This window comes from Columba livia, chromosome Z, assembly GCF_036013475.1.
Source record: "Columba livia isolate bColLiv1 breed racing homer chromosome Z, bColLiv1.pat.W.v2, whole genome shotgun sequence".
NCBI classification, from domain to species: Eukaryota; Metazoa; Chordata; class Aves; order Columbiformes; family Columbidae; genus Columba; species Columba livia.
Window position 1 is genome coordinate 30,962,535 of NC_088642.1, and position 58,771 is coordinate 31,021,305.

At 38.6% G+C, this 58,771-nt stretch overlaps 1 long non-coding RNA gene across 2 annotated transcripts; it reads left to right on the forward strand.

Moving 5' to 3' along the window:
• The first annotated feature begins 8,695 nt into the window (after positions 1-8,695).
• On the forward strand, positions 8,696-38,550 carry LOC110361877 (uncharacterized). Of its 2 annotated transcripts, XR_010468814.1 has the most exons (6): positions 8,696-9,177; positions 9,290-9,351; positions 35,257-35,318; positions 36,560-36,710; positions 37,744-37,795; positions 38,125-38,550. It is a non-coding gene; the product is annotated as an uncharacterized LOC110361877 (long non-coding RNA). The 2 variants fall into 2 exon arrangements; XR_010468815.1 differs by lacking the exons at positions 8,696-9,177; positions 9,290-9,351 and adding an exon at positions 13,198-13,519 and having other exon boundaries at positions 38,125-38,541.
• The last annotated feature ends 20,221 nt before the right edge of the window (positions 38,551-58,771 follow it).

The following is a 58,771-nucleotide window of genomic DNA, read 5'->3' on the forward strand; positions in this document are numbered from 1 at the left end:
GAGAATCCGGTGCACAAGTTATTTTCTCCTCTCTTCTTTCAGTCATGGGCAGTGACATTCAAAGAAACAGATGGGTGCACTCCATTAACACATGGCTCCATGCTTCGTGTCACAGCCACAATTTTGGCTTTTTTGATAATGGGATGACCTACATGGCACAGGGTTTCCTGGCGTTGGATGGAGTTCATGTTACACATAAGGGGAAGAGGGTGTTTGCACACAAGCTAGTAGGGCTCATTGATAGGGCTTTAAACTAGATATGATGGGGGAGAGGGATGTAATCAGGCTCACCTGTGACATGCTGTGGGATGAGACAGCAAGCATAGAGGGCTGAGGTGAAATGGGCTCTAAACTGATGAGCTTGGGGGTGAGCCCAAAGTGGTGATGCTCATGCAATCACATCCAGCTGGGGAACATGCCAGGACAACCAGAGCAGTGACAGATATTCCTTAGCTGCCTCCCAAGATGAGAACTGAAAGGCCAACCACCTCAAGGATACACGCGGCTGTGGTAAATCTTTCTGCACCTCTCATGATAAACCTGCATGCTTGAGTAATTCCCTGGAATGTCTGAACACCAACGCACATAGCATGGGGAATAAACAGGAAGAATAAGAGATCTGTGTGCTTACAGAAGGCCAAGATTTCATTGCTGTTACGGCAACATGGTGGGACAGCTCACATGACTGGAATGTTGTGATGGAGGACTACGTACTTTTTAGGAGAGATGAGCCAGCAAGGCGTGGTGGAGGAGTTGCATTTTATGTGAGAGAGCGACTTGAATGTCTTGACCTCTGCTTACGGGGGGAAAGACAAGAGAGTTGAGTCCTTACGAGTAAAAATTATGGGACAAGCTAACAAGGGGGACACTGTTGTGGGTGTTTACTATGGGCCACCTGACCATGATGAGGAAATTGTTGAGGCTTTCTACAGACATAACCTGGAAATAACCTCACGATCACATGCCTGGTTCTCGTGGGAGACATTATTCACCCTGATATCTCCTGTGTGGGCAACACAGCTAAGCACACACAGTCCAGGAGGTTCCTACAGATCATTGATGACAACTTTTTGACACAGATGGTGGAGACACCAACAAGGAGAGGCATGCTGCTGGACCTTATCCTAACAAACCAAGAAGAACTGTTTGGAAATATCATGGTTGGGGGCAGCCTCAGCTGCCTGCAACCATGACATGGTAGAGTTCAGGATCCTGTCTGGAGGAAGCAGGACAACAAGTAGGACTAAATCCATGGAGTTCAACAGGGCAAACTTTGGCCTCTTCAAGGTCCTGCTTGGAAGAATCAAGGAAGGATAGGGGCCTAGAAGCTAGGGGTCTCCAAAGCCAATGGGGTGCATCAAGAAGAGTGTGACCAGCAGGTTGAGGGAGGTTATCCTTCCCCTTTACTCTGCTCTGATGAGGCTGCATCTGGAGTACTGTGTCCAGTTCTGGGCTCCCTAATTTAAGAAGTACAAGGGATTACTGGAGGGAGCCCAGTGGAGGGCTACAAAGATGATGAGAGGCCTGGAGCATTTTACTTATGAGCAGAGACTGAGAGAGCTGGATTTGTTCAGCCTGGAGAAGAGAAGGCTGAGAGGGGATCTTATCAACGTTTATGAATATCTCAAAAGCGGATGTCAAGAGGATGGGGATAGACATCCTTTCAGTAGTGCCCAGCTATAGAATGAGAGGCAACAGGCACAGACTGAAGCATAAGAGGTTTCATCTGAATATGCAGAGAAACTTCTTTACTTCGAGGGTGCCAGAGCACTGGAAGAGGCTGCACAGGGAGGTTGTGGAGTCTCCTTCTCTGTAGACATTCAAAATCCATCTGGACACATTCCGGTGTGATCTCCTCTGGGTGACCCTGCTTTAGCAGGTGGGTTGGACTAGATGATCTTCAGAGGTCCCTTCCAACCCCAACCATCCTGTGATTCTGTGAAATTGTATGTAGATGAGAACGCCATTCACGCATGGCCCTCGGGCTCTTGGCAGGAGGCCAGTGTGACCACTGATGGTGAAAAATCTGAGTATTCCTCCTGTGGGGGCTATGAAAAAAATTTGGCTTGGGAGGCTTCAGGTTGCTCAGGGGTTGCAGCACTAATCCTGATTCAGCAAAGGGATGATGAAAAGAGAAGGCATTAAATGATAATGAAAAGACCTTTTAGGTTACATATCTAGCTTCTGCTTTTGGTCTTTATGACGTGTCTGTGATCACATCATTTGACCTTCTTTGTACTGGTGGTCTTACACGTCCTTCAGGTATTTCCTAGTGAGGCTTATTTTACAGTAGGTTTTTTTTTTACAAGAAAAGTATAGTTTGTGCATACTTTAGGAAGTATTTGCTAACAATTATTTGATAAACAGTACAGTTTTATTTCAGCCTGCATTTACACGTTTCCTACAAATGTTCAGACGAGCAAATTTTTGTTTACATAATATGATTGGAAAGAGTGTGTCACAAATACTGGTGTGGATATAGCAGCCTAACTCATATGAATCATTCATACTGGAACTTCTTCGTAAAGGTGTCCTCAAAAACTTTCTGTGAAGTCAACCAGCTTGGAATAGGAAAGAATATAATCTTGTTAGGGTAACATCTGCTAAAACAAATGTTTGAGGACATGTGATCACAGAAGATCATATTTGAGCAGGAAACTTGAAAACATTTGCACAATGTCATCTATAGACATCGTTCAGAAAAGAAGTTGTCAAAACTGGTAATTGACTTTATTTAGTATTAAAGTGGTTTTCAATTAGACTGATATTTAATCAAAACCAATAGTTTCCTTCAATTCTAGTTAGTTTCTTTTCCTGATTACCTGTAAAAATGAAATGAAAGCTGTTGAAGAATTCAATAGTTCTTAAATTTGATTTTGTTATTTGGATTAGTGCTTCTTGATACTTAACCAGTACTATGCAGGTACTTGTCAAAATATGAGAAATAACTATCCAAATGTACAAGACCTTTACCACCAAATATTTGCAAACTGATCTAAATGCACAAATAATAAGAATTGAAAGATGGGAAAAGAAAACCAATTACTGTGTTTTATAGAAAAATTTCCCTAACGATCTGAAAAATAAGACCAGTTATTATAGAAAAGAACTTAAAAAAAAGTACAGCTTTATGTGAGATGTACCTTTAAAACCTATTATGTGGCAAGAAAAACAAAAAGTCATGTCAGAAAAGCTTTTAAAGGTTGTAGCACATATTTACTTTTCAGGAAAATTTCCAAAGAATACAGAAAATAGAAACCTTGCTCAGAGTATTTTAATGTATTGAGTTCTCTCTGCCTTGAAAATCATAGTAGGAATCTCCAGGGACTCCTATAAAGAGGTATTACATCATAAAGCAAACTAAGGATAGTAACCCATGTTATTAAACTGTCAACGTACATTATACTACAATTTATCCACAATCCAACTCAACTTAAAGCCTCACTGTTGGCAGAAAGTTTAAAACATAAGACTACTCTCTAAACATCTAAACCCTAAGGTACTTTGGAAAAAATGTTGTAATAATCGCTCCACTACTCCATTGCAGTATGTGTGAATTTCATTGGTTTAGTACTGCAAATGCTCAACCATTACAAGGAAGGATTATGAAGGATTACCACTTAAAAGGTTTTATTAGTGATGTTGTAGATTTCTCATTTCACAGCATATTAATAAAGATTTCTTGTAACAGACGTAATGAAAAATAAATCTTAAAACCCAATGCTTAAACCTTATTTAATTTCCACATTAATATTTAACAACAAACCCAGTAAAATACATTATAAAGTCTACCTTCTCAACTAGAGAAAATAGGCCTATTGCTTTGAATGTTGAAATACCGGAAACTGGTACTATCGGACAGGAATTATGATAAATAAGAATTTCAGATCTGCTGATAATGTGCTGAGAGAAGAAATTCCAGCCATATATATTTATCTAAAGCATCATTGTTAGTTTCAATTACAGCAGTAAAAACAAATCTTGAGGTTTATTATAGATATTATTCACCCAACATTTATAGTTAGGGTCATGGCATATAAGAGGCAACTGATACAGAACAGAAAGAGAATCTAATCAAGAAACCACCAAGGAGACATCAGCATAGAAGTTTTGGTATCAAATCTTGTATTCTTTTACCAGACAGGAGTGATTGGTAATATCAGTGGCAGCAATAGGTTTCATAGAGGCATTTTTTTTTCTTCCCTGGTGGCCTAGGAGAGAAGACACAGAAAAAGAAACAGGACGGGAACAGATACTAGATTGACTGACTGGGAGTCTTAGGGGAAACCACTTGACAAACTGATAGGTCTCAGAGGTCTTGAGTTGATGGTGATAGATATTCATGGTGAAGATTCGTAGTAAGGCTATGCTGATACATTAATTATGGTTATTTTTATCACTACATAATCAATACACTGGGAAAACTTGCAGAAAAGAGGTCATACAAAACTCTACTATGATCAAGAAAAAGTTAGAAAGTCAACCCTATTGAAATAATTCCTCAGAGCTATTTTATTTAGCTTAAATGCATCTTTCCAATAAAAGTTGAAATATCAGAGTCTACAGCAATTAAAAGTCACTAGTGTGAGGTTAGAAGTGGCCAAAAGCATGACTTATGACAGGAATGTGGGAAATTGTAGGAATTAAAACTCTGTTTCTCCAATGCATTCACAATGGCCAAGTGTCTAAATTCTTCTGGTAAAAAATCAGCAATGAAATAAATAACAAAATGGATGTTAGCAGTTACCAACATTATTTGTCACTAAAGTTTCAGCCTCATTGAGGTGTCAAAGAGTACATTTTTCTCATTCATAATGACCAACTATTATTCAAATTATATTACCTAATATTCATTCTAAACCATTATGGTTGCCATTAGATACATGGTGGGGTTTTTTTGTGGGTGTTGGTTTTGTTTGTTTTTGTTTGTTTTGTTTTATTTTGTGGAAAATAAGCTCCGAGTACATTCTATTTTCTTGGACATATTCCTTTCCAGCAGTCCTCACAGTAGGAAACTTCGTTTGGAACATGTGAAGATAATTGAGAAACAAAATGTCTACTTTAAAATTTATTTACAGTTTTCTTGAGCTAAACTGTAGTTGAGGAGTTTTTTACTAATGAGAAATTACAGCATGCAAAACGCCACTGCCAAAGAAAGCATCTGTACAGACCCTGTAGTGTGCATCTGAAGGCTAGTTTTTCCTGAATTTATAAATATTTGGAGAAGAATGCAGTTCAGCACAGTCTTTTCTAGGATCCTTCAGATTTCTGCCCAGGAAGTGATGACTATTTTTTCCTCTATAACCTGTGCTGTAATGAAAGAAACAACTAGCCAGTTCACAAGAGAAGCGGTAAAAGTCAGTAACACACCTCCCTCCTTTCCTGCGTCCAAGGGCCCTTAATAATTTGAAGATCTGATGAGCATCCTCACAGAACAACTCTTCAGTGCTTTAACACCTCATTAGAGTTTTAATGATTAATACCTATAATTGAATCAAAATAGGATAGCAATATATTGTGAAACTTGTTGCTTCTCTGTGCTTGTTTATTTTAATTTTTAGCGGAGAGACTACTTCATCTCCTCATGTTGTGTCTATGGGGGAATCTTATTACATGCAGAAATGCAGATGTACGTAGTTCGTGTTTTGAAACAGGAGTCTAAAAGTTAACTGAGCAACAGGGACTCTATAGTCCATGCACCAGGCCCCTGCAATGCTGACTGACTCATCTGGAGGTCAGATGATGGTGTATGCCTTAATACCTTGTTGGAGTGTATTGCAGTCTTTCAGGGAAAGTTCCTCAGATCTGGTATTTGGAGCAGTGTTATGTATTTCACGCAATAACTCTACAATGGACTGAGGAATGTATGATGGCCAGGAGTCCTGCGTTAGAAACCAGCATTCCTCCTTTCTGCTGTTCAGGACTTGCAGTTAGATGTGAAGGAATGATTCCCCCAAGAACAGAATGTCATTCTAGCAAATGTAAAACAAAAAACAAAGCAAAATCCTGTAATGCAAAACACACTGCTTTACAACTCTGCACCAATTTACATGTCTCAGAACATTGCTTAAATGTTAATCAATTATGTTTTATACACCTCAGAGAGGTGAGTGTCTGTCTCTGCTCCTGGCTGCAGTGACAACCCCAACATGCACATCGTGGGCTTGCTTGCTTTTCTATATTCTGGATGGAAAGCAGGTTTGCAGAGAAACTCTTTCTCCATGGGGAAAAAGACTTTATTGCATGCAGATGCCCTTATTGTACTGTGTGTCTTCCTCTGGAGCTGAGGAAAATTCATCTAATTATCTTCATGCAGGTGTGCAGAAGTTCACCAAAGAGATGTTCTAATTCATGAAGACCCTCCTTTTCTACAGGCATTTGGCTAAAAATTTGAGATTGCTGTTCACCTGAGAAAAAAAAAATATGCTTGAAAGAGCTGAAACTGCTGAATTTGAAATAAGGAAATTAAAGAAGTCTTAAATCATTTGCTCACAGTCAGGACTTAGACTTTCGTTTGCCGCTGCTGTGTTTAGAGCCGATGTTCTGTGGCTACTGGAGACAGAAAGACTCACCATGGTGTTCTTGGTTCCCTGTCTCTAGGTTATTGTTGCATCTCAGACAAAGAAATACTCAACAATGCTTGGCATGCTTTGACAATGCTTAATTAAAAAATATCATAGTAAATAGCCAAGTGTTTTTGAGAAGCTAAAGAAAAGGAGCATTTCAGGTTTCAGGTTAGTTTTTTACAGTAGTCAGACTACTTTCAGGTAGATTCCTATGTTCCTTTGTAATAGAGGAGGTGTGTGCAATTGTCATCATAACTTTATTTTCTATATTCAAATGCAAAAGCAAAGTTTCACTTTGCAAAAATGTGAAAGGGTATTCTTAATGCCCTGATTTTGATTCCTCTGTACTGTGGAGAACATTTATATCAGACATACTTCTGGAGATGCTGCTGTAACTAGCTGTACAGCAACAATGCTGAAAACTGCATGAATGTGCTGGAATTATTTCTGATGGCTGGGCTGCAAATACACATTTCTGCCGAAATAAACAGTGGTTCAAAGGACCCTGAGATGCTCTTTCTTCACTTTATTCCAAGATGTTTGTGAGTTACTGCTTTATAAGTTATCAACCGTGGTGAGCCTCTAAAAGCTGTGTATTAATTCATCAAGAGAAACTATTTCCCAGCTCCCCTATTTCTATGCTTCATTCACAAGGGGAAGACAGGTCATTTCAATATGTTCGTAAAACACTTAGCAGTAGGAATCTAATCCTAGAAGTGATACTCTAATGTGAATATTAAATAATGATGTCAGAAGCATTACTGTAAACAATAATACATACAGTAGCAGATTTGTAAGCATGAGCATTTACAGACTCTGTAGGAGTCAGGACTATATAGGCAACACCTGGCTAATTTTTTTTTTTTTTTTTTTTTTTTAACTAAATGCAATACTTTGCAGAATGAACTTTTGAGCTTTTAACATTTAATCAGTTGTCAAAAAATCAATTCAGGCAAAATGTCATGCCTATCATGAACAAATAATCCCACAGAATTTGTACTGTTCTTTGCCAGCTAATTAAACCAAAAGCCATCTGGGGTACGTAACTTGGTATTGTTCAGTTCTGTGGGAGACTAGCACTCAGACGTAAAATTAGTGTGAGAGGCATTTCCCACACCCACCTGCTCAGCTCATCAAGGACAAAAAAACCCTTGCAGCTGTGGACATGCGATTTTATATTTCTAAGCTAATATTTCCAAGACTGCATTAACAGTGGCATGTTTCTTTACCCACAGGAAATCAGATGTAGTAGTTGTCTGGACATTTCTATTTGGAGCTCCGTTCCTCAATTTCCTTCATACACAGCTTCTCAGTGGGTCGACTGTATCCATTTGTTGGTAAAGCATCATGGCTGTTCACAAGTTGGTCATAACTTTTAATTAGGTCATGGGTGCCAAATAAGCAGTGATTTAAATGCCCAGCCTCAGGCATGACAAAAGCACTGACTTTCTTCCAGGAAGACCTTGCTATGGTCATAATTCTGCCCTGATTTCTCTTCCCTGCTGTAACCACTTACCACTGTCTCCTGTGTTCCCCTTCCCTCCTGTCCTATGAATTTCAGAGAACCTATGCAGGCGTCTGCATCTGCCATTGGAATTGGCTGCTTGGCAGTTGTGGGAGTACTCTAAGTCTGCATTTTATTTTTCAATGAGCTCTCCAGGCATTTTGGAAAAGATGGAGCTCAGTGATGTCTTATTTACTGGAAAATAGCTCCCTGTGCTTCACAGCAAAGCGTGGGAGAGCTTCGGCAGTGTAAGGTGGCTTGCAGAAATGCCAAGCAGTGAGGAAGAAGCAATGCTGACAGCATCTACGTTGGAGATATCCCTCACTGTCCCCATATGGCCTAAACCTCCTTTTTTTTGGCAAGCGCTTTTCTCTCTTCACTGCTGCTTCTCATTTACTCTGTGGACTCATTACTCTTATAAGCACAAAACAAAAGCTTACTTAATAGAATAAACTGAAAGCTATTTGTGTTGTAAGAATTTTTAAAAATTAACAAAATCAGCAGCTGTTCACATACGGACTGTGACTGGAACAAAGAACAAGAGCAAGCAGTTAAACAATTCACTGGCATTCGGTATGGATATCCTCAGACCAAATATGCTTTGCTTAAGCTGAATATTTTCAAATATGTTTCCATCATTGTGTAGTAGCAGGACCAACTATGCTGTTAGCCCTTACAGAGACAAAAAAAATCTTCTTTTGCTCCATCAGCTCTGGTGCAAATTAATTCTTTCCAGTGGCATGAGCAGGTCAGTTTCTGCCACTGCTTGTTGTAGGTGTTGCTGCTGAGCTGTCTAACAGTCTGGAGAACTTCTGCACTTCTGGCACTACATTTAAGTTAGTGAGTTCCTGAGTTAAAGCCTTTGAGTCAAAGATAAGGGCTATACAAGTTAATAATGAAAGTATTTGAATATGGGGTAATATGATCCTTAACGGGCTTGTCAAGATCTGGCTCAGTGGAGCAGCATTGGATGAAAAAACTTTTGCTACTGAAGGCACACCATTTTTTTTCCAGGTTTGAACTCCCTGGGTAGTAACTCAGTATGATATCAGTCAAATGGAAACTTTGATTACTTGACGATGATGATGAAGCCAACTGTGGATTTGGGTGAGTTTGAAGTTTATCGATGGAGCCTGTAAAGCAGAAAAAAAAAGAAAATAGTATGACATGGCAGCAAACAACCAGCAGCAAAAGTGAGAAGAGGCTGCTTGTTTTACAGGAGAAACTGTGCTTGTGGAAGAGAAAGGCTGCTGAATCCCTTCAAGATCTTGGACCTAGAAGGTACATGAGATTAAACAGGAAAATGAAGCAGAGAAACAAAAAACTTCTGTTTTATGCATCTTTCTTGTTTCATCAAGAGTATTTGTTTTTGAAGTATTGCATAATTTGTGTTTTATTTGCTTTTGCTACGACACATCCTGTACATCAGAGTGCCCTGTAATGCAGGGCTTTGGGAAAGCACTATTTGTTCATGCCACTTGTCATTCTCAGTTTGCCCCATCTTTACCCTGCATTTTGCATCTATGTTTTCTGTCCTTCTGTTTTGTTTTTCATTCTGAACATTCTAAACCTTATTTCTTCCACTTTAAGTTTTTCTGTGTGCCACTATGTTCAAATTGTGGTTTTAGACTTTCTACCTGGACACAGTCTCAATAGTATTACTGTGTTTCTGCTTCTTTAGGTACAATATTAAAGTTCCAATAAGTTTCAGTGGTGCTGGATCAAACCTTGTGGTACTAACATTTAAGATGATGAATGCATTATAATGTGCAGTTGTATTTGTAAAGTGTAACACATGATACTTACACTTCAGACATTTTCATAGCAATGAAATTACATTTAAGAAGGAATCTTTAGATCTGTGGTTAGATGATTGTTACAAAAATAATACTATTTTATGAGTAATTAATTCAGCTGAAAAGCTATAAAGAATCTTAGAAACATTTGCTTTCATGTTTTATTCATCTCTCTCTCTTTTTTTTTTTTTTTAAGCTCATGTCTTCAGTGTAAATGCCAAATAGTTTAGAGGTAGAAAAAGTCAAAATTTAGGACCCAAAATTAACATTTGTTAAATTAGTTACAACTTGCCAGAGACTATTCTAGGAATGCTCTGTATCTCTTCCATTAATTAATTGCCATTTTCCTGTTGAGGGTGAAAACAAAAACAAAATCAAAAATCAGCAAAAAAACCCCCAAACAAAACCAAACCAAACCAAAACCAAAAAGCAACAAACAAAAACAAAGAAACCCCTAAAAACCAAAAATGGGTTCTCTATAATGACAAGACTCATTTTAGAGCAACTATTCTTCTTTTTAGTTTCCAAGTTCTTCAGCAGTAGCTAACTATCAAGCACTATTCCCCAAGCTGTTCATACCACAGTTGAAATAATCAAGAATTCTGGCACGTGAACAAGAACACAGTGTTAGTTTTTGCAGCATTTAAAACAAAAGACAAAATCATTGCCAAATAGACAGGGACAAGAGTGTTAGGGAGAGATATGTTATTTCAGACTGAAATATTTTATGACAAGCAATGAAGTAACAACTATACTACATAAGTATATAACCTCCCCCAAAATTTGAAACAATTTCCTAAAAATGTGAACATAGACTAAAACATAAGAACAGATGGTTATAAGACCACTGGGATATTTTTCACAGAACACACCATTAATCAGAGTAGTGCAACGTTAATATATACAATATTAATATTTTCCCCTTTATCATCTTTGTTTACTGACGATCTGGGTGTTAGGTATTATGTTATTCAAAGGTAACACAAGTTAAAATTTCATCTCAAAGTTGTATATTTCAAGATTGGCATCTGACAGTTGTTTAAGAGAAGATTGATTTCTCATATCTGATGTTTTGAGGGATGGATATTAGGTGGTGAGCCCTAGCACAGTTCAAAACAGATGTGTGAGTCTCTGTGTATTTGCGGTGGTTCTTTTTAAAATTATTTCTGACTAGCTGAGAAAAAAGTTTAGAATGAAGACTATTTGATATTTTCAAACCTGAAATAACTTTTAAAATGTGTCTATTATTATATGCATGCCAATCAATGACAAAGGTAGCTACAGCATGTATGTAAGTTTTACACTGTGAAACAGCACAGGAGAGCACATAGGGAGAATATGGAGCATTTATATCATCTTAGATAATTGTCACTTATATGCATAACGCTCTGGAAGAGCCGGTATGTAGCAGTTGTGACACTACTGAAAGTGAGGATACTTGTCAAGTCTGAGGCTGCCCCAGTGTAACATACTATGGAGATGGGTGATATAAAAGTTATGTCATGTTAATTTAATCTCTGGGTATAGCTATAAGATGTCCAGAGCGTTCAAAAAATGTTACACAAAGTTGTTAGCAAAATAAATTTTGTGATTGTCCATAATATTGCATTGAGAAAAATAAGAAAAAAAATGCTTCTCTGTGACAACAATCATCAAAAATACCAAATGGTTCTGCCTGTGTGGGGAGAAGGAGTAGGAAGGCTCCATGTGGGAAGAAGGAACAGTACAGCTCTTTTCCATAAATCACTGCCTAAATAATTGCACATGAAACATAATTAGAAAGTAGTTTACAAGTCTATGAGATTACAGTAATGACAAAATATATGCTAATGAAAAACCTTTGAGGAAAATTATGTATCCTATGGCTGTGGGTAGTGCTGTTACAATTTCTTGTCTGACATGACTGGTTTTGTTTCCTCCTCTTCTCTCTGCCCTCCACCATCCCAGACCACGATTTTCCCAGAGCTGCCACATTGATGATCTTATTCAAAGTGGGTTTGATCTAGGTGTAGTGTGAGACTATTTTATTAAAAGCTGAAGTTGCACCTTTTCTTAGCAGCCAGTATTTTCCTGAACTACACAATACATCTTCTCACGTGTACGTGGACCTGAACAGCACAGACTGTCCTCCTGTCAGGAGGGGTTTCACACCTTTGTAGGGCTGACTTTCTGTTCAGGTGAGTGGCTGCTTCTGCCATCAGCCAGAAAGCCAGCAAAAACAAGAGAAGAGCAGGTAGGGCAAGTGATGATTTCTCATTGTGAGGGGGAAGGGTAAGGGAATTGTTGCTAGGCAATAGATTTATGGATGACAGAACATCTCCTTTGCTAAGTGACCAGAGTAATTATTTTTGCGGAGAGCTGGAGACTGTCACTGGCCTGCAAAGAAAGAAACAGATATATAAATATACAAAATATATCTAATCCTTTTCTACAACTGAAGGGGATGCTGGAATGAGTTACTTGCCACATGTATGCTTTCCTTTGTCTCTCTGGGGAGTTTTCTGGTTTTCTGAACTGGTTACCCTGATGTCAATCAGGTTTGTCAGATCTTTCTCTGAGGTCATCTCCAGCTGCTGCTGAAGCACGTCATCCATGCCATGTTTGTAAGTGATTCCAGTCAGAGAGGTGGAAAGCCAACAAGCCAGCACTGCTCTTGGACAAGCCTCAGCAGCAGCAGGTGCTCATTGCAGATCAGTAACAGCCACTTAAAACCCCAGCACCCTTGCCAGATTTCTTCTGAGCAGGATTGTGCTGTTCTGTGCTGTGCTGCTGGCTCTAAGGAGCTCTTCCGACCAATACTGAAACAAGAGAGATAAATAGCTCTGGCCTTTACTGATTGTGCCTGTGCTGCATGAGGAGGCATACAACTACACTCTTAAATTTATTTTGTGGTGTTTCCTTTGGCCATTAGGTCCTGATTTGGATCCTACAGATGAGCATTTTTCTTGCTTAGTAGTCTTACTCAAGAATCTCCAGGACATGTCCTTTAAATCTTATGGCAAAACCATGTATTTTTTTTTCATACTCCATAATGTAGGAAATATTATTTGGGTTGGGAAAATTCCAGAAATAAAAATTCCATAATCTTTCTGATAACGATGGGTTTTGTCACCAGAAGCGATACAGGAACATAATGTAAACCAGCATACTTACACACCATCTTAGGGTTGAGTCTAACCCTCTAGCTACAACTTATTACAAAACTTTAAGCAACCTAAATATTGCCAGTTTTGTGTTTTATTATGGATCTGAAACTGAACCCAGGTTCATGGAAAGGGTGGTGTGATTTTTTTTTTTTTTTTTTTCTATAAAGCTCTCTGAGAAACCTGGGAGTGCTTTTGAGGCTCAGCATTCAAAACCCAATGAAAATCAGCAATTCTGCTTTCCTCTCTGGGGATATTTTTTAATGCTTCATTTGAAGTTGAAAATCAAAGCAAACCTCAGGCAACAATTTTGGAAAGATCAAATGTGAAGAGAGGGTTTGTATAAATGTCTGTCAAGCAAAACTGCTAATTCTGTTCAGCCTGTGCTCTTGTGTTGCTGTGCGAGGTGCTATTCTCACAGACAGTGCTGAGCTCCATCCCCTGTCTTGCTGGGTCCTGTTAAAGCAGAACATCGGCACTGACAGTCCCACGTCGTGTTGGAAAGAGCAGGTGAGCGAGGAGAGACAGGCCAGGAAGGGCTGAGTGATCACTGGAGTGTCTGGGAGATGTGCTACTGCAGGACATCAGCCTTGCGGCATCTGTCACAAGGGGTGATCCTTGCAGAGAGGATGGAACAGAGTGGGAGAGAGGCTTCTTTCTCTGGATTGTGGATAATGCTCAGTGTTTTACGTTGGGGCTGTTTGCAGTTCCCCTTGCCAATGGAAGGAAATCGATCCTAAAATGTGTACCTTAAATATAGGTAGATGCAGCCCACTGTAATTATCTTCAAAGCATGTAGTTTTTCCTGCTGCATGTTGCTGCTGGTACAGTTCTAGCTAAAAGAGCTTGCCTGAAGCAGCAGCACTTCTTTTTCATCTGCTGCTTTGTTCTCAGGGGGCCATCTGTAGTTTTCAGCCTTGGTGCAAGAAGATCAAATAGCTCTGGCAGCTTTTGTAGGCAAGGTAGGATGTCATTTAAATAAAATGATGCACGTGTATGGTGTAAGTCAACCTCCCTGCTGCGAGGGCATAACAAACAATTAAAGAGCAGTTTCCTCTGGGGATGAATGGCTTTCGGGGAGCTATTCCAGTTCATATGTGAATTATATATGTATTACTAGGGACAAGTGATCTTGTAAAGTGAAACAGCTGAGAAAAGCCTCTGACAACACTGTGGGTAACCACAAGGGAGCTTGGCTGTGTTTGCTGATGAGGAGGAGAATTTTTAGTGGACTTCAGTCAATAAAATTTGTTAAAGAAACTAGAATAGCCACAGCACCTGGTTGAACAGCAGAACATGAACTGATAAAATATAAACTCAATGAGATGAAAATCACTTGTTCAATTTTAGCTTGAAGAACAGAGCTAGATTACATCCAGTTTACTGCTTGGCATGTTGCTGTCCAAATGGAATATGTGCATGCATATGCACCGAAGACATCAAAGCCAAAATCCAAAATTAGATGAAATTACATGGAAATATCACAAAATGGGAAGGCATCTCCAGTTTACTGAGAAAGGGATAAAAGTGGGGGATAAGGGGACAAACAGAACAGATAAGCAAACTACTGTGTAATCAGGACTCATCTTGTGATAGCAAAGAACTAAATTTTTCACAGGTGACTGCAGGAGCCATAATGTGTTGTGGGGTCATGGGCTCATACATATTGTAGAGGATGGGCAAATGAGGTTTTATGCTTATAACAGCTGATGACTGCTAGTGAGGTGACTGAGAGAACTCAGTGATACACCTACTGAATTAACAAGCAGCATGAATCCTCTACAGAAGTTTCTAATGTCTTCTGTTGAAGATTTGTGATATATGTTGCTAGAAGAGATGTACAGAAAAATTAAAAGATCACAAAAATATACTTAGAAAATGCAAATTCTTCCAAAGCTTTTCCAAAATGTTCTTTGAAGTTGCATCTTTGGGAACAACAGAGGATAGGGGACATTTAGTCCAGACTCAAAACTGTAGATGAAAGGAAGTTGAAAAGTGGTTTGACATTTCTGAGAGATGAATAATATTAAGAAACTTGACCCTGTGTAAAAGGAAAGTTGCTGTTTCAATGATTGTGGACAAGACTTGAATTTTAAACTGATAAATGGAAACACTTTTTATACACAAATTCAGTGCAATATAATATATTAACATGTGTAATTTTTTAGCATATGGAATCAAAAAGACTAAGGCCCTTACAGGAGAGATGTGTTAAATTCACTGACCTAAGCTGAATGGTCTTCTCTTAGAAATACAACTTGCTTGACTAATAATCTTATCCCATTGTGCTTTATCATTATGTAATAGCTAAAAGAGGTTATTGAAAAGATTTCACATTAATTTAATGCTTTGCAGTCCTGGTATTCAAACATTGTATGTTAAACCATTGCCTCAAATTTTATATATAGTGAATCACTAAGGATCGCCATAGCTACACCATTTATTTCTGATATATCATAATTAATCATGATGTTGTTTTGAGGTTATTATTTAATCCCGTCTGCCTACCTGAACTCTTGCTGTTCATGGGACCAATCAACACAACTTCTCATTCTTACAGTTTTAATACAGAGTGGAACACAGGTAGCAAAAGATAAACACAAATATGTGCAGTCTTAGAGCTGACTTTAAACCCTAATGCTTTCATCTACCAGAGAGAACAGTAGTCTTGCTACTGTTGCCCTTTTGCTTATCTCTTAGAGAAGTTTTATTTTATGGAAAACCACTTGGCATTACTTGCTTCAATGTGTCTTTATTTGCTTTCTTCTGATAAGTGCACTCTATGGCTTGCAGCACTTTGAAGTGACAACAATTCAACTCTTTCACAAGTAATGTTAACTCTTCATTGTTTCCAGTTGTGTTAGCAAGCCCAGGTTTCTGTTGTTTTCTCTGCAGTACTTACACTTACTGTTTAAAGTTTTCTATTGGTAAAAAAATAAGCTGAACTGCTGCCCCCAGAAAATCTAAAACATATTCCATATGTTTATTTTTTATTTTTATGTTAATATTTATATTTTTACATATGCAACAATGCCTACAGAATGATTGTCCCTTATGCCTAGTCTGAATTCTTGTGGGGCTTTCATTTTGACACATTTCTCCAGACAGGATGCTTCTGTTATTGGTAGAGAAGACTGTGAAATGCTGTCCTAAACAAATAAAAAAAACTATTTGTTTGGACTGAAAGACTAGAAGTTGTAAAAAGCTCTAGTAGGATAACATTTGATCACGGGTGCGAACAACGTGAAAATATGCAACTTTATTCCTATATGATCCTCACTTTGTAGATGTTGTTTGATGTTACAAATCCTTATTAATGAAACTAAGCTGTGTAGAACAATGTATATGTACATGGGGAAGGCTGATTTTGGACACTGTGGAAGATTCATGATATAGACTCAGAGAAAATATTTTAATATAACATCTCCAAGTATTTTTATACAGACTTTTTGGTTTGTTGTTATCTTGGGAAAACTTCAAACAACCTTCTTCAAAAGGGTAAATTGCTGTTGTGTCACTTAAGAGCCTTTTTACAGATTTGGAGTGAAAAATATTTTTAATTTAAGACGTGAAGTTAGGTTTCTGAGCATGATCTGTGTATAGCAATTTACAATTATTGAAATAGTTTGATTTAACAGGCTGTATCTCTCGAAGAATGAGCACTCACATTACAATGCACAAGCTCACAAGTCAGAACCCGATCACTTCCAAACTGAAGAGCTAATAAAAAATGTGAAGTACTGTAATAATTTCAAATTACTCTATATTGCACATTTCCAGGTCTCTGATCACCTCCAAATTCAAGTGCTTATAAAACTGCTCCAATAATTTTAAATTGCTATGTGCAGAGTGATTTAAAATTGTTAAAGTGCTTCGAAGTTTTTTAATAAGTACTTTAATTTAGAAGTGAGTTGAGCAATGCTCCAGTATACCTTCAAGAGATTATTAAACTGATGTAAAAATTTACCATCTGGAAAGAAAATTAAACTGTTTCTTTAAAAAAAGGAAAAAGGTGGGGGTGGGGGGAGAGAGAGGATAGGAGAAGGTATAAGAAGTAGCAGTATGGTAGTAGCGGATAATACAAGGATAAGGCAAAGAAGAATTAAACCTGCACACCTCAGAGAGTAATAGGACACCAGTTTTCTTGCTGTGTGAGAGGTCAGTTAATAGGACTTCAAAACTTATAGCGGCACCCTAAATGAAGACAGGAGACTGTCCTTAAAGTTATAGCAGCACCACACCAAACATTATGTCAAGATGACAGTGACAGAGGATAGGGATCCTCATGGTTTAGGAAGAGCAGAGCTGACAGACACAGAATCTCTCAGGCTATTCAACATCTATGTTGATACTGAGCTGGTACACAGATGCAAATTTTTTCCTTAGTGTTCCTATTGCTGTAAAGTTGTGTGGTACTCTTAAGCTGCAACTGTTTGTGTAAAATAAATGGTTTATTTACTTATTTCTAAAACAACAGTCCTAAGAAGGACATTTCTGCCTGGTAAAATACGCTTTCCATAACTGTTTCTTGCTTGTATTCCACCCCAACCCAACATTTTATTACATTTTACTACTAGAAATTAGGAGCAAATACACACATTCATTAAACACACATTTTTAATTACATTAAAAATTAAATTTAAATTTAATTACATTAGAAATGTAATTGCCATTATAGTAGTGAAATTTGGACTTCAGGTGTTTCCTCAGTTGATGTAACACCCTCTTGTTTTAATAATTTGTCTTGAATTTTGACATATTATTTATTAAAAATAACAAAACAAGCAAAAAAAACAAAACAAACAAACAAACAAAACCAAAACAAGAGAGGCCAAATATCAGACCAGCTACTTGTAAACCACCAAACCAGTCATATAGCTATCAGTTTTGTATGAAATATTTATCCAAGTAGAAGCACTTATGTAATAGCCTTAGCTGAATTACCTTGTATGAATATGTACTTTTCCTGTGTATATCCTTGTTACCAGTTCTCAGAGCTTGGTCCAGACATACTTTTGACAAGTGCAGCCTGTGTTGAGATATTTTAAATACTCACAGAATAAAATATGCAGAGCTTTCTTTTTGAGGGATATCCAAAAAGAGGGTGGGCTCAGTTGGGCACAATGAGCTAGGAGGAGCTGGCAGGGGCACAGGGAGGACAAGGAGGGTGTTGGCAACCAAGGATCAGAAGGCAGAAAGGGATGAGACAAGCTGCTACTTCTCCTTCTGTTCTCTTTTTCATTTTGCTACTGAAAGAATGGTGCTTTGATGGTGGGAGTGCCTGCTGTGTTTTCAGTACTCGCCTTGACCTTAAATCAATATTGATTGATTTTGTGAAGACCTGAAGTCTCTGACCTCTGTCTGGCTTTGCAAAAGTACAATTAAAAGGTGCTAATGTTTTTCAGTTGCTGAAAACACTGGAAATATATGATGGACAAGCCCAAACAGCTTGCAACCTCATGTGACATCTTTGGCATTATTTGAAATGCACACTGAAGTGAGTGCCATAAGGCAAGCTTTCTGTATTACAAACTCAGGATACAGAGGTAGGACTAGGGTGTACATTGGAGAGAGAGCAGGCACCACCCTAGAAAACTCAGAGTACTTTCAGAAATAACAAACAAGTGCACAGCTCATGAGTGTCAGAGACTAATATATAAACACGCCTTCACAGGCTGAATTTAAATTAGGATAGAGACAAAATTTTAAATGAGATTCTATCTCCTTTATTGTTATGTGGGTCTGGCTTTAGTCCTCAGACATACAGAAAGATGTTGATTGTCCTTTTTTTCTACAGGAAACAATTCTTTGGGAACAAAAAAAGCCTTTTCGCATGGCTGTGAAATAAAAAGCACTACCCCACTGATTAGTCATATTCGTGGCCTTTAAAGAACTGAACAGAAAGATCAATACCCTGAATTCCTTTTCATCTGCTTGGACCATGAAGCATAGACCTCTTGCTTTGTTTTCTGTGTAAGGAAGGAGGTAAGGGAGTGTTAGCAGGAGGAAAATATTATCTCCCAGTGGTAAATATATTGATGTTACAGAGGCACAGTGCAGCATGGAGAGTAATGAGAAATTTGAACCTTTCCTTTCCCTTCCTTTCCTTTCCCTTCCCTTCCCCAGCATCCCACAGTGAATTACCGGCTACAAAGAGAAAGAACTGTTTAGGGGCTGGCAGCTGAGAGCATTTACAATTAGCTGAATCGATTAACCTTTACAATGCTGTTACTCTGTGAGGTTTTTTTTCTTCCACACTAGTCCCTTATTGATTAAACACATTCCTTTACAGTAGCACTGATTTGTCTATGGCTTCCCCAGTCATAAAGGCTGCCTCCATAATAGCTGCTGCATGTTCTTGTGAGGACTTGACACTGGAGACTGACTGACATTATGTAAATAGTCTCCTCATTTGGAATGTCAGGAGTCACACTACAAAAACAGAACAAGTAAATCTGCGTTTCAGCTGCTCCTCTAAAGTCTGGGCTGTGCCAAAACAAAGGGGGTTTTTCCTCATCATTATATCTCACCTATCATGCACAAGACATTTTCTTGTCTAACTGGGAAGACTGACAGCTAAATGGAAAAAAATAAGTAAGGGACATTAATTGTAACAACATTCATGGCTTAGGTGATGGTATTTTATTTTGTGTACACCATGTGAGGATATGACAATAGCAAGATTCTGCTTTGCAAGAGACGTGTGTTTCTAAATCCCTTTGAAAGCTGATTTTGGTGGTTCTGTGATTGACAGTGGACTGGCCTTCCTAAGAGAATGGGCTCTGAGAGACCAAGAACTCTTGGAAGATACATGTGTGGTGCCTTGCAGCCCACGAAGTCGCACAAAACATGCACAAAACTGTTCAGTATTTCTCTCTTATTTTTGGAGAATGGGTATGTGTGGGATGTTTGTGATCGTGAAGTTTAATGACAGCACAGGCTGCTCCACTAAAAATTCATCACATTCTCCCCAGTGTTAGAGTTCAGTGTACCTGGGAAAACTCTCCACTTTAAGAAGGGAAGATTAGAAATTTGATTTCTGTGCCAGCTCAAGCTGAGGTTTCTTTTGTAAACACGATTTTGATCTATTCTGGCTCATGCCGAATTACACATTTTGTTCTAATGTTTGCTTTTCAGCTCAGGTGTGACCAAACAGAGAACGTCAAACTCATTTCACTGAGGACTGTAAGTAGGTTCACAAATGCCCTTCAAGAAGTAAGAAAACCAGCAGCCTTCATTTGTATGTAAGAATTATTAAGAATTAGGGTTTTGGCAGAACTTCTATTGCAGCTTTTTGACAGAAAAGAAAAATAAAAAATATTGCTGGTGAAAAACGAAGGCACACAAAACGTGAAGTGTCTTAAAGTAAGCATTCTTTTAAACACAGAGGAATTGGTTTGAAGAGATCTAGGATCTAGTAAACATTAACATGGAAGATGTAAATAGTATGCATATACAAATAGTCCCTATATTGAGACATACAGTAGCATGGGCATGCAATATATTAAACATACATCATCAAGTATTTAATGTTTAGTATAAGAGAACCGATGTCATTCCATGGATTAGAGGAACAATGGTGGCACTCAGCCATTTCTTTTCTGAGTAGCTGCTGTGTTTTTAAAAATAAAAAATCGGAGAGCTGCTGTAGCAAATTCTGTAGCATTCACAGCATGAGAAACAAATTAGGAAACAGCAGATGCAGCACAAATTAAGATGTATTTAGCACAACAGCCCTTCAGATGTGTGAAAGTCTTTTGTATATCAGCTTTGCAAGGTTGATGTATTGCACTTTAGACAGCTGATAATGAACCTTTCTAGCAATTAGAGGTGGAAATACTGAGGATTTGAAATTGTGCTGTTCCCAGTGGGGGAAGGGGAAAAAAAATCCAAAACCCTTAGTGAGAAATTGACTGCTTTGTGTGTGTACACTGGATAAAGCAAAGCAAATATTTCAGTTTATGGCCATGCACATTTTGAATTTCTTGCTTATTTTTTTCCATTTAATGCATGGGTATTATTTTATTTTATGTGTAATTGAATAAATGTGTATTTCTTTGTTGATGTTATGTGAGTTTCATGGTCACTAGAATGTCTCTTGCTTTATGTGGTGCATTATTTAGACATCTGATGGGAGGACAGTAATTTCAGTAATGTAGTCCTCAAATAGCAACAACCCTTTCAATGGTTTAAGTAATTTACAGTTTCATTGTATTTTGCTTTTTTCCCTAATGCTTCTGCTACACTTCCTCTTTCTGTCACCCTTTCCACAGCCTAAAACACAGATTAAAAACCCTGGTGGAGGTTTGGCATATGTGAATGTTGTGGGTTTGAAGCTTGTGTGCTTGATCCTCCTAGATGGCGAGTGCTCTCAACTCCAAGGAGGTGTAATAGAAATGGAGAGTACTTAGCTGCTCACATGCCTGAGCCCCCTGGCGAGAACAGCATATTACAGTGGGCTGGGATCTGCCTGTTATATAGATAATAATAGTTTCCATTTATACAGGTCCTTTCATCTGCCTCATCTAAGTGTTCCCACTCTGGCAGGGGGATTGGGCTAGATGATTTTTTGAGGTCTCTTCCAATCCCTAACATTCTGTGATTTTGTGATCTGAGAATCTCAAAATATGCTACAAATTATGAATGTGACACAGCAGTGACATTGTTATGGTTGCACAGAGATTTGAAACTGAGGCAGGAGTTAAAGCTCTTTGTTACTTGTGAATATAAGAATATATCTTTGTGCATCCTCACCAGACTTACTATGATTAGTCTTGCAAAATGTACTGAACACCTTTTCTGTGAACTAACATATCTAGTTAGCATGAATTATGGCTGTTTAAAAACATCCTTGTGTTGTTGTGCGGGCCTGTTTTATTTTTATTATTAGATGTGTTGTTTGCACTCCCGGCTCTCAGGTGCCATACTGCTTGGAGATGAGTGTCTTCTGAAAACACATCACCAGCATGGGGCATGGGCAGCAGGCAAAGCCCAAGCTCCAGACAGCTGCCTGCATAGTGGTGTCAATGGCAATCACCATTTCCCACAGAAAGATCACCAGTTGGTCCCACCATTGATATGAGAAGAGCAACAATATTGTGAAAACACTTCAAGGGTCTCAGTCCCTAGGTTGCTATGAATCCATCAGAAGTCTGAGCTCTATTTAAAAGAAATATTCTGACCTCTGCAAAGGGAGCATTGGAGGGACTTCATGAAAAGTGTGTTCTTGCACAATGTAGGGAATGGAGCTGCCAGCATCCCACACTTCATGGTTGTGGGGAAGATGTGAGGGGTCTTGTGCATGAATGACAGGGCTCCTTTCCTGTCTTTTGGCATTACTTTTGCTTTCATGATTAAGATTTAATTTTAACATTTGTTGTAAGGACTATTTGGATTAAAGCAAAAGGTTCTTCCCTCGAACAACAGTAGAACTATTATCCTGTCTTGGCTTTCAAACCACAGCTTTTGACCTTCATTTCATAGCTGTATTATATTGGTAGTTATTAACAGTGATCACTTGGTATGATAGGTTTAAAATTGGACCAGAATGCCAGCCAAAGCACTCTGATTACATTTAATCAGGAAATGAAGATGATTCTCTCCGGGTAAATGAGTTACCTTTACATTACTCTAAAGACAAAAAATGAATCAGGTGGGATTCTGTCATTTTCAGCCTCTTCCTTATCTAGGTCCAGAACAATAGTGATATCCAATACATAAAAATCCGTGGTGCAGAATTATTCCCCGATGCAGACTAAGTATCACTGTGACAGAGGCCAATAAGAGGCTATTTGCTGGATTACAGATAGTACATTTTTTATACTTACTTTTTTTTTTTTTTTAAACTGTAGTCTGCATGATCATCTTAAATTTAATTTTTTTATTGTGGGGATGTAAGTAAGACATGAGAGCTGATTCTATAATAACCAATTCAATGTTGGAAGTTTTACCAATAGTAACGTTCCTAACATAGTAATGACTATTATTGAATCTTAACAACTATGTACATGTGTAAAATGGATCATGCTTGTGATGGGCAAATTTTCTATACACAAAATAGGAAAATTTATGTTGTGGTTTTTTTTTTTTCCATAATTCTGCTTTACTGTATCTTGTGAATACTTTCAAAAGTGCAAAGATCATTGTTGATAAACAAAAGGACAGGATTGTCAATAAATAGCTGTAGGAAATACAGAGTTATATGCATGATGGCTGCAGTGATACAGTTTCTACCAGAGCACTAGGTTAAGTACTAAATATTCTGCTTTTGCTATTTTATCCTTCTTGTTATGAGACGGGGCTATAGGATAGATTATGGACTTGTGAAATTGCTAAAACTCTTGAGAAAGTATCAAGTAAATGTAAATTTATAAGCCAAGGTTTTTTCAGCAGTTTATCTTCCACTCTACCTCAGAGAGAGGCATAATGAAAACTTGTTTGCATTTTTCCCTCTTTCACATCTATTCTATCAGTGTAGGAACATTTTTCTTTATGTTATTACCAGTATCAACTGTCAAAACACATGAATAATTTTAATTAAAATATGGCAAGCTTTAATTTGAGGAGTTTGCATATTTATGTTATGTCTGCAATAGAGAAAGTAGAGAAAGTATGTCTGTGTGCAGTGTGATCAACAACATACTTACTGATATAAATTGCCAAAAGAAGGCCCACCCTGTAATATTTCTAATGTCTTTCCTATTTAGTCTTTCCTACTTAGAAAATGATAAGCCTTTCAAAGGGCCAGTGCTTCCTGTGAAGAAAACTCAACAGCCCATCCTCTCATCCTGATGAAAATGCAGACACTTAACACACTTTTTCCTCCACAATTGCAAATAGCTAATCATAATTAGGAACCCTGCTGTTGGGAAAACTGCTCACTCTGGCAGTAAAAAAAAAAACAACCCACTGAAGTTGTAATTTTCCTTTCTTCTATTCTCCAAATCTTTCTGAAGCACTTATTCAATTCCTACTAAGTGTGTGCACAGTTTGCCTGAAAGTAACACATGGACTCCTGCAGAAACAACTCTTCCATTGACCCTTCAGTGTTCCCACCCCAACAGTTTTTCTGCTTTTTTACTGTAAATGAGGTGTTAATTGTGTATTATTCATCATGTATTCATTCTTTCCTTCTTCTAGGCTTTGGCGCAAGACTAGTGCTTGCATTTATTTCACTGATATCTTTCTGGTTTCCTCATATAATGCTCTAATTTGTTGTGCTTTCCTGAAAATTATGTCACTGCGAGCAGAATGTTCTAGTTAAAAATATTTCAGCATTGAAGAAATAATGATTAAGATGTTTAAGAAGGATTAATGGTCATTGGAAAGACAATAATGGTTTGAAGCGTAGCCAAGGACTATTCTTCCCAGCTGGGCTGTAAGGCTTATTAAATGCCCCATACAGTTCCAGTATCGTTATAAATACAACCGTTTTAAAAATATTTCCATTCAAAATTTTCCTCATTTCACGTATTTTCAGCTATAAGCCATGGAAACCTGTTTTGGTCTGTTTCGTTTTAGAGAGCTGTGCCCCACATAGTGGTCTATTAAATTGTGTATCTCCAATCAGCCTTGAAGTGTGTGAGCTCTGAGCTGGATGTGCACCTGAACTCTTTTATTTGAGGACATATTTGCCTCTGCTTGAATCAGTGCAGTAAGATTTATGTCAAAGTCCTCGTTTGCATTTAGACAAATGTGGAGATGTAAGCAAGATGCAAGTGCCAGCTTGACTTATTTTTGTGTTCACCATAAACAATGTTCATTCTTTAGCAGGGTGAGGACTCTGAAGGGTACCTTTTGCTTTTTTTATTACCATCTGCATTTCTGTGACATTCTTTTATATTTGATTGGCATGCCATTAGCTTTACACAATTTAAAAGAAATTCCTGCAGTATTTCCAGTGCATCCAAATAATTGAAAGACATGTCATGCAACAGCTTCTTTTAATGACATGCATCACCATTCAGTACTATTGTAATGACATCTCTGTCATTATAAGATGTCTAAACCAATATCTGTGCTTTTCCAGTATTGCCCTGAACTGCAGTGTACGGAACCAAGGGTTTTTAAATCATCTGAACCTTAGTGCTCCCTGACAGAAGACTTATTTTTTATTTGTAAATAAATTTAATAGAATCCTTCAAAAACAAGCCAGGTTGTATATTGTTAAATTGTGTTATATATTTAAATTGCATCATTAAAGTATATTTTTTTATGCCAGCCCCAAAGAGTTAAGGTGAAACCAGGAAAAGCTTTTGGTTTTGTTATTTTACTTCATGAGATTCCAGTATTAATATTTTATGTGGGCTTCAGGAAAGCATGCCCAAAAATTTCCAGCTGTTTGGCAGAGAGAGCTGTGGTTTTCTGTTGTATTGTCTGGCTGCTAACATACATTTATGATTTCTGCTTTCCAAATTTTTACTACTGAACTCAAGTGTCTATTTTTGGCTGCAGATAATTGACAGAGGGGAGCAACGTAAGTGTACACACTGTAAAATGTGTATACATACACACAATCTTACACATACAAAAGACAGACAGACAGAGACGGATGGATACTCACTATACTTTCCACAAAAAAGGAAGATTAAAAGTGACACTGCATACAAATTCCCAGGAGAAGAATTCTATGATGAATGTTCTTGATACTTTAGTGGATGAAAGTTATCTTAAAACCGGTAAAGGAAAAAGAGTTCTTGCTTCAATAACAGATTTCATGGACTGATATTTGTCTTATAGATTTACTAATGTTCTAGGTTAGAATTTCTATTTTAAGAGAGAAAAAAATAGGAGTCATTTACAAATGTACCACAATTTGACTTTATTTTTAATTTTTAAGGAACTTATTGGTTGATTTTAGATTCTATGCATGCCCAACATTTTACGAAAGCAATTTTGAAAAACACTTCAGGTTCTTAAGAAAAAACCCTTGGAATTTAGGGACTTGAAAAGATTCTCCTTAAAAGTGTGGTATTCACAAAACTGAAAAGATTCAGATTTTGGTCTTTTAGGTTTGAGCTCATTGGGTTTTTTCTATGTGCTGTTTGCCAAACAGAGCATTCCTTTAGAAATTCTTTGTTTGTTAAGAGCCTTTGTCCTGGGGAAAGAATGATCAGAAGTAAATTGGAAACAATACCACTAAAATGATTATCTATTGGTTATAATGCATGTCTTTTTCTGTGTTGTACTTCTCAAGGCAAAGTGAAGGAATTAACAAAATACTCTGCTAAAACTCTCTGATGTGACAGGAAGCTGCTTGCATGTATCATGCCATTTTCTAACCTCTCCTCCATTTAATATTTGCAATTGGTATCCAAGTATGTTTTCTATTAAAGCTTAGGAAGTTGAGCAAAATACTATTTCTGATTAACTCTCTGCAACACCATGACAAGCAGTTTTGTGTCTTCCCATCTCATATGCACTGAGCAGTGCTGCTTATTGCTTTGCTACGGGACTCCAAAATCTCTGGTGAATGTCACAGGTACAGATCCTTTAGTATTAGCTTTTGCATTAACATCATGGATTTAGTTAAAACAAGTGTAAAAATTAGTGTAGACAGACAGCTCCCTGTTGGTTACAAATATGAGGGCACACGAGACTGTAATTTATTCCTTCTGTTGCTCATTGTAGTTTATGCACATCAGTTGCCTTATGTTCTGTTTATTTACCTAAGCATTTTGTAACAAAATGCTCATTTTGGAGAGTTTTTTTTATGTTTTAAGATAAGACACTTTCAATTTCATGGAATTAGATTTTTAGAAGACTGAATATTAGTATACTCAAAGCAAAGAACAAAAGCCAACATGTACCCTGTGAGTTCCTGCTTAATTTATTTATTCATTTTAAGTGAGTTCTGTGGTCTGAAGGCCAGAATTGTGTCTTCCACTTGTAAATGTATATACATGTATTTGCCACTTTTCCCCCATTTTCTAAGGAAGCTGGCTAAAATCTGAGGTCTAAGGACAATTTTTAGCTATCTGGCATAAACAGATGTAACTGATATTTTCAACAAGGCCAACCTCATTGATGTTATTCTGAAAATACACCAATGTTATCAAGTGGTTTAAGTCTCGATTTTAAGAAAATTCTGTTGTGATCTTCTTGTTTCAACTTTCACTCTGCCCATAAACATTTTCAAAAAGGGCCCCAAATGAAATAAAACAGTTCAAGTTTGACTCAGTCTGGAATGTGAACATTCAGGGAAAATTGGTTATAGAATTCACAGTCTGCTTGCGGACAAATTGTATTACAGCAGCATTGGGATGAACTTCTTTCAGCTTTGAAGAAAGAGGGTCAAGGGTTTTTCAGGTAGAGGAAGCTGCCTACCGGCAGGACATTCAGTGTGCTTTGTGTACTGTTTCTTTAATGCAAAATTGCGATCTATTTCTGGAAGAGAGAAAAAATTCAGAATTCTCATCCTAGCAAACTGCCTTCTTCCCTGCACTGTCAAGAGAAGCATCTTCCCTGTGTTTACTCTTTCTGCTTGCAAGACTCTTGCACCCTTTACGGCATAAACCAGCACATTCAGTTTTTTAGGGCAGTCAGCTGGACATGTGGCTGCAATTAAATTTGGTCTCCCATTTCTTGGGTGAGAGTTTGGTAGTTACAGCAATTACAGAAAAAGCTGAGTGTGGGAGGAAACATTAGTTTTATTTTCACAAAATGCTGGCAGTAAGAGTTGTGCTTTGGGCTGAATGTTGCTGTAAGTGAGGGGGGGGGTGTATTCTGCAAGGCTCATAAACAGAGGGACATCCAATTTGTGAGTCTAAAAGGGTATTAAAGAAGAAAAAACGTGCTGAAAATCTCTGCTTAATTTTAAGTGGACTGTGGGGCACTCTGCTTAATTGCAGAGCAGGAGGGAAGGGTGCCCACAAAAGAAAACACTTGACAGGGACACCAGCATGTCAAGCACTGTCAAGTGACTAAAGGAGGCCACAAAATTGTGAGAATGTGTTTGCTCAGAACATTCAATAAGAGTGGGCTTGGAGCCTGGAACTATAGTTTAGTAAAAACTCTGCTCCTGGCTACTGCATCTTCCCTGCTCTGGTGGGTGGTGGCAAGGAGTAGGAGCAGAGGGGATATTAGTGTCCCCAGCTCTCACCTTACTAGGTTTCTAAGTTTGACTTCCAGTGAAACATATATTAAGAACTTACTCTTATATACCTAAACAGTTGTGAATCTGACAGCTAGCTTTTCGATCAGCTTTTTTACAGAATTTATGTCCTGAATAAGATGTTAGAAGGGAGAGAAGAAATGAGCATTAAAGGCTATTGGTAGTTCATATTCCCCTTCTAATTTGCTTTTGTGGTATACCCTATGTGCACAATATAAAGAAAGTATTTAAAAGAGATGTTGATAAACTGGAAGAAATTTGAAGGCAGCAAGTATGATGTGAAAGTGCTTGGAGAAATGACATTTCTAGAAAGAGAGAAAGAACAAAAAATGTGCTGCTCAGGGAGGAAAAACAAATTAAGGACTGTCACAAGGCTGCTGGTGAGGAGGGGCAGAATCCCTCAATACCGTGCCAGAATGTGAAAATCTGCACTGGAAACGTACTTTCCGTAAGACAAAGTGTGAGAAAGCCAGCTAAAATCTGTAGTAATATTCTGAGGATAACATGGAAGCACAATAGTTGCTGATACTGAAAAAACAGACTAGACAGATAAAATATTTGAGGAAATTCAGTAGGGACAATCCAAAACCAAATAAATTACAACTCTATTTCAAATCTTTTATCTATGATTAAATAATATTTTTAGCATGGTGAATAGAAAGCTGTAAAAAACATGTGTGAGGCTCCTTAATTTACTTTTTTAGTGCCTCAGAACTGTGTCTAAACAATGGAACCCTAAAAGAAGTTATGGTAATAAATACTGAAATATCAATTCACAAAAACAAAAAAAAATGAAAACAAAATCTCCCAACAAACAAACAGAAAATCTGAAGGGCCCATTCAGTGTAATTGGGATTCTGGTGTTTCATTTCAGAATAACAAGAGAAAGAAGTATCTTGAAATTCAGCTCTAGTAGGGTATGTTATTTCCACAGAAAATAGGTTATTACAAATATAGCACATCAGCACCATTTCCCCTTCAAGTAATTTTCAATACTGAGGGAGACTTTGGCAATTTAAAAAGTTGCAACATTAATCCATTAGCATATTTTTTTCCCAAGAGTTTTGCACAAGCAAAAGCAACAATTTCCTGGACAGCCAAATTCATTATAATAAATGCATGATTTTTTAAAATTATTTTTTAATTATTTTGATGTGTTTTAATACTTCATTTATATTTTGTTTTACTATGTCATGACAGTGATATGACAGGAAAAGTTTTCATTTGGAATGACTATTCAGAACTTTATGCAGATGAAGAAAGACAAGTGAAGAAAAGGTCACTGTAAACTTTTCCTTGCAATGATGAAATATTCCAGGTAGTATGTTTGTAACATCAGGTGCAAATATATGTGTTTTCTCCATCTTGCTTGTGTTTGTGTTCATCTTGATGTTCACTGATAAGCTCATTTCCTATATTGATGATAATAGGCTGACCAATAGAACATATTGTTCTGTGAAGAGCATGGACTTAAAATCATAGAATCATTTCAGTTGGAAGAGACCATCACGATCATCGAGTCCAACCATAACCTAACTCTAGCACTAAACCATGTCCCTAAGAATCTTGTCTAAACACCTTTTACACACCTCCAGGGACGATGACTCCACCACTTCTCTGGGCAGCCTGTTCCAATGCCTGACAACCCTTTCTGTGAACAATTTTTTCCTGCTATCCGATTGAAACCTCCCCTGGTGCAACTTGAGGCCATTTCCTCTTGTCCTATCACTTGTTGTTTGCAAGAAAAGACCAGCACCCTCCCTGACACAACCCCATTGCAGGTATTTGTAGACAGCAATAAGGTCTCTCCTCAAACTCCATCTGCAGAGGACTCATGCTCAAGTTTTTCTGATTGTTGCTTATAGTTCTTCATCAGGACCAGGTGAAACCAAAACACTGCAGACCTGTGCATAGAGATACTCTGTTGCAGATGTGCCATCACCCTCTAGTCACAATGCATAAACTATTAAGGCAAACAATGTCTCAGAAAGTAGTAACTAAATTCTTGTATGTCATAATTCTCAAGCATGTTTTCTAGTAGAGGTTGTATGCCTTGGACTGCTATATTCTTGAATAGTTTGCAGTCATTCCATATAGTAGAGACCTCAAGGGTTGGCACTCAGCGACTGAAGATTCATTTATTCTTCTGATACCTGTCATAAGAATTAGTTCTTCATATCATCACTGACTTGTCATTTTATGAATACACTTGAGCACATTGATGTCTGTCAGCTCTTAGATTAGGTACATGTTGGTTCAAAGGTAGATCAAAATGAAAGTTTGCCTGAATGCAAAAGAATTGTATTGCTGAGAAAAGAGTAGCAAGATGGGAGAAACTAACTAGTTAAATTAGTTGGGCCACCACATATGTTTGTCTTTTTGATGGTGAAATGGGGAATAATCAGCTATTTCTAATGTACTTCATTAGCATGTGTTTCTGCATGCATGCAAGTGTTCAGTAAGGGAAACAGAAGTGCATCAGCAGATGAACAAGCTCCAATTTAATTTTCTCACATTTATTACCTTAAAAAAAAAAAAAAGAAAAATGCCTCTTGTCCTTTTTGATACTGTGTTTGACAAACTACGGTTTCTATGGAGCTAGCTGGAAAAGTTGAACTAATGCATTCCAAATTTTAACTGTTTTAATCTTGCAAGGGGAAATCACATACGTGCATCAAAGCTAGCCCAGTCTGCAGAAAGTAAAATCTCTGTACCTTACAATTCTAAATGATGTACACAGTGCAAGATACACCCTACATATATTCAAGAACTTGAAGACAAATTGTATTATTTTTGCCTGAAAAAATGTGGAATGATCCTTTAAATAAAAGAATGCTTACATTGCATTAACTCTGCGACACAACATCAATTCTGGGAAAAAACATCACAAAAGAGGCTTTTTATCTAATATGTAGAACCTGACACCTGAGAGGAGAGGCAGCATTCTTTAAGATGTGTTCAGACTTTTCTGACATTCCTATTAGTAGAATCGTAAAACATGTTTTCAACTGTGATTTAAAGCAAAAAACAGCTAGAGTATGTTCTTAAGTCAGTAATCTACCTATATGCAAACAGTGGTCTCATATTTCTAGTTCATCTCAGAGCAGCAGAATTACAAACGAAAAATGTTTACATAAATGTGAAGTGGTTCATAGAATCACAGAATGGTTTGCACTGGGACCTTCAATGACCATCCAGTCCAATCCCTCTGCCATGGGCAGGGACGTCTTTCAGCAGGTCAGGTTCAAAGCATCATCCAACCTGATCTTGAACATTTCCAGTGATCAGGCATCCACAGCTTCTCTTTGCAATCTCTTCCATTGTTTCACCATCCTCTTTGTAAAAAAATTCTCCCTTATATCCAATCTGAACCTACCCTCTTTAGTTTAAAACCATTGCAGCTTGTACTGTCACTACAAACCTTGGTAAAAAGTCTCTCTCTAACTTTCTTATAAGTCCCCTTTACATATTGAAAGGTTGCAACGAGGTCTCCTCACAGAACCCTCTCTTCTTCAGGCTTAACAAGCCCAATTCTCTCAGCCTTTCTTTACAGGAGAGATGTTCCAGCCTTCTCAACATTCTTGTGGCCTTCTTTCGGACTCATTCTAGCAGGTCCGTATCTTTCTTGTGCTGGAGGCCCCAGATCTGGACGTAGTACTGGAGGTGGAGTCTCACCAGAGTGGAGCAGAGAGGCAGAATTACCTCCCTTGACCTGGTGGTCACGCTTCTCTCTGTGCAGGCCAGGGTATGACTTGTTTTCTGGGCTGCAAGCACTCATTGCCATCTCATGTCCAATTTTTCATCCAGCAGTACTCTGAAGTACTTCTTTGCTGGGCTGCTCTCATTCCCTTCATCCTCCAGCCTGCATTGATACCAGGGTTTGCCTTGACCCAGGTGCAGGACCTTGCATTGGCCTTATTGAATGAGGTCCACACAGGCACACTCTTCAAGCATGTCAAGGTCCCTCTCAATGGCATCTCTTCCCTCTAGTGAATGAACTGCACTGCTGAGCTTCATGTCATCTGCAAACTTGCTGAGAGAGCACTTAATCTCACTGTCTGAGTTGCTGATGTAGATATTAAATTGTACTGGTGCCAGTAGGAAGCCTTGAGGGACACCACTCTTTACTGATCTACCAGCCAATTCCTTATGTACCCAAAAGTCTGTCTGTTAAAATCATATCTCTTCATTTAAGCAGCAAGAATTTTGTGGCGGTGTGTACCAAAGGCCTTACAGAAGCATAAGTATATGACATTTGTAGTTCTTCCCTGGTCCACTGATTCAGTCAGTTCATGATAGAAGGTTACTAGAGTAGTCAGTTTAGTATTTAAGTCCAATGTGGCCTACACTAATTACAAACTTAAGGTGAACAATATTGCTTTTTAGACATCTGTCATAAACCTCTGTACCAGAGTGTACTGGATTTCAATGCCAAGGTTTGGTAGAAGGGAGGATAAAAGAGTGGATTCAGTAAGAATCTGCTAGAACCTTCCCTGATGTCTGATAGAGCCAATTCCAGATGGCTTCAAGACAGACCCAGCGCTGGCCAAGGCTGAGCCCATCAGCAATGGTGGAAATGCCTCTGAGATAACTTTTTTAAGAAGGAAAAAAAAACTTTAGTGGAACAATGGCAGCCAGAGGACAGGAGTGAGAGTATGTGAGAGAAACAGCCCTGCAGACATGAAGGTCAGTGAAGGAGGAGGGGGAGAAGGTGCTGCACGTGCCAGAGTAGAGATCCCCCTGAAGACCCTGGTACAGACAATGGTGAGGCCAGCTGTTCCCTCACAGGCCATGAAAGTCCACGGTGGAGCAGAGGTCCGTGTGCAGCCCATGAAAGACCCCATTCTAGCGCAGGTAGATGCCTGAAGAGCGCTGTAACCCTGTCAGAAGCCTGTGCTGGAACAGGCTCCTGGCACAACCTGTAGCATCATGGAGAGAGGAACCCACATTGGAGCAGTCTGTTCCTGAAGGACTGCACCCCATGGAAGGTACCTACACTGGAACAGTTCAAGAAGAACCAGCCCATCAGAGGGACTCACATTGGAGAGGGTCATGGAGAACTGTCTCCCACGGGAGGGACCCCGCACTAGAGCAGAGGAAGACTGTGAGGAGTACGGAGCAGAAGAAGTGATGTGAACCGACCACAAGCCCCATTCCCCATCCCCCTGTATCACTCATAGGGAGAAGGCAGAGGAAATCAGAAGTGAAGTTGAGTCTAGGAAGAAGGGAGGGGCAGGGTGAAGGTGTTGTAGGGTTTGGTTTTATTTGTCATTACCCTACTCTCATTTGACTTGCAACAAATTAAATTAATTTCCCCAAGTCAGTAATTGGAGAGTGATCTTGCCCTGTCCTTATCTCAACCCATGAACCTTTCATTACATTTTTTCTCTCCTCTGTCCAGCTGAGGAGGGGAATGATAGACCAGCTTGGTGGGCACCTGGTGTTCAATCAGAGTCAACCTACCACACAGAGTAACAGAAGTGAGATGTGTTTTGCTACTGAGGAATCCATGTATATCAGTGAATGACATTTTAAAAGATATCCTTTATGTTATCTGCAGGCCTATATTACGCAGGAACCTGGCACATTCATTCCTGATGGGGTGGGGTGCTTCCTCTGTGTGTTTTTTTACTCTCCGTGCCTGGGAATGGCATGGAAATGATGACACTTGTTCAGAAGCAGTTCTGATTCACTGTTGTTCTGCATGTGGTTTGGGGTTGACTTAGAATGAAATACAGGCACAAAACTGGTAAATCAAAAGGACAGAAAAATGCCAAGGAAGTATCACTTAAAATTAAAAATTATCTCTGTTGTTTCAATCTTTTAAGCTTACAAAAAGTAAGAAAAAACTTCAAAATATTTTGTAGGTCATACAATAAACATAAAAACTATAAAAACTATCCTGCTTTCTCTGCCTTTCTTTTTTTTTCTTTTTTCCCCACTTCTAGACATTTAATAATTCTATGAACCACTTCGGAATTTCTTCTCTGAAGAAAGCTGGGGACAGTAGTGGTTACCATAGTGGTTTCAGAGTGTTGTGTTCCATTTTGCACAAAATTTTCCCTTTATGCTCATCTCCACCAGAGACTCTGAGTTTCTATGTAAGTTCAGACTAAGAAAATGTACTTCATAATTCATATTTCTTAATTAGAGAGGAGAAACATTAGTCTAGTTACAGATATTCATTAATGTGTGAAGTTTTTTTGAATCCCCCCACCCCCATTTCTGGTCTTGTCACATGCTTAATTTTCCTGAACTCTGAAGTATTGTAAATCACTTTCTAAATATCTTTCCTAAATGAGAAAAAAAAAATAATTTGTGTTATAGACATCTACATTTTTCTAAAAATACAAAACCTAGTTTTAGATTTGATGCCATGGTCATAAATCACATACAATAACATCGTAAATGAGATAACTGTAACATTATATTCTCTGGGCAAGGTTAATAGATTCAGTGCAATTCTAGCAAGAAATTGTAGCTGACATTTCCCCATTTCTTTCAGAAAAGCCTTTATAAATCCTCAACTTGTAAATTGGACTGGATTAAGTCCCAGTGGAGAAAATCCTAGATTTAGTGTTTTTAATTTCCTAAGTTACTGAGTAGGAACCAACTTTATAACTATAGTCAAATATGACTAGGGTACTCTATCAGGTTTCTTTGTTATTTCCAGCCAACCCCTTTCCTAATAACAGAAATCTAACAATATTGCCAACAAATGTGAATTTACAATGTGCCCCGAACTATCTGCAAAGTTGGCCTGATTTTTTTTTTGTGATTCCTGGAAATGCCTTAATATGAGACCTTCTTTCTCCATTTTGCAGCTGTTTTTATAGAATAGTATTTATTTACATAATAGAATGTATGTGTTGGAAAATTCCCCAGTCTCTTACTTTTCAATGAACATGACTCAAAATGTACTAATAACCGTGAAGATCTCCTGGTTAACTTGGTCACTAAAGCACTGGGACACTGTGCTTTCTGTAGAACTTTTAAGGTCTTCTAAATGGAAGACAGTATCTAGAGCTAAAATATGCGGGCAGCTTTTACAAGTTACTTGGTAGGATAATACAGAGGTGTCATAACTTCCAGAAGGCTACCATAATGATTTAAGAAATCCCTTCTTCTTCCCTAGATAACCGAAGTATTTTGATGATGCAGCCTCATCTTCAGGGAGTTTATTGCTCTGTAGTACAGGTGAGTGTGGTCTCTTCCACTCACGTTGTATAGCTGTGTGTCCTTCTTAGGTCCTGCATCCTATTGCTTTGTATGCGTATGTTACTTGTGATGGTGGAACAGAGATATTTCTAGGCAAAACCATAAAGTCATCATACTTAACCATTCAAAATATTAGATCGAATTTCATATGTTGTTAATATTAATTTAATTTTTAGCTTCAGATTAGCTTTCAGTTCTGGGGCACCTGCTACACATTTCAGGAGACCTAATTTTCCTGACTACATTTGCTCTTTTATAAGCACTCTGCTTCATCACAGGGAAATATTTAAAGCTATCTGCATTTTTAACACAAAGGTAATATGTCCTTTGGAGATATTTCACATACAAGGATTAATAATTTACATATGTTGCTATAGCAACCATATATCAAAGTATAATAAGTCTAGACTGTGCTATTAATGCTGTTTGAAACGAAAATAAAATGTAAATATCAAGGTTTTGATTCAAGCTGCACAGAATAATTTACTAAATGTTAAAACAGCAGTATTTTTGTTTCACCAGGACTCTGTGCTTTTAAAATGAATTTTTAAGCTTCATATTATACCCATCATTTTTCTTGTGTGAGTTAATATGTTATGCTTTCTGACTTTTTCCGTAGGTGTCCCTTATATACCTATTTAAAGTAATTGATTCTATAGCATTAGGAAAAATATTTGTTAGTATAATGATAAACTATTTCCTAATCAATGGCAGACACATGTTGTTTTCATTTACCTATGGGACAAATGGGTACAAAATGTCCTTGAAAATGAATTGTCTACCTTCATCACTTTATTAATTTTAGAGAGAGAAAGAGAGTGAGAGAAAAGGAAGGAAGGAAGGAAGGAAGGAAGGAAGGAAGGAAGGAAGGAAGGAGGAAAGGAAGGGAGGGAGGGAGGGAGGGAGGAAGACTAAAATGAAATCTGTGTCTTCAGAGGCCCCCTATAATCTCAAGTGATGGTGATGGCTCAGTCTAAGAGATGGACTTACTGGGGAACAATCTGATATGCTGTGCACCACTTCCCTCTTGCAGTTCACTAGGTCCTTTTTTGTATCTACAAAATGAAAAGGAAATTGTTTAAAAATCTGCTCCTCATTCATTTATACTATTTGTGAAGGGTATGACAGACAGTATTGGTTATAGTTAAATAGGTCAAAATCAAGGTAAAGTTTGTCATGGATTTTGGGTGCTATGTGGTAATTATTTGTTCATCATCAAGGTGTGAAATGGTTTCCATGTAAGAGCTACAGTTCCTGATTTTAGAAAAATCCCTGCCCAGGAAGTGCAAGAGAGCAGATGAGATTATGACATAATGTCAGTTCATGAGTGGCATGGAAAAAGTGAATGAAGAATGACTACTTGTTCTCACAGTATGACAATAAGGGGACATCATGTGAAATAGCAGACAGTACATTGAAAATAAAAAGGGGAGATTATTTTTCGGGGGAAGGGAAGGGAAGGGAAGGGAAGGGAAGGGAAGGGAAGGGAAGGGAAGGGAAGGGAAGGGAAGGGAAGGGAAGGGAAGGGAAGGGAAGGGAAGGGAAGGGAAGGGAAGAGAAGGGAAGGGAAGGGAAGGGAAGGGAAGGGAAGGGAAGGGAAGGGAAGGGAAGGGAAGGGAAGGGGCTTGTGTCTGTTATCTTTGATCTCTATAAAGTGCAGAACAGAGTCCATACTGCTATAGCAATGAGAGTCTAAGGACTTCTCTCAGAAACACAGAAATACTGGATGCAATATCCTGTGTCCTGAAGACCTCATCAGTGTAACATCTGGAAAAACAAACAACTAACTTGTGCAAAACCTATTTAGCATGTTTCTTCTCCTGCAAAAGGAGATTAGCCAAATTTCAATTGGAATTCATAAAGAGTGGTGGAAACTGGATGTTTTTGAACAGCTCATTCATAGTACATCTGTTAGCAATAGAAAGTTAGACCCACATTCCTCTTATATGATGAGATTCACAAGGTGGAAAAGGTGAGAGCTCCATGGAGCACAGCATCTTTATGTAGATAAGATGAGAAGATATATAGCTTAGTACTTTGCCTTGGCTTCTCATTACATTAGTCTTTTGTTCTGGCTTGAGAAAAACGTGATTGAAATTGTGAGGCTGAAAAATGAGACTCCAGTTAAAAAGGTGTGTCCTTTTAGGGTTTGAATTCTTTTAAGTCAAAGTTGCTTGAATGTATTGGTCAAAGCTTTAGGATAAAAGACATTTCCATTTGAAAGCAGTTTGGCTTATGATCTGGAGTCAAATTTCAGTTCAATTCACTGCTCCAAAATTATTTCAGGCAGTCTACTTTGTTGCTCTTAGTGAAATACATGGGGTCAGTTTAGGTCAGTGAAAAGGCATAGGTGTACATGGGAATACAGTGAGGTTCCATAGCTAATGCTCTGCCTGATTTACAGGAAGGTTGAGAGCTTCTGTCTTCCAAGATCCAAGTGTCATCTATCAGAAATGGTAAATAAATCTGTAGAGAAAACAACTTTCAAATTTTTCAGTTTTTTTCTTTAAGAAAAATATCTCTGCAGTAGATTTTCTTTAAATTATTTAAGATTTTTTTATTCTTTCTTCCACATATTTCATTTTTTCCAGGCCTGGAAGGCTTTGAGTACTGCACATTAGACATACCTTCCTTCACTGGAGTTCTGCTTTTAGTAACTAACTAGCTAAATAAATAAAAATCATCTGCTGTTTGTGAGCATAATCCATGGTGAATATCTAAAGTTTTAAATATTTAATACTGTTCTGCTTACAACATATTCTATATTCCTCTTCCTTCCCATCAGTGAACACTAGACTGCATTGAGAAAATGCTGAGAGCACTGGACTTGTTCAGCCTTGAGAAAAAAAGGCTTACAGGAGACCTCATTACCATGTTCCAGTATTTAAAGGGTGGCTACAAAGAAGATGGAAACTTTTACAAGGAGTCACATGGAAAACACAAGAGGCAACAGGTACAAGTTACTCCTGGAGAAATTCCACTAGGACACAAGAGGAAAATTTTTCATGGTGAGAACAATCAGACATAGAAATAATCTCCCAAGGGAACTGGTGGATTCCCCAACATTGGACAGAGTGCTCGGCCATCTTGTCTAGACTGTGCTTTTGCCAAGAAAGTTTCTGTGGTTCTATGATGTCTGTTCTTGTTTTAGGCTATCATTATCTTCAAATAAACTGGTATAAAAATAACAATAATAAAAAGTTTTGAGAAATTAAATCCTCAAGTAAGCTTCTATTCTATGTTGGAATTCTTAATCATTACTTATTTTTATAAGAATTTTAAGAGGTATGTTAACAGTTGTTTGGAGGACACCTACAACACTCAGGTATGCAGCTAGTTCACTTCTTTAAAATTTAACAAGGTTTTCTCCTTGCAACGATTGATCTATTAGTGATCTGAAATGATGATTAAAAGTTCAGGAGAAGAACTTAAGAAAACATAAGAGATGCATAAAACCTGTGAAAGCAGGCAAAAGCTTCCATGAGTCCAGTTAGGCTAAATGTGCAAGCAGACATAAGGAAAAGGAAGCTTAAACTGTAGGTAGTTCTGGTTTTTGGAGGGAGAAAGGGGAAACAAGAATGAGAGCCCTTCATGTCTCTGTCTTATGGCACAAGGATTTTTTAGAATAACTATGGAATGAACAGTGTATACTGTCACGGAGGCACCCCACAGGTCAATTTAAGGGACAACAAGGTCCAAAAACAACTTTCATTGAACCGGTGAAAAACAGGGTTTTAGCAGTCCAAAAGTGACTTAAATACAGGTTCGGATATCAGTTGAGGAAAATTATTGAGAGGGGCAGCCACTAATACAACAGGCGGTCCACAGTGTGCATGCACGTGGCTTCACCCAAAAATGCCAGAGCCGTCCCTGTGTCCCGGAGAAATACACACTTGCCTAAACACTGTGCGGGATTATTTTTTCAGAGATACATGCACTCGTAGTGAGTACGGGAAGTGTACACTCGCGATTGTGCGAGGGTAATTTTATAATATACCCGCAATCCTGCGAGAGTTATTTTGCTTACACGTGCAAATGTGCACGGAATCCTACACGTGCTTATGTGGAAGCACGGGAGGAAATTACACTCGCGATTGTGCGAGGGGCTCTCGGCGGCCACTCGCGATTGTGCGAGGAAATAATTTATACACGTGCTCGTATTGGGCACGGAAAGTTACACGTGCATATGTGCACGGGAGGAAAATACACTCGCGATTGTGCGAGGGTTAATTTTACACGCGCTCATATGGAGCGCGGAAAGTTATAAGTGCATATGTGCACGAAAAGTATAAATATACTCGCAATCCTGCGAGAAGTTTTACTCACACCCGTGGTGGCGAGGCAAGCGGAGTCCCCATCCCGGGGAGGGGGGCTCTCGGTGGCAGCATCTTGCTCGTGCTCCGAGAGACCCGCGGCAATGGGCGGAGTCTCGACGAGAGTCCTGTTTTTATACTGGCTGATCAGATCTGACTGTAGGCATTCTGGGAGCTCCTCTGCACCCCTACACTGTCTGTGGGTGCCCCTGGTAAGCCTCCAAACATCCCCCACACTGGGCGAGGCTCAGTGTGCCTTGGCACTCCCTTCTCCTAATGACCCTGGCCAGGGTGCTCTGGGCCAAACAAAAGAAGCTGTTAGCCTCAAGTAGCAGAGAGAGAGGGAGATGTGCCTATTCCTTCCATACTGAAGGAGGGAGAGGGAGAGAGTGGGGGTTGCATTCTGCCACAAATACCTTTTAGGTATAATTGCCGTCCACCAGTACTTGTTAACAATCCTCACTTTTAAATTAACCCCCAGAGAATTCAGTTTAGAAAGAATTAGTTTGTCCTTGTTAAATGTTTGACTCTGCCCATTGACAGAAGTGTATTATTGAATAAAAGAATATTATCTGTGTACACATGTGAATATCGAGATTAAAAAAAAAAAAAAAAAAAAAAAGGAAAAAATAAAAGGAAAAAAAAAAGAAGGGAAGGGCTGGGAAAAAAAGAGACAACAAATTAAAAGCCCTGGACTGCCCATATAGCTTAAAACACAGAAGACACTTCCTTCAGATGACATGTCAGTTTTTAAGAGTAGCTAAGGAAAAAGTATTTTCTCTGCATTTTCCAAAGCTATGTGGGCAGACACTCTGACCTTGAAAAGACAGATACAGGAGTTACCATGTAAATGCATCCCAAATAATCAAGAGATGAGGTAAGCAGTTTCTGGCTAGGCAGAAAGGGTTTGGGCAGAGGTTGTAGTGGCGTTTCTCTACTGGAATGAAGCCTATTGATGGAGCTAATACCAGTATCAGACTTTGAACTCTCAGCTGCCAGTCTGTCAGTTAGGTTAATGAATTTACGTATTTCCTGGGAATGCAGCTCTTCCATGCTTTTACCTGTTGTCACGGAGGCACCCCGAGGTTAGTTTAAGGGACAACAGGGTCCAAAACAACTTTTATTAAACCGGTGAGAAACAGGGTTTTAGCACTTCGAAAGTGACTTAAATACAGGTTCAGATATCAGTTGAGGAAAATTATTAAGGGGCAGCAACTAATACAACAGGAGATCCATAGTGTGCATGCACATGTCTTAGCCCAGAACAATACCGGAGCCGTCCCTGAGTAGTACACACTTGCCTGAACACGGTGTGGGATTATTTTAAAGACATACACATACTCCTAGTGAGTATGGGAAGTGTACACTCGTGATTCTGCGAGGGTAAATTTATAATACACTCGCAATCCTACAAGGGTTAATTTACTTACACGTGCAAATGTGCACGAAATATTACACGTGTTTATGTGAAAAATACACTCGCGATTGTGCGAGGAAATAAGTTATACATGTGCTCGTATTGAGCACAGAAAGTTACATGTGCAAATGTGCATGGAAAGCACACATGCTTGTATTAAGCACGGAAAGTACACGTGCAAATGTGCATGGAAAGTTACACGTGCTTATGTGGAAGCACGGAAGGAAAATACACCCGCGATTACGCGAAGATTCATTTTACACATGCTCATATTGAGCACGGAATTTTACACGTGCAAATGTGCACGGAAAGTATAAATATACTCGCAATCCTGCGAGAAGTTTTACTCACACCCGTGGCGGCAAGGCAAGAGCAGTCTCCATCCCGGAGCGTGGTCTCAGCGGCAGCATCTCGCTCGTGCTCCGAGAGACCCGCGACAATGGGCGGAGTCTCGACGAGAGTCCTGTTTTTTTTATTGGCTGATCAGATCTGACTGTGGGCATTCCAGAAGCTTCTCTGCACCCCCACCCTGGCTGTGGGTGCCCCTGAAGCCTCCAAACATCCCCCACAATGGCCGCAGGTGCCCAGTGGCTTCCTGGCGCCTTGGCACTCCCTTCTCCTAACGGCCCTGGCCAGGGTGCTCTGGGGCCAAACAAAAGATGCTGTTAGCCTCAAGTAGCAGAGAGAGATGTGCCTGCTCCTTCCATACTGAAGGAGGGAGAGGGAGAGAAGGGGGTTTGCATCCTGCCACACCTGTTTGTGCTGGGGAATTTGGGTATTTACTGAATCCTTCTGTTTCAGTGATAGAAACAGGGCTGTGATACTAGTGACAGGTCTCTGGTGTCTATCTTCCTTCCAGGAGTTATCACAATACACTGCACTCCATCATCTACCAGCAGAACAGAGTGTCCTCATTTACAGATGTTGCAAAGTCATTCTAAGAATTGCTTGTATCTGTTGGATGATAGCCACACAAGGAAAATATATTGATATTAAATTCCTACCTGTGAATGCAAACGTCAAATGCTATGTTCTTCAACAAACAGGGGACTCAGCTATAATATATCTGGCTTCAGCAAGGGCTTGGCTGCCAAAAAATGATAGCCTCGTTTTCACCCGATCTTTACTGAATCTGTAAGGTGCAGCTGGTGTTTGAGGCACAAAAGGAAAATTCCTAGAGGTGAGAAGAACTGAAGCTTGAGATTGTGGCAACGGTGTTTGGATTTTGAAGCAAGTACCATCTAAGCATATTTTGGAATGGTTAGACAATATAATTGGGTGTCTGTTTGGGTGTGTGGGTGTGTTTATTTTTCCTTCACTTTTCTTAAAGCTGTATTACAGATTTGACAGATGATTTTGCATTTTTTTTCTCTGCCACATTAGCAGGGCAAGACACACAGATATTCCATCTCACTGCAGCATAGTCATTTGTGTAGCATAGTTAACAGGCAAACTTCCTGTTTCCACTAGGAAAGAAAGCAGTCTCTTCAGGGCAAGAGAGCATGTCACAGTATAATAATTTGATACCAAAAATAGCTCCAGTGGTTGAGAAGAATAATCTGACATACCTTAGATGTTTATCTTATACTACTCGTTTATCAATTAAATGTCTGTAAGTTAGTTATCTAAGTGAGAAAGGATGAATCCTTTGCTCTGTGATTGTGGCAACAGTTATCACAGTTGTGTCAAAAAGGATCCCAAGAAACAGAGCTTTAAGAAGGTGTGCCTATAAAAAAACACCAAAAAGTGCAAGGTATTTTTTTAATGGGAAATTGGGTCAATACTCAGGGGTCTTCTTTCCATTAGCAAAAAGAATAGATGGTAGAGTTTTTATTTTTATTCTTTTTAATGCAACTCTATACATTTCTGTATAGTCCTGTATCTGTAATTGCAAAAGGAGCATCCTGAAGAAAGTTCCCTTCCTCAAAATTCTGAGGAATTTCTTTCTAGCAAGATGAGATCCTGTTAAATTGCAGAAAGGGGATATGGATTACATTTCAAGAAAAAAAAAATTAACAGTAAAAAGAGTGGAGGGCTTTAGCTGGAATGGTTGTGCAAATCTGTGTGAATGAAGAACAACGGAATGAAGAATTTATAACAAGACCTGGATCAAGGCAGGAGAATAGACTAGATAACCTTCATGGTCTCTTCTATACATACATAGCAATCACATTTTGGAAGATTTACTAAGGCTATTGATACTTGATCTAGAAAGGTATAGTTATCAGATTATATATAATTATAGGTCAATTTAAGTTAAAAATAATCTCTAGAGGTCGTCTCATCCAAACTCCTGTTTCCAAGTTAGACGAGGTTGTTTAGGGAGCTGTCCGGATGAATTTAAATATCTTCATACTTTCTCTGGTAGCCTGTTCCAGTGCTTAACCTTTCTCATGGGAAAAAACTTTTTCTTTATATTCATTTAGCCTGTTAGTCCTGCTCTGGTTAGTAACACCACTGCCTTTCATTGTTTTTCATGCCTGAGAAGAGTCTGGCTCTATCTTCTCTAGATTGCCCTTTTTGTAGTTGAAGACTGAGATGATATATCTTCTTAGACTTCTCCAGGGTAAGCAAACCCAGCTGCCTCCATTTCTCCTTGAATGAAACTTGCTGGGGTGATAATAAGTGTGTTTGCTCCTGAGAACTCTGTGACTATAAATAAAATCTCTTTGGCTTTCAGTAAGGGCAAGAGATAACTGGGTATCTTTGACAGCTATCCTCTGTGACCTTGTCTTTTAACGACTTTCTTTGAATGTTTAACCAAGGAAAAGGAACAGGTTTTTTTGGGTGAGTGGTACTAGGAATGAAAAGTAATTAAAAAAAAGCACTGCGGGCAGAAGAATAAAGCAATTAAAAGCTGTGTTGGACCTGTTACTCTCTGGAAATGCAAAAGGCAATTGAAAGAAGACTCCTGAAGGGAATTTTGTACAGTGCTTGTCCTATATCTGCAAGCAACATGAGCTAGTAAAATGGAAGATAATCTGTAGGTTGTCACCTTTAACTATTTGCCTTATTTAGATCTGTGCAGTATGTGATATATTCAGCAGTTTGGAATTACACAGGGAAAGCACAGTAATCCAGAGGACTGAGAGGATTACTGAACACTATGTGGTGATAGTACATGGTCTCAGGGACTACAAAACACGGCTGATGACAGAGAAGAGCCAAATCGCAGAGGGTGAGGGGCTGAGTTTCTGATTAAAAAAAACCCAAACAACATGGTTGATAGCTGCAGTGTTGAGCAGGAAAAGTAGAAGCTCGGAGGACAATAATGAACAAAGCAAAATGGATCTATTGGGCGAAGGAAATCTTAGTCCCAAGTATTCAGACTAACCCCTGGAGGTAACTAAAAATCCAAACCAGTACAAACACAAAGGAAAACAGAGCTGCAAAGAGCAAAAAAGTTCACTACTGTGTGAGTGAGATAAAAAAGTGAGTTTGTTTCTTATTAATTTAAAGTTGTAACCCCTGGTATTATCATAATGTATCTTCTCTTTCTAAGGAGGGGAGGAAGTCCAAAAGAGGGAATTGTCTTGGAAGAAGTTTGAGAATGGTTACCAGAAGTAAAAAAGCTCTCAGAAGAGTACATGCTGGAGTGGTAAGGGCTCAATTATCCTGAGATTTGGCATCTGAAACATTTGACCTGAAGTTGACCCAAAAGCTATGAGGTAAAGAGGTGCTGGCCAGACATTTTTCATCATAGAACCGACTAAAGAATCCTGAAACTTGATTCTTTGGGTGCTGTTGAAAAACATAAACCACAGAATTTTATCACAGGGACAGAAAATAGTTAAGCACAATGTCAGAATTAAAACATTTTTGTTTATCAGATGAGACCTGTGCATGTTTGTCTTTCCATTGGCAGATTGTTGCTTATGCATGAGATCAAAGGAGCACATAGTGAATGCTATAGGCAGGTGGTTCTGAGAAGTTTATTGTGTTATCTGAGATACTCTCACCATGTTAATGTTTATTACTTTCTGAGCTTGGGTGTGGCATTCTTAGCCCAGTTACTATGGGCATGGCCAGGTTCTTGAAGAATCAATGGAGGGTTTCTTCTAGTCTCTTGTCCAGAATATGGCAGCATTGCTCTGACACAACTCTAGGATCAACTCTGCATGACCCCTCCAAATAGGATCAATAACATTGCTTGCAATTTATTACTTCTGTAGCCTAAAAATTTTGTTCCTTCACTTAGGCATTGCCTGTAAAGTAGATGAATGATTTTTACTTCCATTTGTCTTTTTTTTAGTTTGATAAAGCTTGCCTTGGATTGCTGGGGACTTGTAGGCGACTGCAGCTGAGCTTTTTATGTTCTTCCTGAAATCAACACTTTATTTGCTTATAAGTTTAGCACTGAAAACCTCTTTCTAAAAGGTCACACATCTGAGGGCTGTTATTAAAGTAGCCTAATCCCATGTATTTTAAGTGGATTGTTGCAACATATGCTATTTTATTTTAGTGCTTCAGTTTGTTTGGTGTGTGTAGGTAGAAGGAGTCACCCACTAAAGATATATCTCTTACACCTCCTGCAGCTCCCCTATTTTGCTTTTGTCCATAGCATACCATACACTACATTGTCTAGTGTATCTCGTCCATTATTTTTTTATTATGCTTGAATTCTCTGTAATAAATCCTGCTCTCAAATTCATATTCTGAGGCTTCTTCCACTGGCAGTGATTCATCAATGTATCCAAGATCACAATTTAGACTACTGCGTGCAGAGAGATCTAAGAGAGCCACATCTGTCCTTCAGGAAATATTTCATTGGTGCAAAATGTTAGCAGTGAGGTACATTGTTGTCTACTCACTAAGGTCTATTATGATTAGCAGGAGATGGAGACTGTCCTAGAAGCATGCATTAGCTTTAGAACAGTTCTTTTGTGAACGTGCAGAGAGGTCAATAAGTACATGAATATAAATTAGCTTGGTGGACTAGTGTAGTCATTAGCTGGGTCGAGTGTTCCTATTCCGTATAATTGTTTGGTGCACCTGAATTAATTTGAATGTTTAAATCCTGCATATTAATTCTGTGCTGCAGGATATAAAGCTTTAGACTAATCCCTTTAATACTCTTCAGTATAAACACCTTAATCAAGCAACAGCTTTATAATTAGTTCTACTTTCAGACTGAATATAATTTATTCCTTTTATTGCTCATAACTTATTCCAACTTTTAATCTCAATGATTAAACAGACTTCAGAATGTAAGCTTAAATGGTCTCTAATAGAAACCAAGATAGCTGCAAGACACAGTATTGTAAAAATTCAAATTCTACAGAAAACATCTTCTGTCTCATTTTTGTTTTCTGAGACATTACTAAGAGTATGCCTTCATTTGCCTTTTAAAGACAAGATTAAAATCATAGTGTTAAAATCATAGTGCAGGAGCTAGATTTACTTATGTATTTATTTATTTTTAAGTGTGGTTCAAATAAAATTATGTGTATTTGTTATTGTATGTTAGGAAAAAAAAAAAAAAGCTGACATGATTATATCCTCTACATACAGACAAACTCCTGGTAAGTAAATAGTGATTTAGCTTTTTAAGATGGGCTGATCTATTCTCCTTTTTATCTGTTTTTCCAATGAACATCTGGAAGAACAAATTGTCTTCACAATAAGCACATTTTGATGGTCAGGTTACATTGTTTGGAGGGTAGTTTTTTAAAACAGGTCTTGAATTGATATTTAAATTAAATACATTAAGTCAGTTGTTTGTGTTAATTACATACAGACTGGTTGATTATTAAAGCCACACTTCCTCAGCTTTGGCAAAGCTAGAAGAGAGCAACCTTATGAAGCATTGTTAAATATTAATGGATATGCTTTTAATAATCAGCCAAAACACATTTGTTATATACTTAGGGTCTTAATAAATCTAAGTTAAATGCATGTTGAAACATTGGATATAGAGGAGTTTTTTCAAATTAGTCTGTTGTAAATATTGTTAGAAAAATAGTAGTTGCAGTCTTTTTGTCTTCCTCCCCACTTCTTCCTGGCTTATTAGTAATTTATTTTGTGCTCCATATTTGCTTCCTGACATGAAGCAAACTTCTTTCCTATTCAGCCATTGTGGTTCAAAGCATAACATATAGTGCATGTGTCTTGTTTTCCCCACCTGATATGTTGATGATTCCATACAAAAGCTAAAAAGCAAACTTTTTTTTCTTTATCTTCATTGCACATGTATATCTCATTTAAGTGATACTAAAAGAATTATATTATTTAAGGAAAACTGTCACTGAAAAATTAACATTAAAATGTGTGTAATGGGATTTGTTTGAAAGGAAATGGTATTCTATTTTTGTTGCTGGCCCAGCAGTTGATTCAGTTTGTCTATATGTCCATATTCCACATGGGCATTTCCATATGGACACTGATTCAATTTGTCCATATAGATACATTCCTCTCAATTCAGTGACAATGCCCACACTAAAGCACTTGTACACTGCAGAAGACCCTCTTCATCAGCACATCATCTTGTCCTGTTAGAGGTGCAGTGAGGGAACAGTGACATATGCCAGGAAGTGTTGAAGTTCAGACAGACAGGGAGAAAGACTGTGGGACACATGGTGAATCCCTGTCACACTGTTGGTAGGCTCAGCCCCAGAAGTTCTGCCCAGGGGCATGGATGGCTGGCCCACCTGGCATGGTGTTTGTTCTGCCTTGAACTTCTGAAAACATCTGTGTATAGTCAATTTTGGAGTCTCTTGGATGAAATGTTAACTGTAGAATAAAATCTGTCTTAACTTCTACATAACAACCATTATACTCCCCAAAATATGATTTCTGTAACTGTTTTGTCATTCATCTGACTATCAGTTGAAATTTATCCTTATATAAAATTTATTCTTAGATAAAAATTCCCTACACAAAAATAGCAACCTTAATTCTCAGTGAGAAGAGTTTCCAAAGAAAAGGAGGAAGGCTGAGGAGCTATGTCAGCAGCGGACGTGAAGCAGGAAAGGGTGCCAGCAGTGGCAAGGTAATAAGAACTGTTACCTCTCCTTTCTGGAGACTGAGAATATGCTCTAGCCCCCATTCCCATGTGCTTTCCCTCTCAAAGTCCATGAGTGCAGGCTTGGCGTGTATGTGTGTGTGTGTATGATTTCTGCTGCTCCTGATGAGCCAGAGTGCATGTCTGTGCATGGTACATGATTGTCCTCACACATCTATATTCTGAACTGGAACATCTCTGTCTACCAGAAATACCCAGCATACATAGGAGAATAGACATCCAGCTATGGCATATGGCTATGCCACTATTAAAGTAGGTGTTTAAACCAGAGCTTCTTCCCTGTGGTGAAAACCTAAATTTACATCATGTCTTTCAAATGCTTTCTTCTTTTTATCACCCCTCCCCAACTGTGAGGCATTTGAATAAGAGTGAATTGACCACTGATCCAGACTAAGGGAATCAAGATTAAATTTAAATTGTATTGTCTGTGAAAGGTATTGGAATCAAAATAACAGAGGCTGGTGTGGAGGATATTTGATTAGGAGGATTCAATATCTTTCCCATTTACCAATCTACTCTTTTCACAATAACCTTCATTTTCCTAAATGTTGGCAAAAACACTTGAACGTTTCTTTCACCTATTTTATCCTTTCCATACAGTACTGAATATAAAATGAGGTTAAAAGGGGAACATTTCCTAATATTCTACTTTCGCCTTGTTTGATTTTCTCATTGGTGTGGTATTATCTAGTCAAAGAGACTTCCTCCAGCAGCCTTTTGGGAAGTGCTCTTTGTTAAAGAAAGTCTTTTATTTCATTCTACCAAGGAAAAGAACCAATTTGATCTGATCCTTTTATCCTAGAGAAAGGGCACAACTTCTTTATTTTCAAGGTTGTGCTTTTTTTCCAACTGTAAAACATACTCCACTATTGAAGCCATAATTATATGCACTTGTCAATCAATCTTAACCTGCTACTACAGTATGGTTACGGCATTTTATCTAAAAAGTGGAAGTTTAAAGGCTTTGATGAAAATCAAAGGTACACATACTAGACAGAGTATTATACACACTATTGGATTGCTAGAGAGGTAGGTGTAGGAGGCAGGAATGTAGCAATATTTGATTTTTCATAGGCATTAAGTAATTATTTAGGCATATCTGCAAAATATTTAACATGTGACATTTTTCTTCTCTTTTTGTTCCTCTAACAAATACCTGCAAGATGCCGTTTATAAAGTGCTTATATAGCGCATACACTGCATCGCACTAGGAAATTAAGTCTAAATATTTTTAACTATAAGAAATAGGGAAAATAATGACATTTATCTTATTCTTGTAAGATAGAAATCTTCCATAATGCAGAAGGACTGTGTGTTCATGGTTTAGGATTTTAAAACTGGAAACAAAACCACATCAGTAATTAGTATATCATCAGCAAGAAATTAGGGTATAAGAATTCTGTTCTTTAGCTTAGTCAGCTCTCAGTCTCCCAGGAGAGTGGAGAGGTGTGCTAAAGCACACATAGTGGTGAAACAAATCCATGTAAACTAGACAATGGAAGCATATTGTACAGTCTTATTTGTAAAACCGGTAAGGGGTTTCTGTAAGTACCAGTGGAGCTTTAATAGGACCATGAAGGACAGGATGTGGTGTGATTATCATCACATCTGCATCATGTTCTGTGTTGTTAACAATGGTAGTGCAGAGGAGGGTCCTGATTATTCCATTAGTTTAAGTAACACATTGAGGGATAACCAAGAGTAGACTCCTAGCTACAGCCTTAGATCCCTTATTCTTTTTTTTTTCACTCCTTCTCCTGTATACATGTTTTTGTTTGTTTGATTGATTGATTGATTGATTGTTTGTTTTAAATCAGTCAAACCCTGAAGTCATTACAGAGTCTTTACTGAATTGTGAATCATAGAATGTTAGGGATTGGAAGGGACCTGGAAAGATCATCTACTCCAGTCCCCCTGCCAGAGCAGGAACACTCAGCTGAGGTTACACAGGAAAGTGTCCAGGCAGGTTTTGAATGTCTCCAGAGAAGGAGACTCCACAACCTCCCTGGACAGCCTGTTCCAGTGTTCTGTCACCCTCACTGTGAAGAAATTTCTTCTCATATTTAAACAAAACCTCCTATGTTCCAGTTTGCACCCATTACCCCTTGTGTTATCGTTGCTTGTCACTGAGAAGAGCCTGTCTCCATCCTCGTGCCACTCACCCTTTACATATTTATAAACATTAATTAGGTCACCCCTCAGTCTCCTCCAAGCTAAAGAGACACAGCTCCCTCAGCCTTTCCTCATAAGGGAGATGCTCCACTCCATCATCCTTGTGGCTCTGCACTGGACTCTCTCCAGCAGTTCCCTGTCCTTCTTGAACTGAGGAGCCCAGAACCAGACACAATATTCCAGATGCGGCCTCATCAGGGCAGAGCAGAGGGGAAGGAGAACCTCTCTTGACCTACTAACCACCCCTCTTCTAATACACCCAGGATGCCTTTGGCCTTCCTGGCCACAAGGGCACAGTGCTGGCTCATGGTCATCCTGCTGTTCACCAGAACCCCCAGGTCCCTTTCCCTTACACTGCTCTCCAATAGATCATTCCCCAACTTATACTGGTACCTGGGGTTGTTCTTGCCCAGATGCAAGACTCTACACTTTCCCTTGTTATATTTAATTGAATTTTTCCCCACCCAACTCTCCAGCCTGTCCAGGTCTCGCTGGATGGCAGCACAGCCTTCTGGCATGTCAGCCACTCCTCCCAGCTTGGTGTCATCAGCAAACTTGCTGACAGTGCACTCTATTCCATCATCCAAGTTGCTGATAAATATATTGAATAGTACTGGTCCCTGTATTGACCCTTGAGGGACTCTGCGAGATACAGGCCTCCAACTAGACTCCACGTTTCCTCAGTTTAGCTGTGAGGATGCTGTGAGAGACTGTGTCAAATGCTTTACTGACATCAAGATAGACCACATCCACTGCTTTACCATCACCTATCCACCTGGATATGTCCTCATAAAAGGCTATGAGGTTGGTTAAGCATGACTTCTCCTTAGTGAAGCCATGTTGACTGTCCCTAATGACCTTTCTATCTTTGACATGCTTTGAGATAGCACCAAGCATATGTTGTTCCATCATCTTTTTAGAGAAGGGGGTGAGGCTGACTGGTCTATAGTTACCTGGATCCTCCTTCTTGCCCTTTTTGAAGACTGGAGTGACATTTTCTTTCCTCCAGTCCTCAGGCACCTCTCCTGTTTCCCAAGACTTAGCAAAGATGATGGAGAGTGGCCTAGTGGCCTAGGAAATCTGTATTATTTGTGTTCTCCTTGCTTGTTCGCTGTGAGGACCACAAGAACCTAAATTCACTAAGTGTGTATCTGACCATCCTTTACCCTGGTTAGCTAAAGGGAATCTAAGCTTGCTGGAGGACTGTGCTGTTGGCACTCTCTCTCTGGGTGTTCCATCTGGGATTCTTGCATGGTGGAAAGCCGTTAAATTCTTCCTCATCTCTTATTATCAGCATCATTATTACTAGAACCAAGTATCTAAAGTAACTGAAGAGCAAAAGTCCACATCATTGCCTCAGGGCTGACAGGGAGGCTGTGGGAAGATCTGTGGAGTCAAACAGTAGGATCTGTGGACAAGATGGATACAGTGGCTTTGGGACCCTATCATGAGGTCACTGGCAGAACCAGCAAACTTCCATTTTTATATGATGCAGTTTAGATTGCATGTCAACACATCAAAATTTTGACTGTCTTTAATGGAGAAAATGTTATTAGTCCTATTTTATGGGTGGGGAAGGGAAAGGAAATATTACTTCCAGATTTTAATTTCCATGGACAGTACTGCTAGTTCAGAAGCTTGGCCTGCAATCACTTGGGAAACTTGACAGAATGGGATGCTGAACAGTTAATCACTATACCTTCTTCTTTTCTGCTGCCTCAGGCTTTTTGTGTGTTTCAAGAATTATTCCCAGCCTTCTGCTTGGATCAACCTCTCACTGCCCAAGTGCGTAGTTTCCTCCCTAAGGTCCGGGTTTCTACATTTTCCAATTCAAACAATCACACATTGCTCAACAAAAGCTGCATTTTTGTTCTCAGGGTCCTTCTCTTCACACTACATGCATTCTGCAGTAATAGAGACATCCTGAATACAGTTTGTCAGAGTGAAGAATAAGACTGTTTCATTTTCTGATGTCTGTAACATTTTCCTTAACAGACCATGTTACCTGACAATTTTCTTTACTTTGCAGGTCTCACAATATTTTTCCCAGTAAGAAGATCTGGACAAATAGTATAGGAGAGATAATTATAAAAGGAACACAATTAAAGTATTGTCTTTATAGGATTTATAGTAATGCCTTGATACACTCCATTAGGATTAAACCACATTTTTTTCCCTGTGTACTTTTTATTACTATGAGGGCAAAGATTTTTTGGATTGTTTGGATTTAGACACTCTCAAATCTAAAGCATTAGTGTTTGGTTATAGGTCCTCCTTTTCCCTGTGTTATATCCCTCACTCCAAAATGGAAAAAGGTTATTCTAAGTGAAAATTTAAACAAAGAGTTAAAAAGCATAGAACATAATGTTCCTTTACTCACTCTTTTGAACTTAAAAGTAACAAATATGAATGGACACATGCCCGAGAAGTGGAAGAAAGACAGTGTCACTCCAGTCTTCAAAAAGGGCAAGAAGAATTACCCAGGAAACTACTGGCCAGTCAGCCTCACCTCCCTCCCTGGAAAGGTGGTTAAATGACTTATTCTGGATGTCACCTCCAAGGATGTGGAGGAAAAGAAGTTTATCAGGAGTAATCAGCTTGGGTTCACAAAAGGGAAATGATGTTTGACCAATCTGATAGCCTTCTACAATGGTATGCTTGGAGGGGTAGACAAGGGAAGAGAGGTGGACACTGTCAACCTTGACTTCAACAAGGCTTTTGACAAAGTTTCTCACAATCTCCTCATAGGCAAGCTCAGAAGGTGCGGGCTGGATGAATGCACGGTGAGATGGATTGAAAACTGGCTGAATGGCAGAGCTCAGAGGGTTGTGATCAATGGTACAGAGTCTGGTTGGAGGCCTGTAGCTGGTAGGATTCCTTGGGGGTCAGTATTCAGTCAAGTCTTGTTCAACCTGTTCATCTGCACCCTCAGCAAGTTTGCTCATGATACCAGACTGGTTGATACACCACAAGGCTGTGCTGCCATTCAGTGAGACCTGGACAGGCTGGAGGACTGGGTAGAGAAGAACCTAATGAAGTTCAACAAGGGCAAGTATAGGGTCTTGCACATGGGGAGGAATAACCCCAGGCACCAGTACAGGTTAGGTGTTCACCTGCTGGAAAGCAGCACTTCAAAGAAAGGCTTGGGAGCTCTGCTCGACAGCAAATTGACCATGAGTTGGCAATGTGCCCTTGTGGTCAAGAAGGCCAATGGTATCCTGCGGTACACTAGGACAAGTGTGACCAGCAGGTCAAGAGAGGTTATCCTTTCCCTCTACTCTGCCGTGGTGAGGCCACATCTGGAGTTCTGTGTCCAGTTCTGGGCTCCCCTGTTTAAGAAGGACAAGAAACTACTGGAGGGAGTCCAGCAGCAGGCTACAAAGATGATGAGGGACCTGGAGCATCTTTCTTATGAAGAGGGACTGAGAGAGCTGGACCTGTTCAGCCTGGAGAAGAGAAGGCTGAGAGTTGATCTTATCAATGTTTATAAATATCTCAAGGGTGGATGTCAAGAGGATGGGACCAGATTCTTTTCAGTGGTGCCTAACGCTATGATGAGAGGCAACAGTCACAGACTGAAGCATAGCAAGTTGCATCTGAATATAAGGAGAAACTTCTTCACTTTGAAGATGCCAGAGCACTGGAACAGGCTGCCCAGAACGGCTGTGGAGTCACCTTCTCTGGACACGTTCAAAATGTGACTGGACATATTCCTGAGGAATCTGCTCTGGGTGTACCTGCTTTAGCAGGTGGGTTGGACTAGATGATCTCCAGAGGTCCCTTCCAACCCCAACCATTCTGTGATTCTGTGATGTGTACAAATAGAAACATTAAAATTTAGATGCATTCACAAAAAGACCTAAGCAGTTGATAGTGGAAAATAATAATTAGAGCACACCTGATCTTAAACTCTTTTTTTTTTTCTTAAGCTTTTGGGTGAGGAGTCTGAGGGAATATGTGAATATGCCACTTTAACAGGCACGTTGACTGTATCTTTTTCTTTTTCTCCTCTTACCTTTTCTTAAAATTCAGCATTAGAATTTATGGGGGAAATATCTCCTAAGCAGTGGCATAAAATGAATCTTCTCATTGAAGTACTCTCAAAAGCAGATCTATAAAGGTCCTTGGCTTTTAGCCTAGTTTTGGCCTAGTAAAAAAATTAACATTTCTTCACACAGCTTAAACTTTCTGTTCAAAAAAAAAAAAAGATGTTTTTTATAACACACATATTCACTGCTACCCATACAAATAATTAATTATATTTCAGTGTAAAGAAATGATGAATTTAAAGTACAAATAGAAGAACTTGCTATCTGATTTCCTAAAGACCAAGTTCCGGTCCCACTGAAGTGAGTAGTAAGATCCACATTTAGGGAAAAATATTCTCTAAATTATGATACTAAACAAATCAACAACAACAACCACAAACCCTGAAACACCATGTTTGTTTGTTTGTTTGTTTGTTTGTTTGTTTTTTCTGAGCTGAGGAATTTGCTGTTTGTATCTGAGTGGTAAAGTGACACAGACTTAATTACACAAGATGTTTTGTTGGAAGGTTATCAGATCTATCTTGCTGATGGGGGTGTTAAAATGGAGATGGAAGGCAAGGGAGCAGAGAGTGGTGTTTTCAGCCCATTCTGAAAACTTGCCTGTTCCTGAGACTTGAGACTAGAATGGAGCCTTTCTCTGAGAATGCCTCCTGATGAGCATGACTTTTCCTTCTGGATCTCTCTGGCAGAGAAGGCACAACAGAAACCTGAACTAGAGTTTCTCATATTCCGTGCACACAAAGTTCTAAAGTTACTTTTATGGCTCCTTGGCTTGAAAGCCTCAGGACAGTTCAATGCAGTCCTATTTTTCTGTGAAAACCTTTCAAAGAACTTGGGTTTGTTTCAAAGAACAAATGAAACATGACGAAAACTCTAAAAATGCTGCAGGATGAAGTTAGGATCCTCTCAGCATTACTTGAAATGATATTTTGGGTATTTTCTGAGATCTAAGTTAAGAACTAAGAAGATTTCAAATTAGGAAAAAAATTAAATATGGTTAATCCCTTACCAATGTCTCCGTGGCCTTGTTACACTTGACTTTGGTGTGTAAGATGGGGCTAATCTTTACTCTCATTCTAGTTCAGCTGTTGAATCTCAAGACTACTAGCATTCAAGCAGGCATTTGGACCAAACTTTCTGCCTGTCTCAAACTGTGTTGACAATATTTCACAACAAAAGGGCAAAATTTCTCTTGTCTTTAAACCTCTCTTTCCCACAAGAAATAATCCTAAAAAATATGTATGTTTGATGAAACAGAATTTCAAGGTTGTTTTTTTACAGCACCTTGTTGGTGTTCACTGGATTCAGCAGAATAGGATTGCTTTTCTATCTCCGTTACTTATGGAAAGCCTTGGTTGATCCTTTAGCACAGCATCATTTGCTGCTTTTCAGCTCCCAGGCAACAGTAAACTCTCATCATAATTACAGAGCTTCCTGCAGACAGATTGGCCTAATCCCAGTGCTCCATCAATTTAGCAATCTATTCCAATCAGGACTTGATGGATTTGCTAGGCCATCTGTAGCCAAGTGAGACAGATTCAAGACAGGTCAAAAACTGGAAGACTTTCAGAAAATCTTTCTGCTGTTACACAAAACCAATCACGCTAACAAGAAAGAAAAAAGGATGGGAAAAAAGCAAAACAAAACAAAACAAAACAAAACAAACAAACAAAACCAACATGGAAACGTCTCTCCTGCCCTCAGTACTTTAGAAAATAATTCTGTTGTAACTGTATTACTAATGATTGTGACTGGTAAGACTAAATAAAACCATTTATATGAGAGTTTATGAGCTGAGAGAGAAAGACAAATCTATATACAAACAGTGTCAAACTCAGGTCAATACTTTTGGCTGAAAAAATGTGGAGGGGATGAACAAAAATCTGACATATTTTTGAGGAGATGTTTCATTTCAAAACACCACCAATAAAATAACTTGCTCTTCAAATCAAAAAGGACATTTTTTTCAGGCACAAAACATTTCATTTCAGAGAGAAAGATATAGAAAACCAGTGTTTTCAGTCACAGGGAGATGATTCTTGCCTTGTCCTTTTTTGTATTTCAAGCAAAACATTCCACAATAGCTTGCTACACAAAATCAGCATTAACAGCCAGCTGCACGCATACACATTCATGTACTTTTAATTTCTAGCATCTGCCTCTTAACTCTAGCCTTGGCTTTGAAAAATGTTATTTTTCAATGCACTACCCTGCCCGTGCAGTTTTGTTGGATTTCCTGGGAGTTTTAGGTCAACAGGTCTGTTTGCAAGATCACACCTAACTGTATTGCAATCATCAGCATCTAAGAGTGTAGTACCCTTTATGTGTAATGAACGGTGAATTAAAGAGACTTCTGAAAGTCAGAGACCATGATTATTCTTTTGGAGTAGATTAGAAGTAACAGAAGCAACAGCACTTCTTTCTGTTTTTTGTTGTTTTGTTTTTTTTTTTTCTTCATTTAAGGGTAAACATTTTTGGTGCAAAAAGTAAAAACAAGTGTTTTTATGTTTTGAGAGAAAGAAAGTTATTGAATATTTAAACGTCACAGATCCTCTTTCATTTTTTGGTATGTTCTTTGGCTCACATTGCTCCATCTAGTTTAACTGTGTGTGAAAATGTTTAGATATACTCTAAATAATTACAGTGAAATAAGTTAATAAAACCGTTATACCTTTTATGATGAATGGGAAAATTATGTGAGAAAAAATGATGTTTTCATATCAACTTAAAGCTGTTACAATTTTTGTACACTCCTTGGACAGAGCTTATCTTTCAAGAGTTCTCCGTAACTGTGAGAAATAAATGAAATCTCCCTAATCTTTCCAGCCTTCTTTGCCATAGGGCTAAACTGTTAATTTGAAAGTTTATCTAGGGATTCAAAGAGCAGGCTTATGAATTATTTTAAAATAATGTTTACTACTGGACATAGAAACTCAATGTTTTCTATTCTCTTTCTGCTGCTGTAAATCAAGGAAAATCTTTCAGCAATATGTTTAGTGCATACTTTTTTTCTTTTTATTTTTTTTTTTTTTTTTTTTAATGAGCAAGGGAGTGAACCTTTGTTTCTCCTAAACTTTTAAGAGTGTAATTAATATGATCTGGGGAGCTTTTAATAAAAATGAGTACTTAGAGCAAACAATGGCAGCAATTGTGAAACGTGATTTGTATTAGCATGGTTCTTCTGAGCGTTTCTTCTCAAATTCCTTGCAACATAACCACATCAAACTATAATACAGTCCTTGGGTTCTTTCTTAGCCTGAAGCTTTTTGAGTATGTTCTCTGATTTATCTCGGGTTTCACAATCTAATCACTGCTATGCATGGCTGAATTCCCCATTGAGCACTAATAACATCCTAAAACAGCGTGTGAAAAAAGTCAAAGGAAATGACTATCTTTAATAAGTATAAAAGGTATCTTTTCCTTCTCTAATTTTAAGTTCAAGGTTGCCTCCACGTGAATATATTCAAAGACGGAGAAACACACAATAACAGGTCAGTTATATGGTTTGTTAAACACAAAATAGAGCAGTACAGCACTACCTCTGTTTCTGTCATGACTGAAAAAGTAATAACATGTTTAGAAAAGAACATGCTTTAATGAAGATACTTCTGATGCAGGGAAGAGAAGGAAAGCAAAGAAATTCTTCTATCTAGGCTGTCATAGCAGACTGCATGAACACACTCATGCTCATTTGATGCAGGTTGCAAGGGGTGAAAATAGTCAAGATCTAGTTAATTTTACAAGCTTACTGCAAGCGTAAATTTATCCTCTGTTAGACCCAGACCATTATGGTTCACTGACCTTCACTCCACAAAGATCGTGTCCCCCCTGAAAATATTCTGTGGGAATTCTGGTTTGTGTTTCTTTATTCAGAGTGACATTTGAGATAACTTGCATTCAGCTTAGATCCAGCTTCCTGGGGAACTGGAGAAGCTTTTGGAGAATGCAAGAGAGGAAAGGAAAAAAGGAGAATCTATTATAGTTAAAAATCACAGACTTATACATCACAATAATTGTTCTTCATTGTCATGACAGTGTAAGGTAACTCTAAAATATGCGCCAGGGCCTCCATCATGCACAATACAAATTTCCATTGTGTTCCATCAGAATCCAGAGCAGCAAAAATATTAATGTACATTTTAAAAATGTATTGCTAATAGTGTAAAAATACACACCATTATCTGCAAATTAGTCTGTGCTCAACACATTCTTTGTGACTTTTTAAACTATTTGGACAGCAGAAACACCATAGTCTGGAAAATGTCAAGAGCAAGAAGGTCTTCTTAAGAAGAGTGTGACAAGAAAGGACAGCTGATAGCAACGGTGTATCAGAAACTTAGAGGGTTTATGTCTTAGCAAAGATGTTTCCTACTGTCTTTTCTCACTTGTCAACACTTCCTTCTGTACCCTCAGGCAGAGTAACTGATCTGAGCTTAAATATGTTGGTGAGTTGGGCAAAT